This window comes from Pleurodeles waltl, chromosome 12, assembly GCF_031143425.1.
Source record: "Pleurodeles waltl isolate 20211129_DDA chromosome 12, aPleWal1.hap1.20221129, whole genome shotgun sequence".
In the NCBI taxonomy this organism is placed as follows: domain Eukaryota; kingdom Metazoa; phylum Chordata; class Amphibia; order Caudata; family Salamandridae; genus Pleurodeles; species Pleurodeles waltl.
Genome location: NC_090451.1, coordinates 380,899,674 through 380,971,762, shown reverse-complemented (window position 1 = coordinate 380,971,762; position 72,089 = coordinate 380,899,674).

The following is a 72,089-nucleotide window of genomic DNA, read 5'->3' as shown; positions in this document are numbered from 1 at the left end:
ATGGAAGCTCCCTGGTGGTGGCGGACACCTCTTCGCCCACCCCAACTACAGCTACAACCGCCACCCCCAGTGCCAGCACCACCCTCCCAGCAGCCCCTCAGCGTGTTTCCCATGCCTGCTCACCTAGGAGGGTGTGCATCTCCTTCGCCCCAGGCACCTCAGTCCCTGCCCCAGTTAGCCCTGCTGCCTTGAGTGAGGAGGCTATTGGCCTTCTTCGATCCATCTCTGTTGGGCAGTCAACCATGGTGAATGCCATCCAGGGGCTGGCAGCCCATTTGCAACAAACAAATGCATTCCTGGAGGGCATTCACTCGGGCATGGCGGCCCAACAGAGATCAATCCAGGTTCTGGCCTCCTCTCTGATGGCAGCCAATGCCCCTGTTTCCACCCTCCCACTCCAACTTCCTCTGCCCAGTCCCATTCCCCTCAACCCCAACCTATCCCAAGCACACAGGCATACTAGCAAGCACACAAGACAACACACAGGAGTGGCTCAGGCAAACATAGGCACCACACATCCCACAGGCACGCACACACACACACAGCTTTCTGGCCATATGGGGAGAAATGTGAATGACTCCCAGGCTCAGGAACAAAGACAGTACTACAGCAGCGAGGTTTCACCTCCTCTTCCAGAAGGCCTTTCGGGGGAGTTAGCCTATAGGTGAGCTTCAAGGAAGAAGCCACTTTTGGTGGGCTGCCTGGTCCAACACACTTGAGAAGGATGCCTTTTGTTCCTGTAGACAACATGGAGACAGGGCCAGAGAGAGGAAACTCACCCCTAAACCTGTGTTATCGTGGCCATGTAGCCCTCAGGTAGTCACACCTCTAGGGTGGGCTACCAAGCTCCTGATGACCAAAGAAGGGTTGTGCTATCTTGAAAGGGCAAAAATGTGGCACTCTGGGATAATCATATGCCACACATCACAAGACCTTCATCACTAGGTTGGAGGGGACCCAGTAGCCCCTTGGCTATTGAGTGCATGGTCCCCTCATGGCACTTTCCTTAAATAAACATGGCACCCCTGGTAGAATGACCCTGAGATCACATTGGAACAGGAGAGAGGACAGAAGGACTGTCCAGCTTCCCTTTTACCTGCACAAAGAGAGGCTGCATACTCAGAAGGACTGCACGTGCTGCACTTTGGGCTAGCAAGGATTGGACTGTGCCTACAGCTCCTGGCTTGGGGAAAAAGTTGATTCCCGACATTCAACAACAGCAGAGACTCCAAGGATCAGTCAGCTGTTCTCCTGGAACCAGCTCCAGGCCACAAGAGCTGAAATTTCCCAAGTTGAAATGTTGGTAACAAAAGACTCAAGGACACACACTGATGTCTACACACAAAGGCAAGTTGTGTATCAGATGTGGATTTACATATTCACATGAAGCAAAGAGTCCCACCATTTGTCAGATATGTAAAGGCTGTGGTAAAGAAAACATTTTGGGATGATGTTCAGAGCGAAGGAAAAAGTAAGTGCATCGCAGTGCAAAGACAAAATGGCTGCCAGAACGTTCCAGAAGCAACTTTCCACACTTGCCCACAAGGCCAAGCGTCAACATCATTTGAGACAAATAGATACCAAATAAAGTTGATCGTCATCTAAATCATCATCAAACAGTTCTTCAGCCTCAATAACAAGTGAAAGTGAAAAAAGTGATTGTGCCATGTCAATGCTTACCTCAGAAAACCGTGCACATGATGGACTGGTGGCTTGTGAGGAGAAAAGTCAGTCAAAGAACAGTCAACATGTCAAAGTAACAAATTCATACAAGCAGTGTCCCAAGATTACATTGAAAATAAATAAATTCCTTTCATTGTCGATAATGGTGCTTAGATAAACTTATTGCCTGAAGGAAAGAACAGCTTTCAAAGAACCAAGTATACACTTGTGCTTCATCAACGCCCATGAAGAGTAAAGGTTTATTTGTTGTGACAGTGAAACAGAAGAAAACCAAAGTACATGCACTGATTCATGTATTTTCAGGTAGCACGTCAAGTGCTTGCTTGCTCAGTTTCAACATGGCTGCTGATATGGGACTGATTTCGGAGAATTATAACATGAATGCTCATCACAAAATAGTAAGTCAGTTCCCTTCGTTGTTTCATGCTTTAGGAAAGTTAAAGACTATGAAAGTAAAACTTCATATTAATGAGGATGTCCGTCCTGGTGCTCAGAGACATAGAGACGCTGCTCCTCATTTACAAGAAGCTGTTGAAAAGGAACTTGAATCATTACTTAAGTCTGACATTATTGAATGTTCCACTGGTCCAACACCATTGGTTTCTCCCATAATACTAGTGCCTAAAAAGGGCCATGAAGGAGCTGTGCACTTATGCATTGATATACACCAAGTGAACAAGGCGACTGAACAAGAGTGACATCCAGGGCTGCACTGATCACGCAATTCAATGGTACCAAAATCTTTTTTGACTTGATTCGAATAAAGGTTATCATCAGTTAGAACTAGAAGAAAACCGCAGATGTATTACAACCTTTGCTGCACATGTTGCTTTGTTTAGATACAAGAGGCTTAGGGCCTCATCATAACATTGGCAGTAAATCCCGCCTACCACCAGGGCGATGACCTCCAAAAGACCTTCGCCATGGCTATCTACCATCCACCATAATATGACTGTAGCCGGAATTCCATCTACGGTCATGGCGGCGGACGGCGTTAAGGTGGCGCTGCTGCCAGCAGCAGGTCCACGCCAGTAGAATGCCGCCGACCGTGTCATGACACATGATATGGCCTGGCAGTGTTCCACTGGTGGACGCTGCTGCTGGCAGCAGCGCTGCATCCCGTCTCCTGCCAGAGGACCCCCTGCAAGCAGGTAAGTCAGGTTCTCCAACAGGAGAGGGAGGTGGGAGTGTTGTGTGTGGGGGTGTGTGTGATTGTTTTTGTATCCGTGCATGCGGGTGTGAGGCATGTGGAATGCATGTGTGCATGCAGTGGGTGTGAATGTACGTGTATGTTGTTGTGTGAATGCGTGGGTGCTTTTATGTATGTTAGGGTGTGTTGCTGTATGTGTGTATATGAATGTATGCATGTGTTGGTGGATGTGGGTATGCTTGTGTGTAAGTCTGCCCTTGTAGGTGTGTGTATGTCGGGGGTTCGGAAAGGAGAGGAGGAAGGCGGGGGAGGATTCTGGGGAGGGGCGCAGGGGAGACCCCTATCAGTGCCAGGGAAGTAATTCCCTGGCACTGATAGTGCCTGCCGCCATGGTTTTCGTGGGGTAAGATCGCCACAAAAACCATGGCGGTCGGAGGGGTCATAATCCTGAGTTTGGGATTGTGACGGCTGCCTAGCTGGAGACCGAAGTCTCCAGCCGAGCGGCTGTTACCGCCCTGGCGGACCGAGTGGTCCATTGTCAGTTTGGCTTGAGCCAAACCGCCAATGTCATATTTTGGGGAAAGGTACTGCCAGCCTGTTTGGCAGTACCTTTCTCCAAAATAATGCCGTCCACGAGGGTCGTAATGAGGGCCTTAGTTTTGGTGTGTCATTTGCTTCAGATCTTTTCCAAGACAGCATACGATGCATCATACAACCTGTTATGAATGCATTTACCTATAGCAATGACATTCTGGTTTGTGGAGCTACACAGAAGGAGAACAATAGAACCCTCACACAAGTATGTCAATGATTCCATGATGCAGGCTTGAGTTAAACGCAGGAGTTCAATAAGAAAAAATGCACATTTTTCAGCCATATCTTTTCTGATGGGGGCATCATAGCTGATCCTGCAAAAGTACAAGCTTTGACAAATGCTGAACCTCCACAAGATGCTTAAATTTTACTTTCTTTTCTTGGAATGAACAGCTACTATTTACAATACATAAGGGACTTTGCGACTGTTAATTTTCCACTATGAGAGTTAACAAAGAAAATAAATTATTTTAAATGGTCAAGGGAATGTGAAAAGAGTTTCAACAAAATCAAACATGCCATAGAAAATGCTATAGAAATGGTGTACTTCAGTCCCAAGCTCCATACCAAGATTGTAGTTGACGCTAGCCCCATTGGGTTAGGCGCTATACTGGCACAGCATAGTGGATACCCAAATGCAACACAACATATTGCGGTCTGTGCTTGTAGAAAGTTATCTCAAACAGAACGTTCTTACTCACAGCCTGAAAAGAAACATTTGGCTGAAGTATAGGCCTGTGAACATTTCCATGTATTACCGTACAGAAAGCTGTTTATGCTGGTGACTGATAATCAAACCTTACTGATCATCTTTGGCAATCCAAAAGCAAAGATACCTCCTTGAATTGAAGGATGAGAACTATGATTGCAAGAGTATGAATATACATTTGTGCATTGCCCAGGACAGAATCAAACTCCTGCTGACTACTTTTTCGAGAGTGCCCATTCAAGCCCATGGCATTCCATCTAAAACGGCTGAGGTCTACATCAATTTAATTGTCAAACACCCAAACTGCCGTATCTTTTGCCCATGATTGTCGCTGCTAACAGTCTTGATAGTGACCTGGTCAAGTTAAAAGACATAACCACACAATAGTGGTGGGAAAAACATGTTGGACCTCTCAGTAATGATGGTGAATATCAAAAGTACAAGAATGTCAAAGACAAATTATCTATTACTCAGGAAGGAGTTATATGGCGAGGATCGAGAATGCTGATTCCGAAGAGTCTATGACTTAAGTCAATAGAAGAGACCCATGAAGGACATCCTGGTATTGTTGCTGCAAAGAGAGCTCTCTGAGACCGAGTTTGGTTTCCATATCTGAATGAAAGGTTTAAGAAGGACCTCCAAACCTGACACTTATGCAATTGCCTGTGAACTGAAGTCACTCAACACACGCTGAACATGTCAGAACTCCCTAAACGTGCCTGGGTGAGAATCTTTGTTTTACTTGACAATGGACATCATTTAATGGTTATAATAGATGAATATTCACATTTTCTTTTGGTCGAAGATGATACATGAACGAGTAATTGAAAAGCTTGAAGGCATCTTTGCAAAATGGGTTTTGGCAGCCATTTTAAAGTCTGTTAATGGCCCACCCTTTAACAGCAAAGAATTTAAAGAATTTCTAGAGCATCTGACCATAAAGCTTCCACAGTCCAATGGAGTTCCTGATCGTTTTATGAGTACGCTAAAGAAAGCAGTGTAGCGTGCAACTCTTGAAAAACTCAGTTTAAAAACAGTACTGAACTCTACGAGCTTAACGTTCAACACACCACTCGACCACAGGTGAAAGTCCTGCGACTTTGATGTTCTGGACAGCAATGGTAAGTAAGATACCACAATGGACCACAGAAAGAGATAGTAATGAAAATCTGATTCATACAAGGGATTTCGTTCAAAAACTGAAAATAAAAGTGTATGTAGACAAGAGGCAACATGCGGAAAGGCCTTTCATTCAGAAAAGGGTAAAGGGTAAAGGTGATTGCTCGACAGATACTCTAAAGAAAATCTGATGCTCATGATTTTCTAAAAATTAGCAATTTTTCATTTAATAGAGGGGAAGATGTAGTGTCTTGCATGGTTAAGAATGGAATGTTTCTGGCTCCCTGAGCACTCTATATCAGTCTATGACATAATTGCTAGAATAGAATGTATGAAAGCTTGTTTTAGAATTTTGGAGTTCACAGGTACACACAGAGGAATAAAGACGTGCAATTAGGAGCTCTGTGTGTGGCTCAGTCATTCAGCAGTTACCATGCTGGGGACAATGCTACAAAAGGTACTCAGATATTTTGCAGCCTCCAACCAGTCTACAAGCTCATCAGCTCTTGGAATGGGGTAAGAATTAGTCTTAATGACTGCATTTGGTCCTTTATAGTCCACACAAAACCTTTGCTCAGGATTCCTTACTTTGGGATTGGCTTTGGATACCAGAACCATTGGAATGGCCTAAGGACTAACTGAGGGCTCAACCACCCCTAACTCTAGCATTTTAGCAACCTCTGATTTTTTGCTAGCCTTGACCTGGTCTGATGCTCCGTATATGACACTCTTGACAGATAAACTGTCACGTATGTTCACATTCTGGGTACACCACGTTGTCAATGTTGGAGTCAAGGAAAATAACCCAGAGAACTGTCTAAGCAACTTAAGACAGTTCTTCTGCTGCTGATCTGTCACAGTGGGAGAGAGTGATACTTCTTCCACTGAACCATCTTTGACATTAGTAGACATCAGGTCTGGAAGAAGTTCACTTTCTTTCTCTTCTCCACCATCTGTCACCATAAGCATTATATTGTCTGCTCTGTCATGATGTAACTTGAGCCTGTTCACATGCATCACCATATGAAGGTTCCTTGGGTTACCTAAATCCACCAAATATGTGATTGCCACCTTCCTTTCCAAGATAGGGGAAGGCCCAATCCATTTGTCTTGGAGTGCTCAGGGTATAACAGGCTCCAACACCCAAACCAATTGCCCAGGTTGGTACTCAACCTCCAAAGCCTTTTGGTCATACCAGTGCTTGACAAGCTTCTGGCTCTGGCTGGCCTCCAAGTTCTTGTTTGCCTTTTTCATGTACTTAGCCATTTTGGAGTGAAGGCCTACTAGGTGATCTAGGATGTCCTGTTTGGGTTCTTTAAGAGGTCTCTTCTAAACTTCTTTTACCAGACTTAAAGGACCCCTGACAGTGTGACCAAAGTGCAGTTCAAAAGGGCTAAAACCTACATACACCCTTCTGAAGAATCTTCCCTGTGGGCAAACAACACATAAGAGATAAGAACATCCCATCTTCTCCTGAGTTTCTCTGGTAAACCCATGATCATGCCTTTCATGGTCTTGTTAAACCATTCAACAAGGTAATTTCCTTGTGGAGGATAAGGTGTGGTGAACTTATAAGTCACCCCACACTTATCCCACATTACTTTCAGATGGGCAGACATAAGTAAGGCTCTAGCTACTTTATGGGCAGTAACTGTCCTAAGAGGTATGGCTTCTGAATATCTAGTGGCATGGTCCACTACCATCTGGAGAAAACTAAGCCCTGGGGTATTAGATGGGTCTGGGGTGGGCTAACAATGTCAGTCCTTATCCCTGTCTCCTCAAACAGAACCCCCACCACTGGAAGTGGTATCAGGGGAGTCTTTGGTTTGCTACCTACTTTGCGACTGGCTTGGCAGGTCACACAGGAGCGACAGAACCCCTTCACTTTTTCTGACATCTGGGGCCAATAGATGTCATGAGCTAGGTTAAGGAGGAAGACTCTGTACTGTTGGGGGCCACCACTCTCCTGGTTGCCAATGTTTTTGGGTCCATTGTGTCACTGTAGAGGATTCCTTCCTCCCACTATTCCATATGGGTTCTACTGACAGCACCTTCTTCTTGTCTGCCAGCTAACTTTCCGTGGCCCTCAAGAGTGGGACAAGTCTTCTGTCCCTGGCCTAAGTCCTCTCTGGGGGGACCACCTGCTCATTGAAGTTCTGCCAAGTAAGGCAGGTCTGTCAAGGCAGCATCCTCCTATTCAGAGACCAGGTCCTCACCCTGAGGTTTGGGCTCTTTTTGGTTCTGAGGACTTCTTGAAGAAGCTTTCCCAGGCTTCGTAGGCCTAGTTGAGACACAACCCCACTCACAGAGACCCAGCATTGCTGCATGAGTCCTTCTCTCCATGTCTGCCCAGGCAGAAGGTTCTAGGTCATTTCCTAATAGACACTCCATTCTGATGGCATTGGACACAGCTACATTATTAGGACCAGTAACCCTTCCCAACTCAGTCTACCATGGCCATGGGATGTGACTTTTTAACATTGCCAGAGATTACTATTTCATGCACCATATCTGGTAGGATCTGGCTTGGGAAAACAAGCTTGGCCAAAACCATAGTTATGGTTGCACCTGTATCCCTCAAGGCCTGAACTTCCACCCTTTTATTTTTGCTCAATGCATGTACTTTACCATACTGGCAGGACTGTGGGCCAAAGGTTCAATTTTGTCACTACCCAGGGAAACTATTGTGGCTTCAATGTACCCTTTGCAATCCCCAGGAACAACGCCCACCTCAATCCCTACAATGGCAAAACCCTTTGGAGTGTCACCAGTGAGTGACATGTTGGTGCGGCATCACCCCTCTTGTGCCCTGGTTGTCTACAGTCAAAGCACACCCCAGTCTTATAATGGTCAAAATTCTTTCCCTGATACCCCTCCCCTTAGTTTTGGTTGAGGCTCTGAGCACCTGCCCTTGGGCTTCTTTTGGAGATTCTATGGACTTCTCTGACTTTTTAAACACCCCCCACCTCCTCCCCTGAAGGAGGGCCTTTCCTCCCATTTTGTGTTCACCACTGGAGAAATTCTTGGATACCCTGGTGCATACCAACTCATCAGCTATCGTCCCCTGCTCTCTAGGGCTAGATAGAGTCTACCAGATGCTGATGTAGCTTCTCTGAGAAACAATTTGTCAGAATGTGTTCTTTAGCCACTAAATTGTACAAGTCCTCATAGGTATCAATCTTGTTATGCTTAATCCAACTATCCAGTAACCTCACAGGTTGATCTGCAAAATCAGCCCATGATTGTGTTTCTCCCTTTTGTGTGCTTCTAAACTTTTGTCTATTTACTGCAAGGGTTTGACCAAAGAGCTCAATTAATGCTTTTTATGGGAGTGTAAGATTCTGCCATCCCATCCTCTAGTGTTGGCAATCTATCTCTCCCCACAGTTGGAATGAGCTCTCTTCTCCTCATGAGAACCCTCTCATAGAACACCAGCCATTTGTGTATGTCACCCCCCTTAGTGTATTTAAGCACAATCACGTTGGGCAACCTGGGATCATGGGCACCCTCAGCAATTACCTCTGTCACTCTGTTGCTGCCACCAGTCCCCTGGAATCTCATCATCCAGCTTGACCCTTCTCTCCTCCAGGGCCAATCTCTTTTTTTTCTAGGACCAGATTCCTCTCCTGTAGCTCCAAGATGCTAAACTGGGCCTCTATGCCATTAGGCCCCATCAAAGATGTGAAGCTCTTTTCACTCCCAAACAGGGAGTCATGTCTTGAACAAATGGTAGAGATCACACTCTCCTGAACCCCTTCTGTGAATGGATCATTGTTATCATCCTCATCCTCACTCTCAGGAGTGATCTCATCCCCGAGTAGGGCCTGTGCTGTTCTTGCCTCTTTCCTGGCTTTGAGAGATTTTTCCAGGTCATCCTTTTTGGCTGAGATTCCTGGCAGGATTTTCCTTTCTTTACTCAAAGCCCTAGGCTCCTTGATTTTCAATGTAGGCAAGGTTAACAAGTTGATTTTTGTATCCTTCATCCTTGAAGCATCCTTTTTAGTAGCAAGAAAAATATTTTGCAACTGCTTTGACTTTTCTTTGTGGAAGCAGATACATTAGAATGTCAGAACTTAGCCAAACTTTTACTTCTTGACTTGACAAAAATGATTTTGGTCTGTTACTAACTTATGTGTTTTCTGTTACAGCTAAACCCAAGTTCTGGATCCCACTGCTAGGTATAAATGTGTGGATTTGTTGTACTATATGATATGGTTGGGAGATCGTATCATGCAGCACAGTCACAAATACCATCTTGGGTATAGTCAGGCATGTTTACACTCAACCATGGGTAGCTGTGGCTGTGAGCAGTAAGGCTTAGAAAAGGAAAAATGTTTGAAGCATTTAATAGCACAGAACAACAGAATAAGAAAGTCACCCAACGTAAAAAGAAACAAAACACCAATTTATAAAAATAGATTTCATTTTTAAATTTTTAGAGACCTTATGGACCAAAATCACTGGAAGAATCCGGAAATACATATTTTAGAAGTAATAAATAACTTTTATATCAACTGCAAAGAAGCATTACCCACAAAACATTTGGAAACTTTTGAAAAGTTTGTAAATGTTAGTTTGACAACCGGGTTCAGCAGGACATAGGTTTAGGGGACCAGAAAGGATACTTTGGACAGTTACCTGGCCATCACTGCGTTTTTAAGGCAAGATCCAAACTTTACAGGGTGACTACCATAGACATCAATGGATAGGTCCTGATGCTGAGGGATGCAGGCAAAAGGATGCTCTGGTTGTGGTGTAGTCGACAGGGTGCCGTTGTGGTGATTACTTGGTCCATGGGTGAAGTGAAAGCAAACTTGGCCAGCGAGGTCGGGGTACCTCGAAGTCCTCTACATTGTAGTAGCTCAGTACGTAACTGCTCTGGGTACTGCCTTTGTTCCTGACCCTGGGAGTCCTCCACACATCTCCCCAGCTGATCAGAAAGCGCTCTGTGTGTGTGTGTGTGTCTGTCTGTCTCTCTCTGACTTTATGAGGCTACTGGATGAGCATAGCACAAAGTTGCCTACTTTTAACAGTGACTTTAATTTTGACCTGACCATCAGGTCGCATTAAATGCCACAATTAATTTTAGACCTTACATGACCCACTTTGTTAGCCCCAGTCAATACTGGGTTAGCTCTGTTTTAGCCAATGGGTTTACCAACTTTACCCTCAGCAAAATGACAATTTGGAAGTGTTGCTGTTAAGACATATCAAAAAACATGTCTTACTTAGCAAAATACAGCTCCTTGCTATAGGACTCCATAGGCCTTGCTTAGGGGAAACATATATATAAAATTAAGGGATAGGAAGGCTTTGCCTTTGGTTTCAATGGCAAAGTCGAACTGGCAGTAAAATAGTGCCCTTCCAGTCTGCAGTGACAGGCTGGGAGACATTTTCTACATTGTCACACAAAGGGTGACACAAACAGTCTTGCAGGCCTGAGTGGACACTGTCTTACGTGCCTTGGGTACCATATACTAGGGTCTTACGAGTAAGTAAGATGTTATCACTTGGGTGTATCCAATTCAGCATGCAATTTGTTTAGGGTTAAAACACTGGCACTGAGGTCTGGTTAGCAAGCCTCAGTTCATTCTAAGAATAATAAAAAAAAAACAACAGCATCCAAGGGTGACAGAAACAGTCTTGCAGGCCTGAGTGGACACTGTCTTACGTGCCTTGGGTACCAAATACTAGGAACATACGAGTAAGTAACATGTTATCAATTGGGTGTATCCAATTCAGCATGCAATTTGGTTAGGGTTAAAACACTGGCACTGAGGTCTGGTTAGCAGGCCTCAGTTCATTCTAAGAATAAAAAAAAAAAGCAGCATCTGTCCAAAAATGTGCAGTTGAACATGCAAAAAGAGGCATTTCCCTACAGCAGACAGTCTATCAGAGGAATTAAACTAAGAAGAAAGGATAAATGTTGTATGGGTTCTGGAGCCAAGGACTGGAAGGGGCATAGGTGATTGCAATGTTGCTAACAAGTGCCTGCAGTAGAAAGTCCAATAGCTAACTACATAATCCGAAAATGAAGGACATGGAAGGGAGCCAGGAGAAGGCAGATGCTAAGACCAGAGGTAGAGTACTATGGAGACGGTCACAGGATTAGTGGTTCGGTGAGGATCTGAAAGAGTGACAAGCCAAGCAGAACAGGATTTCCCTTACTATGGTTAATTAGTTAAGACAAATCACAATTCTCAATGCCTACAGTGGGAAAAGGAATAACAGAGATGGGGCAGCATTTCGCCAAACTAGGTTAGCTTTTTAAAGGAATATCTAGACTTGTTGAGCTTTGAGGCAGTTTGATTCACCATGTTGAAAGGATGAAATGGTGAAAAATCAACCAATCTGGGAGAGGGAGTTGATAAAGATCTTTGGCAATGGAAGGAGGGATTGGGTCCTCAGAGTATGAAAATTATTTCAAATCAGAGGCAAATGAGAAAAGGACTTCTTCTGTGATGGAAGATAAACTGCAAAAGGAGATTGGCTTGGTATGAGAATGGGGTGAAGGAAGTAGCAATATCAGGGACTTTGGCCCTTATTGAGGAAATGTGGAGGAGTTAGAAGTATGGGATTACATAATATGACACAGTTTCTTTGCTCTCTTCTTAATGTAGTTTGTATGGATATTCAGACACATTTCCTTCACTGAGAGAATTAATTGGTGAGAGAATCCAGGAGTTGTAACAATTCCTTGCTAGTTTGAGTTGCTAAAGCAACAGAGTTGTTTTTGTGATTCTCCATGAACGTTCTGCTCTTTCAATAAACATTCTTTTGGTACCAGGACTAGGTGGAACTTAGAATCTTTGGTGTTGTTGAGAGTTCTCCTGAGAGAGAATTGAGATCATGAATGATGGCTTTGGTGAAAGCTTTGTAGTTTTTGAATGAAAAGATTTGTGTCATTCGAGGCAGGTGTTTGGACAAAAGACCAGAGCAGTCTAAAGTGATAGGGTCCTGAATTTGGACTCAGTTCTGTTTTTTCATGATAGATTAAAAAAATGCAACTGAAAATGGCAATTCTGCTGTGGGTAGGATTGAGGCAGAACTGAAGGAGGTCATTGGCTGACAGAAATGGTGCCAATTTAGATGAGATCATCTACAAATATTTATTTCACCTCACATTGACAGCTGAGATTCGTTAAGTATCTGACCTCATCTGCTATGTGTTTACAGCAACTTAAGCACTTTATCATGGATGCCAAATCCAATGACTATTTGTTGTCCTTTAGCCAGAGTTTGGGGGGCCCTTAAATGCAATATGAAACTTAGCAATTAATACTTAATCCTTCTGAGTAATGGTACTTGAGGATTCAAGAAGATATTTTTGGTGTATTATTTGTTGATGCTGAGAAGGAAGTTGTGGGAGGCAAAAAAGCTTGATGAGATTGTATGCTGGCTTCCCGTAGTAGGCATTATATCACTGGTAGCACTATGTTAATTCAGGGCCAGGATGTTAGTACACTACACTACTGCCAATGATTTAGAAAAAAGAATGTGGGTGATGTTGCTTCTGGTTGGCTGGGGGTGCTTCTGAAACAGCACAGGACAAGCAGAATATAATCCAGGAATGCACAGACCAGGTTGCCTGTGAATGAGTCCTGGTTGTTTTGGCGTGTTTGGCTGCCATTTCAGTCCATCACCCGGCCCCTCTTCAGTGAGTGTTTTGTGTTTTTCATCTCTACTAGTTGGTTCTTAAACATCACTTCTTGTAGCAGACCTCATTTCTTGTTCTTTTATAATGGAATGTTCTGATTATCTTGCTCTGCAGTCCTCTGCTCCTGTTGTGCTAGTCTTCCTGGTGGAAAGGCAGGTTTCTGGCGGTCTCTGTGGCTCTCTGTAGCCTCACCTATTCAAAGACTGGTAAGTTCAGGATTCACATTTATTTTATATGTTACTGCTATGTGGTGTATTAGTCTGTGTTTCATACCATTATTTTGTTGTGTAAACCACGTCAGAATTGGTTGCTAAAACCCCAGACTGACCTAAAGAAGATTACAAAGATTGCAAAGCCCTTGAGTTTCTCCTTACCCTTCTCTAATTTCTCCACACCTGTCTGCTGTGGCATGGCTCTGCAGATATATACAGTTGCATTCCATAGGGGTAAACAATTTAGGAGTATTTGTCTCCAAAACATCAGGGATATGTGGGAGGTTTCACTAGGCAGGGTTCTAGGGTATCCATTGTTTTCATCTATTGCGCAAAAGCAAGGCTTTTATCACTGTAATATGTCTGATACATTCTTTTTAGAAATCTTTCTAAATGGAGCCAATTGTTCCTGCCTTTAGAACAATATGTATCCCCCCTGATGCATAGTAAATGTTTCAGGTGCAGCCCATCATGAAATGTGCACAGGCTCCACCCCCTCCTTTTTTACAAAGTATGATGAGTGCCAGTCAGACTGAGCAAAGGGCAGCCTGGCAGACACTAATATTGTCAAGGTTAAGGTCAGGCAGTTTTAATGTCAAAATGCATAGGTCCTGGCAGTCTGAGGCAAACTTTGCAGTTCTGAAAATTCCACAGTCCTGAGGTCATATCCTCATCAACCCAGTAAAGTCTTGTGAAACCCTGCCCCTCATGATGAGGGGGAGCACCACTGATAGAATCAGACCTGGGAACTTTAGTTGTAAGCTCTGAAGAGCCCTTGGTTGACTGTCTATCAGTGATGCCTTATCACAGAGTGGGGTGGGGTCAGCAGCTCTCATCGATCCCATCCCACTTTTTGATGAGTTTGGGAAGGTCCCCTACACAAAGCCTCCAGCAGTTTCTGAAGCCTTTCTCCTCCCTACTCTCACTGCCAAGGCTAGGAAGTGTTTGTTCAATTTTGTGTGTGTGTGTGCATGCGTGTAAGTATGAAAGTATGTGTATTTCTGTGTTCACACTGAGAATGTGAGTGGGCGTGTGTATGCGCTTGTGAGTGGTGGGTGTATGTGGTCTACTTGTGAGTGGATGGGTGTGTTAGCGCGTCTGACCTTAATAAGTAAACTTACAAGGGGACGCGAATAGGTCGATTAACTTTTTGACTCGCAATTAAGATGATCCCACCATGATTCCAGTACATGCAGATAAATAATCAATAATCAACATGCAAATCAATGATCAACAATAATCAATAACATTAATAATCAATAGAGTCAGTAATTTTCACACACCATGACCTTTCAGTCATGAATAACCACACCTTTTAGGAAAAGTTAGAATATTTATATCCCTATATTAACAATGCTAAAGTCATGTAGATTAATCTCAGAATCAAATGAAACACATACAGGAATAATACTGGCTGTCCAAAGAGGCAGAAGAAATGTAATCTAATCAATTGAGGTTGGAGTACACAACTCAAGCCTGTGCCGGGTGGTTCACGGCAGGGCTCAGCGAGGACGTGAGGACACGGCGCGATGTGGCTAGCCCAAGACTTGAGCCTCGATAGCCTTGATAGCTGCAGTCCTCAATAGCGGCGACAGGACGACCGGTGCCACAACAGCAGCAGCGGCAGTAGCAGCAGGCAGGAAAGGAGCTGAGAAGCACCGGTAAGAGCCAGCAAGCGCCGGGTCAAGGCACAGGGAGAGGGAATGGGGCAAGGGGGAGCTGCCACTGCTCTTCCGGGTGTGATCGCCCCCACCTTCCATTGTGCCGTTGGCCCCAGCTGTGTCACCTGCAGTGCTAACCGCCCCTCCCTCCCGCTTTACTGCAATTTCACACAGGTGCTGGGATAAGGCGCCAGGGGCTGGAGAGCGATGGAGATGGCCCAGAGAGCCCAGATGTCGCAATAATAAGTGGGGCCCAGGCACTCAGAGGTGTGCAAGGTACTTCCAGGCTTCCAGGTTCCTTTAGATGGCACAGATCAGATCCCTGGGGTAAAGAACATAGAGCATAGAAACTCAGAGACTGTGTAGGAAACTGCGTAAAAAACTGGCGGTAATTTCTCAAAGCACTTGGCTGTAGGCTGCCCTCTCAGCACAGAAGCAGCCAGCAATAGTCCGACATATTGTGCATATTCAAGCAACTCTGACCTGAGAAAAGAATTGACTTAAAAATCCAGACGTAGTCTGTCAACCCAGGGGCAGCAGAAGGATAACACTAACATGTGGAAGGAAAAAAGCTGCAAAAAGGCAAGGCTCCCCAGGGGAGGGCTGGCACGTGCCAAAAAGTGAATCCACAGAAAGGAAAATACCCCCAAACCTGGCACAATCAAAGAAATCACCTTATAAATCTCCAAGCCAGGGCTAAAAGGCAGGATATAAAATCACAGATTTCTTGCTTACTAAGAAGGAGTTGAATTCCACCAACGCTTCCAAAGGTTTAGCTTTTGCCAACGATACTGAGATAATAGACACGGTTGATGTGAAGACTGCGCAGGACGTGGAAAGGTCTTGTGATGACCTCGGAACAACAAATACACCAAACCCTCAATGATCAATGCAGAAATTCACAGTTGCTCCAAAACGATACCCTTTCCACCTTAAATCTTAGTAACTGGAACAACTGGGCGGAGAGTTTGTGCTGCACCTCATATCCCAAACAACCCCCACAAGAAGAGAACAATACTAACTGCATTATAATAGAGGAACATCCGCTAATAGATATTTCAGATATTTGTTCAGACATACCACTAGGCAATCAGATCGTAAATAACAAAGCATAATTGAGTTCCATCTGCAGCACAAGCTCCACAAGGAAAGATTACTCACTTTGTAAAATAATAACCTCAACGACATCTGACATGCATGCAACTTCAGCTACCGCGGCAATGGAGCGACAACAGGAAACTGATGCCCCGTTGGACCACATAATGGGGGCCAAATCAAATATATAACGATCAACATTAGGAGATTCACGGAAGACTTTCCTATCAACAATTTATGCAACGTCGGCAGCTATTCAATTTCAAGCAGATAAACAAGACAGTCAAGTAGACTTACTTAATATCCTGCCCGTCTACATTGTGAACATTGACAACAAGCTTCAAACACTGAACAATCTGATTAAGAGGGCTCAAACCCACTCATAAACCCAGCAGGTGATATGTTTGTGTGCCACTATAGGTGACAACTCACAAAGAACCCTGGAAATCATAAACAACATCTTGAACAAGGTAAAAGTCCAGACCCTTAGAACTCAAGATCACTTTAGCAGTAACGGTAAGAAGGCCCTCAGAAACCCAGTGAATAAGGAAAGCACACAAAACGTGGAGGATCCCCCACATGAAAGCAATAATTTAATAGAAAATTGTTCTTCTGGACAGGAAAGGACTCAGAGCAACATAGAGAGAAGATCATGCCTCAACACACAAGAAATAGGCCTGACCACGGGGGATCGAAGGAATCAGCTGTTAACAATTCATTAGTGCAGGAAACCTCCCTTACGAAAAGGGAAAAGAAACCACAAAGGAAAGCACAGAAAGAATCTAAGGGGGTCCAGCAATGTAACATATGGAAATCATCTGCTAAATTTAATGGCTTGCAGAGTAAGGAATCAGGAAGAACAGACAATAGTAACAAGACAGCAAGCAGGGCAAAATCCAGACAGATGAGGAAAGAACAGCCGGCTAGCAAGGACAGCCCTACGTGTGAACCCAGTGCTCCTGGAAATCAGCGAACATCACAGTGATAGTCACCAAAAACCCCTTTTTCCAGTGGCGAGCGGAGAGGTAGCGCCTCGTATGGTGAGATGGCCTCAAGAGAACTACAGGGAAAAAGAACAATGATCTGTCAGTGCCCAGAACAGGGAATTCAGCGGGTTAATGGCAGGTTGGAAACTGTCAAATTCTGGGAATATAGCCCTCAATGTGCAAGCACCGAACACACCACGATCGACTAAACCAGTCTGCGGGAAACAACAAACAGAGTTCGGATCTAGTTCATTATCCTTGGTCAGATGATTGCACAAACAGCGCGACACAAAAAATGATTCCAGGACATCAGACATTGCATGGTAAAGTGGCTTAAGAGGACAATAAACTACTTCTAATCCCTTGTTTTGATTCGAAGGGGGCATTTGAAATCCTAAATGGAGGCATCACATTGAAGTAAATAAAAGCGATTCAGCCCCTGGCTCATATCTCAACAACAGAATTGATGACTGTTGAGCTTATGCCACATCCAAATAATAAAGACAAAGAGGCAACGCTGACATATTGGGCCCCGTCTGCCATTATTGACCACATTTTAACACATCAAGAAATGTTTAGTGCATGGGGCATTGTCCTGCAAAAAATAGAACCACTTCGATACCCCAATCTTCTCTTACCAGAACAAAAGAAGGGCGGCTCGATTTTAAAAGGGGCCATTGGAGTAGATACTTCCCCAAGCAGACAGGAACACTTAACAATAGTAAAGCATCAAAGCCTGCTTCATCAAGGCACGTACCAACAGGTTTTCACTGGTATGCCCTCGACAGTCAAACAGGTAGGAAGACAATACTTAAATGACAACAGTCGCAATTGGTCCTGATGAAAATCCAGAAAACATCCAAATATGTTCCTGGAATACTCATGGTCTAAAAAATCTGGTTACTGATGAGGCGGCTCTGAGTTTCCTACAGCAGTTTAAAATCAGCATGTTGCAGGAAACATGGTGTATGGAGCCGATACAAAGTTCTGTATATACTTGGACGGATGTCTCTGCAAAACAACCTCATAAACCTGGACACTCTAAGGGGGGCCTCACAACATACTGCTCTACGAAAATCAGCTGGGTGATTAAACAGATTGACTTAGAAATCGATTAGCTGCTACCAATAAAGTTGGAACATCGGGTTTCATTAGACAATAACAGAACTTTATTACTGATCAATGTATATATTCACCCAAATAAAACTCAAAACAGTGACAATATGGAAACATTGATCAGCATTTTAAAAATGCTGCAGAAGCAAAACAAGGACACAATCCTTATCGTGTTCGGCGATTTTAACCTAGATTTGTGAAAGGGCAGCACAAAACACTTCAAGGGAACACATGTGAATTCAAAGCTTGAAAACCTGGGTTTGCGCTGCCTGACGCCTCTCCCCAAGGATGCTTCATCTGTACAAGTAACCTTCTCAAGTGGTACCAAAAAATCTAACATCGACTTTACATTAATAAACAAAACCACACTGTCATTGATCTTAGCATAAAGGATCCAACAACGCACAGAGAGCGATCACTTCCCACAACTCATTAAGATCTGGAATGAATGGAATGGGCTCCCCTCCACAAATATCATAATTTCTGTTCCAGTGACTTATGATATAAAAAAATTGAAAGGGAAGAGGCCGGCCCTAGGCAAAGTAATGGAAGAAGTGCACCGCAGTGCAGGTACAACTGAAGAGCTCAAAGAAACACTAAGAATGCAGGAACAAAAAGATCATCCTCCAGGAGAACGGGTGACAGCTTGGAAGCACTTGTGTAATTCCCTTATGAATACATTTTCCATCAAAAAAAGGCTCCCAATTTCGGTCATAGAGGGAAACAACAAAGTTAAGAGTGGCAGAGCAGAAAAGCCATGGTATAACAAAACACTGAGTAATCAGGAAAATCAAGTCTCTATAGAATCAAAAAAAGTCCTAAAGGACATTTACCGGGGTAGGAAATCTGATAACACTAGGCTTTCTGAACTAAGAGCCAAATACAAGAAAAATTGCTGGATGGCAAAACACAGATATCATGAGGATTTGTGGTCCAAGCTTCTCATGTCCAACAAACAGAAAAATAACAAAAAAGTTCTGGGAACTGATAAACGGATTGAATCAGAGAAAAAATTGACATATGAACACAGGTATTGATGCAGCCACATGGGAAGCCCACATACTAACAATGTACTCACTCCCAGAGCACCACGTGAAGGATGAGGCCACTCAAGCAGCTAATGACTTAGGTAAGACAAACTTTGGCTTTAGAGTGACAACGCAAAAACTGACTTATCACTATCCAATAATGAACAAAAACATGCACTAATGAACATAGAGCTGACTAACCTTATTAAGAAACAAAAACTGGAAGGGGCAGCTGTCCAGAATGGAATTTCGAATGCCCTTTTTAGGGGGGACCTCTCATACTGGGCTCAATATCTGGCGGTGCTCCAGGGTACTACGGGGCTACCAGAAGCATGGAAAAGCAGTATCATTCATCCAATATACTAAACAGGAAATCCTGCAACTCCCTTGAATTACAGGCTAATAGCCTTGATAGACGTGGAAGCAAAACTCTATGCAGCCTGTCTACTGCAACAACTAGCGGAATGGATTTATGATAGCCATCTAATTCCACATTGCCAGACAGGCTTCAGAGCTGGTATGGGAGCCTCCACCAACCTGGCAGTCCTGGCCTTGTTGTGAAATAAAGTCAGGCTTAAGAACAAAAGGTTATTTGCATGTCTTATTGACCTGAAGGCAGCTTTATATTGTGTACCAAGAACCCGCCTATGGTAGAAACTGAAAGGCTGGGGCTTACCCTGCAGCCTTCTGAATGCAATGATGGACTTGTATATGGGTACTTGGGCGCAAGTAAAAATCGGAGAGGGGGGCCACCTCACCAACAGAATATAAACAGCAAAAGGATGAAAACAAGGGTGTGTATTAGCTACCACGCTGTTCAATTTATATCTTGCAGACCTAGCCAAGGCCCTCGCACCCGTAAATAGTCATCCACCAGTACTGGCCAGGAAAGGAACAGCATGGTTACAATATGCAGATAACATAGTTTTACTCAGCCAAACACCAGTCGGATTACAGCATGCATTGAGGCACTTTATACATACATAACAATGCAAGGTCTGGAATTGAACTTGAGTAAAACAAAGGATGTCCGCCTGGTTGATAAGAAGTTTAAATCTGTTTCATGGTTCTTAAATGGAACCCGGGTGGAGGTTGCCCCCATATAAAAATACTTGGGATTTACTATGGATCGCCTCCTGACTTTCAAACCACAGCTTGCTATCGCTCAAACTAAAGCCCATTCATTGACCTATGGCTTCAAAGTATTAAAACAAAAACTGAGCTGCCCGTCATACACTCACCTGCTTTCTGTCATGGCAGCATGGCTAAAGCCTACCGTCACCTATGGAGCTGAAATTATCCTGGGGAAGGAGGCAGTTTTTTACAATCAAGTCCAGGCAAAGGCCTATAAATTGGTTTTCCGGGTTCCCCGACCAGCATCTCTAGCCCAGGTCCGCTTAGAATTGGGTCTAAAAACTACGTATAACAGAGTAAATGCGCCTTCACCAAATTATGCTGGAGAATGCGTGCAGCAGAGATTGGTGCCATTAATAACCTATTTTGGATTGAAATCAAGGAGCAACAGCGTTACAGTGATGAAGGCACCTGGGGTCATCACTTAAACAACTGTATTAAAGTGCTAGTTTTGTGAGAAGCCTGTGAGCGGAACCTGGGCAAAGTGGAGTTTTATCGGAAGGCAAATGCTGTCACTAAGATGAAGTCTCTAATTTCTGACAAACAGAAACTGGCAAGAAGACAGCATGCATTGACTGTAATAACATCATATAAAACTTTATGGGCTCAGGAGTATCTAGCAGCATTCTTCAACCAGTCGTTGAAACATCGGTTCATGCTTTTTTGATTTGGGTTGACGGAAACGAAAGACATGGTCCCTTTATGGAGACAGCAAGTACCAACATATTTTGCCGACTACAGACAAGAGTCATTAGAACATGTACAGACAAGAGTCATTAGAACACATCTTTTGCGTGTGCCCGGCTTTGCTAGGCCTCAGGACATTTTATTTGAAAAACATCTTCAGGTCATTAAATATACAGTCACGTAGGCCGGCCGTTATCAGTTGGCTTAGTGGACTCTCAATCCAGTTTTCTTCTAGAGGGACCAAATTTATGGTACAGGCCCAAAAAGAATTAGAGAATAAAGTCTAGCAAGCCAAGAGTGCATGGTTTATCAATTTATGTTAGAAGAGTTCCCAAACGGTCAACTCCAGCCAGAAATTAGTCATAGGTATAACCTAGTGTTAATTATTTAAGGATATTCCATGAATTTTACTTTTAGCAACTAGCAACACAGCTCTAATACAGGAGTAAGAAAATCCTGAATTTAAGATCAAGAACAAGGTTGAAATTAGTGGAGTAGGTTTTAGTCACGCACTTAACACCATATGATTTAGTTTCAATTAAGCAAAATATGTTTTTAGGAGCTTCTATTTTATATAGTGAGTATGTTAAATATTTATATTGTATGTATGCTTGAATTGTGATGGTTTTAATTAACCTTGTCAATAAACTTGAACTTGAACTACAACACATTCTAAGGTTATGGTACAAATTAATAACAAGGTCAGTTGCGTCAATGTGATTATATATATTCAAGTTCAGCAAGGAAAAAGTCATCAAGCATTATTCCCCATTAGTACAATTTCTTTAGTGAGGATCCGTAACACAGTTCCGGGAGCATCGAGCTGGTATAGGTGGTTCCGCAAGACGTGGACACTTCAGAAACAGTATTGGACCACGCAAACTTGGTGCTTTACCGATTGGGGCTCATCCACTAATATGAGGAGGGTTCCTGCTTAATGTGATATTCCTGACTATGGGTTATGCATAATTTAAGGATTAGGTAGGTTTATTGGTCCTGAAGAATCACACCAGATCATATAGACTAACAAGCGAGAAACATGTTGACCATGATTTAAGAGTAGTACAGGGGACCCTGTGTCTACTTTCACTACACACCAAATTTAGAGATATAGTGACAATTACCAACACTTTTTGTTTATTTTTTGGGGAGTTTAGACCTTGTCTTATTCCCTCCCCATACTCTTGTTTTTAATCATCACAGAGGTCAGACATCTCAATAAATCACGTTTTACCTCTAGTCGTTTTTAACAGCATTTCCTTTGCATAACAATCCTACACTAGTACACACATTGACCGGCTATTTACCATCACCAAAAGATCTCCGGCAAAGAGCCCCTTTGTGGGGCACATCAGGCATTACAGTGCCGGCCTGGCGAGGAGCATAGCCCAATGATAAAGCATGTCACCAAGTGGTGAGTGAGGGCTCTTGCTCCAAAAGATTTGGACTTCCAGGAACCTGTGAACTAAAGGAACTCACTCTTTCAGAGGAACTGTGTATATTTTTTGATTTATAGATCCGTTACTAACACCAGATTAGCATCAGCATGTTGGGCTTTATGCAAAATAATTTAGTAAGACAAATTTGGAAAAACATCTAACTATGGCTCTATCAAAACAGTGCAGTTGGTACCTAGAAATAAAAAGCAAATATGCTTGATAATCAACATTCTAATTCATAATACCTATCCTCAATGTGGATCAGCAAGCTCAGTCAGTCTTTGTCCTCAGGACATCAGTGGATCAGCAAGGCATTAGAGTTCAGCATCAAAGTTCAGGAAACGCAAAGTCTTTAAGCAATAAAGTTAAGCATGTCTTTCATCAAGATGCATAAGAAAATAATGACCTTTCGGCAAGCAAGAAAATGGGCAATGAACCTATGGCAATTGCTTAATGCAAAAATGCAAAATGCAGAATGCTGGGTTCTTATCAGTGCAGTCTCGTTAAATTAAAATTACTAAAACAATTCCCTAAATCCCTATTGGTCCAGGGATCGCATGTTCACACTTTGTCCAATAAAACTAAAACTCCAAATCTATGAATTCTACTATTACTCCGCTCACAAGTCGCTGATTGGTTGTCCTGCAATGTCCTCATCATCCGGCTTATCAGGTAACAATATTGTTGCAGCTTCTACTCCAGTCAGTGTCTCCATTGTTCTCCTCCTGAGAAGGTCAGTCTCACACACATTACACACAAAATGTTATATTAGCAAGAACAGCATCTTCTAGCAGTCAGTTCTCATGAAAAAGATTTCAGTTATGAGCACATTTACACGATACAGTGGAAAATCACAGTTTAACTCTCTAGGAAAGCCATTTTATTAAACGTTAAGAAAAACAGCTTGACATGAGGCCTGGCAAGTAGGCCTAGACCTTTGCTAAGTTAGGCCTACAATTAATAGAACTAATACATAATGCATAACCCTCAATATGACATATTACTACGTTAGTCAAACATATATTCAACATTTCATAGTATTAGGATATTAATAATTACACTTCGTTAACATTGGCAGCCACTCATCGTAATCACGTTTTCAAATGTGTGTATTATTTTTCTACGTTATTTATTTTCTTACAAAAATCAATTATTCAGAGTACATGAAAACCCATTAATAATTCTTAATAAAAAACCTGTGCTAGCAATCCCTCTTCTGATGACTAAATGTGTCATCACACTAACTTTCACCCACAAATCTTTGCATCAGCTAAAATTCTGTCAATTCAATCACATCCCTTCATACCTTTGTTCCCTTTTTGAATTTTCCCTGTACAATATTTCCCTTTTCTTTTCTTCCCTCCTCTGATTATTCTTCAACCTTTTCAATTTAATGGTTTTGCATAATTTACACAATCCCCATATCCCAATTAGGCAAACCACAATAATTAATATCCCTAGCAAGATTTTCAATAAAATCACATTCCAAATCTGCTTATCCAATTTCCCACTGAAGCAAAACCTTTGCCAACCTTTTCCAAAACACCTGGTTCTTTCAATTCTTTCAAATTAGCACTTTCATTAGTCAGATTCATAATTAAGCCTCTCATTTCTTTACTATTATCCGGAATATACGGACAACAATGCCTGGAATTAATCATTCTACAGACTCCGCCATCCTTTGCTAAGAGAATGTCTAAAGCAAGATGATTCCGAAGAGTTATAGCTCTATCAGCAGCTAATTCAGTATCTATCAGGAGTATGGCTCCTGAAAAATGTCTCAGCATGTTATCCACAATAGTAGACAACTTTCAAATCCTTATCGAATTCAGAATAACTCCTACTGAAAGAATCATTACTCCAAATATATCTCCTGCTGTACCAGAAGGAGAATCCCTCCTCTGTCTCATATGACGTAATTCAGTCACTTTCGGAAACTTCTTTAAATAATCCATTTGATAAATCTTTGGGAAAACTATCCCCAAATAACATGTCTCATACCATCCTCTTGGAAGATGGTAATAAGCATTAACACCACAGATATAATATATCCCAGGAAATGCCAGGTCCTGTCCATTCAACATAAACATCCATTTACTCTGAAACAAAAACACATGTCTGCATTCACTCGTTCCCACAAACAAGGTGTCAGAGCGTGATTTAGGCCTATATATACAAAGTTTCCCTATATGTTGCCATCTAAAGCTAATTTCCCTTGTGTTCTGATTGCACTACAAGCATAATCATTCTTGTAAGTCCTTTTCTCTAAGCCTTTTTCTAACTTCTCCTTCAATGTCTTTCTCCTGTCATCTGTGTGATCTAAGAAGCTTTTCTCTTACGGTGTAAGCAAGCATGTCAGATTATTCCTGTGTGCATAAGCTGTGCCAAATGTAAATGTAGGTTCAAAGAAACCTCTTTTTCTTACTATGTCATTATCCCTAGCTACTCTACTCCAATTCCTAATTATAGGGGCAAACTATAACACCATATCATAATTCAAATAAAAGTACTGGATGTACTCCTGGTTATAAAATCTTGTTAGTAGCAGACTACAACTTTTTTCATATGTTAGAGGCGAACTATGGTACGTAACTCCTTCCTCAACTGATGAAGGAATCTGCGTACACACATAACAATTCCTTGCATCCATCATCTCAACATACTCATTCAACAAGCGATAGAAGACATTAGAAGAAAGTTTTCCTTGCGCATTAGTACCCGCATGCCAATATTTCTCATCTAACCTGAACCTCTCTATTGCCGTTAGTGCAGTAGTTGTCTCAAAAGCAGAAGTATGGTTGGCTTCACTCTTATCAAGAACAGACATACCCACAATCAACACCACAAACAATATCCCACACATAATCGCTAAACCAATACTCATATATTTACAGCGCCTAGTATTTCTACCCTGCTGGCTAATGTTACTCATGATCTATAAAGAATCAGAAAGCAGAAGAAATTTTTAAAAACAAACAACTCTACTTTCAGCAGTTATTTATAGCTTTCAGTCTTACTGCCAGGATCCCTTGTCAAAAATCGGTACGCAGCTTGTCAAAATCAGGTTTCAAAAGTCAAATCAGGTTATCAATGTCTCTTCCAGTTACTTTCAAAAGTCTATTTCTCAAAATGTTCTCTAGGATTGTTTCAACAGTTCAGCTCATCAGCTTCCTTCAAGTGCCAAAATACTGACCTGGAATGTCTCTGTCAAAACAAAAAGACAAAACTTCTCTCTGCCAGTCACTTGTAGTTGCATTCAGGACCTGCGTATCTTTGACTTGCTATTCTCTTTCTTTTCAACTTTTGATCACCATTCAATTCTCCTTCACGTAGATCTTCTCTCCTTGTTGTATCTAGCTCTTCCTCTATTGTTGTCTCAACAACCACTTCTTTTCTTCTTTCTTGTGACTCCGGCCACTTATCTCCTTTCAGTGGACCTTTTGTCAGTGTTCTCTTCAGAGTCAAACTTGAAATTTCCCCTTGTTCTGCAGTGTTTTCTGTTGACGGACCTGCAACAAGTTCAGGAGGAGTCAGGTCACAGTGGCTTTTATCCACCTCAACTCCTTTCCCCTCTGGGTCTGGCAATTGCTCTGTTTCTCTCTCAAGATTGTCTGCTTCTGGGAAAGCCCTCCTTCAATTAGACTTTCCTGCTGCCTCAATTGAGATAGGCTCCCGTCACCCTCTTGGAGGTCTTCTCCTTATTCTCTCAGAGGAGTGACTGAACCGTCCTCAATGGGCTCAGATCCGGTCTCAGTTCCCCTTTGTTTTCTGTCCAGCCCTGAGACTTGTTTCACTGTTGTTGGTACTCTCAACAACTCTTCTTCCTCATGATCCAGTGGACATGCCACTTTCTTTGTGTGACTGGCATAGATCCAATTCGGAATTCCAGCGCACTTCACAGCTGTCGTAGTTGTCAGAACTACCTAAATGGTCCCTTCCAACGAGGCTCCAAACTCGTTTTCCTCACATGTTTCCGGACCACAACCCAGTCTCTGGCTCTCAGGTTGTGTCATAGGTCATGGATCAGGGGCAGTGTGGTAGCCTCCACCTGCTGAGAGAAAGAGCGAACCACATCAGCCAGACCTTTGCAGTAGTCCAACACCATATCATCTGTAAGGTTGTACAAGTGCATTTGCAGGCACCGCTGGCAACCTCATGGCTCGGCCCATAAGGGTATCATGTGGCGACAATCCTGTCTTCCTGTTGGGTGTGTTTCTCATTGACATCAAAACTAAAGGCAATGCGTCAAGCCATTTCAAATTTGTGGACGCACACATCTTTGCAACTCTTGACTTGGAGGTACCATTCATCTGCTCCACCAGTCCCAATGCTTTGAGGCGGTAACTACAATTCAACTTCTGTTCAATGTTTAATGCTGCACACAGTAATTTAATTACTTCAATGATGAAGTGAATTCTCCCATCTGATTCTAAAGAGATCGGAAACCTGAAATGCGGTGTCAGTTCCCTAAGCAATAGTTTCGCTACTGTGAGGCTGTCATTTCTAGTTGTGGGTACACTTCAATCCAATGACTAAAAATTTACACAATCACCAACACATATCTTAAACCTCCACACACAGACATTTCAATAAAATCCATCTGCATTCAGCTGAATGGACCTCCTTCTGTTCCAATGTGGCTCAAATTAACCACTGTCTCTTTCCCCGCGTTCAATTGGTGGCAAATGACACAACAATGGCAAACTGCTTCAGCAACCTGTCTAAACCTTGGGTTGAACCAATCATGTTTGAACAACCGAATCATGGCATCCCTCCCAATATGTGACTGACGATGAAAGTACCTAGCCATTTGAGACAACAGACTATTTGACAAAACCAATTGACCCTTTTCTGAAACCCACAATTCATCTTGTCTTTGTACACATTTAATTTAGCTCCATGAACGTTTTTCTTCCCTGTCAGCATTAATATGCAACATTTTCAATCCCTCCAAGGTATCAATTACTTTTAATGCAAAACTTGGACATGTTTCATCTTCTTCAGCTAACAGCTCCCACTTGTCTTTGAACGATATATAGTTCAATGCACAAAACCTTGCAACTTGAGCCGCATATCCATTTCTCAATGGTACAAAGTCCTGCGACTTCAGATGAGCACTGCATTTTACCACGGCGATCTTTTCAGGCTTTTGAATAGCATGTAACAGTTCTTTAATCCTTTCACCATTTCTCACTGGTGAACCAGAAGAGGTCATGCAACCTCTCTGTGACCACCGTTGGCCAAAATCATGAACTATTCCACATCCATACTGGCTATCCGTATAGATTGTAACTTTCAGCTGAGCAGAAACATGGCGTGCTCTAGTAAGGGCTACCAGTTCCGCTACTTGGGCAGAATACACTCCTCGAAGCCAAGAAGCTTCCAAAATACCAGTAATTGTGCACACAGCATATCCTGCTCTCAGTGTCCCTGCATTGTCTCTTAGACAAGAACCATCAACAAAGATAATTTGGTCATTCTCTTCCAATCGGGTATCTCTAATGTCAGGTCTCGGTTTTGTGCACAAGTCAGTTACTTCATGACAATCAGGGAATGTCCCATCACAATGCCCTCACACTGTAAGGCTTTGCCCAACTGCTGCAACTGCGCACAAACAACCTGGTAAGGCTGCTGCAACTGCGTCCAAAGTAGCTGAAAAATATGCCAATTCGAACTTTGCCACAGGGCTTTTGCAAACCTATTACCGGTCAATTACATGGACTGCTCAATACTTCTTTCAAAACCCCTTGCTTTACAAAGTCTGCAATTATCTGGGCGACCTTCATAAGAACATCTTGCAGAATGTGGTACTGGGGAAGTTGAGGAAAAACTGCATTCGGCTTTACGGTAACTTTAACTGGCTCAACTCCATTTATCAGACCTAATTCTTTTCCTGTCAAATCCCACAATTTCTCCTTAACCATTCCCTGCAAATCAGGATAAAGCTCCTTCAATGTGAACATCGGGAAAAATTCAGTCAGGGGGTACTCCTCATTTGTAGTCTCACCTTCTAACTCGGGGGCTTGGTCATCTTCATCATTACTATTCATCTGAATGTCAATTCCATCATTTGAACAAGTAATTGAACATTTCGTCTTACAAAACAAGTCTCCTCCCAGTAGTGATACCAGACTTGAATTGCAGACTACAAATTTGTGCAATCCTTGAAAGTTGCCAATTTTAACCTGAACTGGCTCTGTAATCCGGTTGGTCAAATACTGATTCGCCACTCCTACAATCTGAACTGTTCTCCCTGAAAGAGGCAAGTTTGGAACCTCTGCAATTCTCACTGCAGAGCGTGTAGCTCCTGTGTCAACCAGGAACAAAACTCTGTGACCCATAACCTTTCCTTTCACATAGGGACCTCTCTGATCTACCTCCAAGGAGGTTTCAAGCACACACGGCCCCTCATCTGAACTGTCGCTCATCCAATCATCATTTATCCCATTCTCATTGTGTAACGGGAATTGATGTACTGTCCCACTACTTAAGCTTCTGACCTGTGACGTGTTGAGAAAACATCATCTGTTGCTGTTCCATTGGGGCTTGAGGTATTTGAATTTGCTGTCTAGGTACCATGGGCATCTGCTGCTGCAATGGCTGCAACTGTGTCATCTGTATACATGGCATTTGCACCTGCTGCATGGGCTGAAAATTCTGCTTTTGATTCACATTATTTTGGAAATTTTGATTGGGACCTGTTAGAAATGGGGTATTTGGTTGGCAGTCAGGTTACCCCCTGTCCAAGCAAGGACCCTCACTCTAGTCAGCATCACCATCAGCGAACCCCCGCTCACCCCCTTGGTAGCCTGGTACGAGCAGGCAGGCTTATCTTCAGTGTGCTAGGTGTAAAGTATTTGTACCAACACACACAGGGGGTCATTCCGACCCCGACGGGCGCCGCCTGCCGGGCGGAAACCGCCCAAACACCGCCCCGCGGTCAGATGACCGCGGGGGGCATTCCGACTTTCCCGCTGGGCTGGCGGGCGATCTGCAAAAGATCGCCCGCCGGCCCAGCGGGAAAGCCCCAGCAAAGATGAAGCCGGCTCCGAATGGAGCCGGCGGATTTGCTGAGGTGCGACGGGTGCAGTGGCACCCGTCACGATTTTCAGTGTCTGCCAAGCAGACACTGAAAATCTTGCTGGGGCCCTGTTAGGGGGCCCCTGCACTGCCCATGCCAGTGGCATGGGCAGTGCAGGGGCCCCCAGGGGCCCCACGACACCCGTTCCCGCCAGCCTCTTCCTGGCAGTGTAAACCGCCAGGAACAGGCTTGCGGGAAGGGGGTCGAAATCCCCATGGCGGCGCTGCTTGCAGCGCCGCCATGGAGGATTCCTTTGGCCAGGGGAAAACCGGCTTTACCGCTGCGGTCAGAATTGGCCGGGAAGCACCGCCAGCCTGTTGGTGGTGCTTCCGTGGTCCCTGGCCCTGGCGGTCAATGACCGCCAGGGTCAGAATGACCCCCACAGTAACTTCATGAAAACAATACAAAATGACACAACACAGGTTTAGAACAATAGAAAATATTTATGTAAACAAAACAAGACCAAACCAACAAACATCCAACATACACAAGTCAAGTTATTAATTTTAAAAACAAAAGAATCTTAAATCCTTGAGAAAACAGGTAAAACACTGTTAGCTTTGAAAAGTACCTGGGTAGCATAAAAATAACATGCACTGTGCCTCAGTTTCTTACGTGCAAGCGCAACCGTGCGTCGTTTCTCCTTCTCCAGTCGGGTCAGCGTGCATCATTTTTCCTCCCCACAGGGGAGCGATGCGTCGATCGGGACAGCACTCAGGTCTGGGCAGGCGTTGCATCGTTTTCCCAATCCTGTTGCACGGCATCAGCAAAACCACCCAATGTTGGTTGCGATGTTATCAGCCTCCGTCAGCAGGTGTTGCGCATCGTTCTTCCAGCTACGTGCGTCAATTTTCCAACCGCGATGCTGGTGGAGCGTCGATTTCTGCTGCAAGCTGGCTGCACGTCGTTTTTCAGCCGTGTCTCAGAAAGTACGTCAATATTTTCCCCACACGGTGGTCTGTGCGTGGAATTTCAGGCTTGGTCTGCCAGCTTCACCTTCCAAGCCCCAGGAACTAAATAGGGCACCACTTGGCAGGTCAGGAGCCTGAGCAGAGAGCCCAGGTGCTGGCAGGAGAAATCGTTGATGGCTCTGAGTTTTCAACAACAGGAAGCAAGCTCAGGGCAAGCCCTTGGAAATTTCTTCACATGCAGGAAGGCACACAAAGTCCATTCTTTGTCCTATTGCACAGGCAGAAGCAGCAACTACAGGATAGCTCCACAAAGCACAGACTCAGGCAGGGCAGCACTACACAGTCTGAACCAATATCCGTCTCGGGTAAACCTGTTCCGTAGCCACCATTAAGTTTGAAGTTGCTTCCATAATGGGCGCATCAGGGTAAATTCTCTGATCCTGTGACGGTTGCACCTGATTTATTACTACAGGAGTAGTAGGCACATTAAGACCACTCTGCATCGCATTCTGTGTCAGGCTAGCATTAACCTGCATGGGACTCATTGTCCCATTAACCAGTGTTGAAGCTGTCGGATCAGCACTGGTACTCAGACCACTTTCATGTGCTGTATATGCTGGTGGACGATTTCTCAATAACTGTTAGTAAATTCATCATCATCCTATTCTTCCTCCACTGTCGAAGACTTTCTAGCCTTCCTACTTTCGGACGGACTTCTATTAGTCTTTCTAGTAGCTTTCCTTCCTTCCTTCTCACTGTCCTGCGTAATTGCAGGAAACAACTTATTTCCGTGCAAAGTCTCCAACCTCCAGACTCTCTGATCGCTGTCCCATCTAGCCTCTGTTAAAGACTTTTCTGCCTTTCTCATCCTCCTCTTGAATTTCTGTTGCTGTTGCTACCTGGCTACTAGCTCCCAGATTGCTAATGCCTCAAACTGTGCTGGTCTCGGAAGGGGCTTCGATTCATATAGCACCATCCTTAAATGCTCTAGAACCCTCAAATTAAATGTCCCATTTTTAGGGAATGCTAAGTTCCCATCCTTTTCTGTCACTTTGCACCATTGATTTAGCAGAAGACATGGAGCAACAGCCTTCTCTTCCATTACAATGTAAGCTGGTGTATTTTCCGGCGATATAGCCTTGCCTATACTCAATATAGTATACATATCGCCCCTTAAAGCACTCTTTAAAGCTTTGAAAAATGTCATCTTTTCAACCTTTTTGGTATTCAAAATCAAATCAGGAAGTGACTTTTAATCCCAGAATTCCCTTCACCTTCTTGCTCAACCAATTGCCTCTCATGGATGGCTGCCAATCCATGCGCGACCCTTCTCACTAACTGACTTATCCCAGCGCGGCTCCAGTGACGGCACACTCATACGTACTGCGGCAGACAAAGTCTTGCGGCTTGTCCTCACAAACTTCGATTTACACAAAACTAATGAAAAATTGTGAGCACTAATCAAAAACCAAAAAACCAAATCTGCTGGTTTACTACAGGAAAGGTAACACAATCGCTTCAGAAACTTTATGGATTTTTCACTGACAGCTCTTTCTGCACTTACAGTTACTACTTCTTTCTCAGTCTCCCAGATTCGCAAGCAAAATTAGACCCGCAAATTTTACTCTCAACTGATCAGTGGGTCTGTCCTGGTGCACAGAGGACTCGCCAGATCTCAGTCAAAATTTTCTTTCACTCACTTTGACTTACTCTCTGACTTGTCGACCACGCCTGATTGACCTACTAAACCAGACAGATTAGAACATGAATCCAAGTGTCTCATATACTTTTCAATATACTCCAGAGTCTTAGACCACACAGGGTTCGTACATCAACAACCACGTGAACAATTTTTGAGCACAAAGTGCCACACACATGTGAAGTTCGACGACTTCCCTACTCTCACACTGCGGAGTACGCACACTCCTTCTACAACTTCATTTGGAGTACGCAAACTCCCTAAACCCTCACAAACCTCACAATTCACCTGTGAATCACATAAGCTGTGCAAGCACAACCTACTTCATTCATACTGTCACTAGAATGCCGATAACATTCTCAAACCATCATTAGTAGGATCCAAGATTCTGGAAAAGTCATTTCTGGGCCTAAGGGAACATTTTCTCTCCAATTTGCATCATTGAAAAATAAAATCCAAATCTCAATAATAATGAACTCTCAAAGGATCAAATCATCAAGCTACTACTATCTCTGAGAACACCTTTACCTGGCTCTTAGGGAGACAAACCATCAGTCTCTGCTATCTTCTCTGTACCGGACGTCTATGGTGAGCTCTTGAGGAGACAAACCATCAGTCTGCTACCATCTCTGTTAGCGCGTCTGACCTTAATAAGTAAACTTACAATGGGACGTGAATAGGTCGATGAACCTTTTGACTCACAATTAAGATGATCCTACTGTGATTCCAGTACATGCAGATCGATAATCACTAAGCAAATCAATGATCAACAATAATCAATTACATTAATAATCAATAGAGTCAGTAATTGTCACGCACTATGATCTTTCAGTCATGAATAACCACACCTTTTAGTAAAAGTTAGAATATTTATTTCCCTATAATAACAATACTAAACTCATGTAGATTAATCTCCAAATCAAATGAAACACATACAGGAATAATGCTGACTGTCCAAAGTGGCGGAAGAAACGTAATCTAATCAAAGCTTTCAAAACTCTGACCTGAGAAAAGAATTGACTTAAATATCCAGACGTAGTCTGTCAACCCAGGGGCAGCAGCAGGATGACACTAACAAGTGGAAGGAAAAAAACTGCTAAAAGGCAAAGACAAGGCTCCCCAGAGGAGGGCTGGCATTTGTCAAAAAGTGAATCCACAGAAAGGAAAATACCCCAAACCTGGCACAATCAAAGAAATAACCTTATAAATCTCCAAGCCAGGGCAAAAAGGCAGGATATAAAATCACGGATTTCTTACTTACTAAGAGGGAGTTGAATTCCACCAACTCTTCCAAAGGTTTAGCTTTTGCTAACGATACTGAGATAATAGAAACGGTTGATGTGAACACTGCACAGGACGTGAAAGGTCTTGTGCTGACCTGGGAACAACAAATACACCAAACCCTCAGCCTAATAAAACTGGCTCAACGATCAGCGCAGAAATTCACAGATGCTACCAAAACGATACCTTTTCGACCTTAAATCTTAGTAACTGGAACAACTAGGCGGAGAGTTTGTGCTGCACCTCATATCCCAAACAACCCCCACAAGAAGAGAACGATACTAACTACATTATAATAGAGGAACATCCGGTAGTAGATCTTTCAGATATTTGTTCAGACATACCACTAGGCAATCAGATTGTAAATGACAAAGCAAAATTGAGTTCCATCTGCAGCACAAGCACACCAAGGAAAGATTACTTACTTTGTAAAATAATAACCTCAATGACATCTGACACACATGCAACTTCAGCAGCCGCGGCAATGGAGAGACAACAGGAAACTGATGCCCCGTTGGACCACATAATGGGGGCCAAATCAAATATAGAACCATCAACATTAGGAGATTCACGGAAGACTTTCCTATCAACAATGAACGCGACGTCTGCAGCTATTCAATTTCAAGCAGATAAACAAGACAGTCAGGTAGACTTACTTAATATCCTGGCCGTCTACATCGTGAGCATTGACAACAAGCTTCAAACACTGAACAATCTGATCAAGAGGGCTCAAACCCACTCATAAACCCAGCAGGTGATATGTCAGTGTGCCACTATAGGTGACAACTCACGAAAAACCCTGGAAATCATAAACAGCATCTTGAATGATGTAAAAGTCCAGACCCTTAGAACTCAAGATCACTTTAGCAGTAACGGTTAGAAGGCCCTCAGAAACCCAGTGAATAAGGAAAGCACACAAAACGTGGAGGATCCCCCACATGAAAGCAATAATTTCATGGAAAATTGTTCTTCTGGACAGGAAAGGACTCAGAGCAACATAGAGAGAAGATCATGCCTCAGCACACAAGAAATAGGCCTGACCACGGGCGGATCGAAGGAATCAGCTGTTAACAATTCAATAGTGGTGGAAACCTTCCTTACGAAAAGGGAAAAGAAACCACAAAGGAAAGCATGGAAAAAATCTAAAGGGGTCCAGCAACGTAATATATAGAAATCATCTGCTAAATTTAATGGCTTGCAGAGTAAGGAATCAGGAAGAACAGACAATAGTAACAAGACAGCAAGCAGGGCAAAATCCAGACAGATGAGGAAAGAACAGCCGGCTAGCAAGGACAACCCTACGTGTGAACCCAGTGCTCCTGGAAATCAGAAGACATCACAGCAACAGTCACCAAAAACCCCTTTTTCCAGTGGCGAGCGGGCGGTAGCCCCACATATGGTGAGATGGCCTCAAGAGAACCACAGGGAAAAAGAACAATGATCTGTCAGTGCCCAGAACAGAGAATTTAGCAGGTTAATGGCAGGTTGGAAACTGTCAAATTCTGGGAATATAGCCCTCAATGTGCAAGCACCGACCACACCACGATCGACTAAACTAGTCTGCGGGAAACAACAAAAAGAGTTCGGATCTAGTTCATTATCCTTGGTCAGATGATTGCACAAACAGCGCAGCACAAAAAAGAATTTCAGGACATCAGACATTGTATGATAAGGTGGCTTAAGAGGACAATAAACTACTTCTAATCCCTTGTTATTTGAAATCCTAAACAGAGGCATCATATTGAAGTTAATAAAAGCGATTCAGCCCCTATCTCATATCTCAACAACAGAATTGATGACTGTTGAGTTTATGCCACATCCAAATAATAAAGACAAAGAGGCAACACTGACATCTTGGGCCCCGTCTGCCATTATTGACCAAATTTTAACACATCAAGAAATGTGTAGTGCACATGTGTAGTGCATGGGGCATCGTCCTGCAAAAAATAGAACCGCTTCGATACCCCAATCTTCTGATACCAGAACAAAAGAAGGGCGGCTCGATTTTAAAAGGGGCCATCGGAGTGGAAACTTCCCCAAGCAGACAGGAACACTTAACAATAGTAAAGCACCAAAGCCTGCATCATCAAGGCACGTACCAACAGGTTTTCATTGGTATGCCCTCGACAGTCAAAAAGGTAGGAAGGCAATACTTAAATGACAACAGTCACAATTGGTCCTGATGAAAATCCAGAAAACATCCATATATGCTCCTGGAATACTTATGGTCTAAAAAATCTGGTTACTGATGAGGCGGCTCTGAGTTTCCTACAGCAGTTTGAAATCATCATGTTGCAGGAAACATGGTGTATGGAGCCGATACAAAGTTCTGGATATACTGGGACGGATGTCTCTGCAAAACAACCTCATAAACCTGGACACTCTAAGGGGGGCCTTGCAACATACTGCTCTACGAAAATCAACTGGGTGAATAAACAGATTGACTTAGGAATCGATTAGCTGCTACCAATTAAGTTGGAACATTGGGTTTCATCAGACAACAACAGAACTTTATTACTGATCAATGTATATATTCACCCAAATAAAACTAAAAACTGTGAAAATATGGAAACATTGATCAGCATTTTAAAAATGCTGCAGAAGCACAACAAGGACACAATCCTCATCGTGTTCGGCGATTTTAACCTAGATTTGTGAAAGGACAGCACAAAACACTTCAACGGAACACATGTGAATTCAAAGCTTAAAAACCTGGGTTTGCGCTGCCTGACGCCTCTTCCCAAGGATGCTTCATCTGTACAATTAACCTTCTCAAGTGGTACCAAAAAATCTAATATCGACTTTACATTAATAAATGAAACCGCACTGTCATTGATATTAGCATTCAGGATCCAACAACGCACAGAGAGGGATCACTTCCCAAAACTCATTAAGATCTGGAATGAATGGAATGGGCTCCCCTCCACAAATATCATAATTTCTGCCCCAGTGACTTATGATATCAAACAAAATGGAAATGGAAGGGGCCAGCCTTAGGCAAAGTAATGGAAGAAGTGCACTGCAGTGCAGTTACAACTGAAGAGCTCAAAGAAACACTAAGAATACAGGAACAAAAAGATAATCCTCCAGGAGAAAGGGTGACTGTTTGGAAGCACTTGTGTGATTCCCTTATGAATAAATTTTCCATCAAAAAACGTCTCCCAATTTCGGTCAAAGAGGCAAACAACAAAGTTAAGAGTGGCAGAGCAGAAAAACCATGGTATAACAAAACACTGCGTAATCAGAAAAATCAAGTCTCTAGAGAATCAAAAAAAGTCCTAGAGGACATTTACCGGGGTAGGAAATCTGATAAAACTAGGCTTTCTGAACTAAGAGCCAAATACAAGAAAAATTGCTGTACGGCAAAACAGAGCTATCTTGAGGATTTGTGGTCCAAGCTTCTCATGTCCAACAAACAGAAAAATAACAAAAAAGTTCTGGGAACTTATAAACAGATTGAATCAGGGAAAAAATTGACATATGAATGCAGGTATTGATGCAGCCACATGGGAAGCCCACGTACTAACAATGTACTCACTCCCAGAGCACCACGTGAAGGATGAGGCCACTCAGGCAGCTAATAACTTAGGTAAGACAAACTTTGGCTTTAGAGTGACAACGCAAACTGACTTATCTCTATCCAATAATGAACAAAAACATGCACTAATGAACATAGAGCTGACCAGCCTTATTAAGAAACTAAAACTGGAAGGGGCAGCTGGCCAGAATGGAATTTCGAATGCCCTTTTTAGAGGGGACCTCTCATAGTGGGCTCAATATCTGGCAGTGCTCCAGGGTACTACGGGGCTACCAGAAGCATGGAAAAGCAGGATCATTCATCCAATATAAAAAACAGGAAATCCTGCAACTCCCTTGAATTGCAGGCTAATAGCCTTGATAGACGTAGAAGCAAAACTCTATGCAGCCTGTCTACTGCAACAACTAGCGGAATTGAGATATCAGAGACATCTAATTCCACATTGCCAGACAGGCTTCAGAGCTGGTATGGGAGCCTCCACCAACCTGGCAGTCTTGGCCTTGCTGGGAAATAAAGTCAGGCTTAAGAACAAAAGGTTATTTGCATGTTTTATTGACCTGAAGGCAGCTTTTTATTGTGTACCAAGAACCCACCTATGGGAGAAACTGAAAGGCTGGGGCTTAACTTGCAGCCTTCAGGATGCAATGATGGACTTGAATATATGGGTACTTGGGCGCAAGTAAAAATCGGAGAGGGTGGCTACCTCACCAACAGAATATAAACAGCAAAAGGATTAAAACAAGGGTGTGTATTAGCTACCACGCTGTTCAATTTATATCTTGCAGACCTAGCCGAGGCCCTCGCACCCGTAAATAGTCATCCACCAGTACTGGGCAAGAAAGGAATAGCATGGTTACAATATGCAGATAACATAGTTTTACTCAACCAAACACCAGTCGGATTACAGCATAGCATTGATGCACTTTATACATACATAACAATGCAAGGTCTGGAATTGAACTTGAGTAAAACAAAGGTTGTCCGCCTGGTTGATAAGAAGTTTAAATCTGTTTCATGGTTCTTAAATGGAACCCGGGTGGAGGTTGCCCCATATAAAAATACTTGGGATTTACTATGGATCGCCTCCTTACTTTAAAACCACAGCTTGCTGTCACTTAAACTAAAGCCCATTCATTGACCTATGGCTTCAAAGTATTAAAACAAAAGCTGAACTGCCCGTCATACACTCACTTGCTTTCTGTCATGGCAGCATGGCTAAAGCCTACTGTCACCTATGGAGCTAAAATTATCCTGGGGAAGGAGGCAGTTTTTTACAATCAAGTCCAGGCGAAGGCCTATAAATTGTTTTTTTGGATTCCACGACCAGCATCTCCAGGCCAGGACCGCTTAGAATTGGGTCTAAAAAACTACGAATATCAGAGTAAATGCACCTTCACCAAATTATGCTGGAGAATGCGTGCAGCAGAGATTGGTGCCATTAATAACCTATGTTAGATTGAAATCAAGGAGCAACAGCGTTACAATGATAAAGGCACCTGGGGTCATCACTTAAACAACTGTATTAAAGTGCTAGGTTTGCGAGAAGCCTGTGAGAGGAACCTGGGCAAAGAGGAGTTTTATCGGAAGGCAAATGCTGTCACTAAGATGAAGTCTCTAATTTCTGACAAACAAAAACTGGCAAGAAGACAGCATGCATGGACTGTAATAAGATCATATAAAACTTTATGGGCTCGGGAGTATCTAGCAGCATCCTTCAACCAGTCTTTGAAACATAGTTTCATGCTTTTTCAATTTGGGTTGACGGAAACGAAAGACATGGTCCGTTTATGGAGACAGCAAGTACCGACATATTTTTGCCGACTACAGACAAGAGTCATTAGAGCACGTACAGGCACGAGTCATTAGAACACATCTTTTGCGTGTGCCCGGCTTTGCTAGGCCTCAGGACATTTTATTTGAAAAACATCTTCAGGTCATTAAATATACAGTCATGTAGGCCGGCCGTTATCAGTTGGATTAGTGGACTCTCAATCCAGTTTTCTTCTCGAGGGACCAAATTTATGGTACAGGCCCAAAAAGAATTAGAAAATAAAGTCTAGCAAGCCGAGATGGTTTATCAATTTATGTTAGAAGAGTTCCCAAATGATCAACTCCAGCCAGAAATTAGTCATAGGTGATAACGCGTCCCACTTTGATAATTTAACTTATTCAGGGACTTGTTTTAGGCCAATGAACCTTTTGACCCTGATTGGAGACTCCTCAGGACGAGAATTCTATTGTGCATCTCAATTAATAGATCAATACCTTCATCAATTATTCACAATAACTAATCGATCAAACTATTCAATAACATTTAATAGGAATCAAACACACCATGACCTTTCAGCCATGAATAACCACACAATCTAGTAAGAGTTAGAATATTTATTCCCTATTAGTTACAATCTAATAGCATATTTATTAGTCTCAATATCAATAAGCACATCAAAACCACTACAATATGACAACTCGAGTAAAATTTTATCAAAGCATTTGTAGTTGCATTCAGGACCTGTGTATCTTTGACTTGCTATTCTCTTTCTTTTAAACTTTCGATCACCATTCAGTTCTCCTTCACTTAGATCTTCTCTCCTTGTTGTATCTAGCTCTTCCTCTATTGTTGTCTCAACAACCACTTCTTTTCTTCTTTCTTGTGACTCCGGCCACTTATCACCTTTCAGTGGACCTTTTGTCAGTGTTCTCTTCAGAGTCGAACTTGAAATTTCCCCTTGTTCTGCAGTGTTTTCTGTTGACGGACCTGCAACAAGTTCAGGAGGAGTCAGATCACAGTGACTTTTATCCACCTCAACTCCTTTCCCCTCTGGGTCTGGCAATTGCTCTGTTTCTCTCTCAAGATTGTCTGCTTCTGGCAAAGCCCTCCTTTGATTAGGCTTTCCTGCTGCCTCAATTAAGATAGGCTCCACATCACCCTCTTGGAGGTCTTCTACTTATTCTCTCACAGGAGTGACTGAACCGTCCTCAACAGGCTCAGATCCGGTCTCAGTTCCCCTTTGTTTTCTGTCTAGCCCTGAGACTTGTTTCACTGTTGTTGGTACTCTCAACAACTCTTCTTCCTCATGATCCAGTGGACATGCCACTTTCTTTGTGTGACTGGCATAGATCCAATTCGGAATTCCAGCGCACTTCACAGCTGTGGTAGTTGTCAGAACTACCTAAATGGTCCCTTCCTACGAGGCTCCGAACTCTTTTTCCTCACATGTTTCCGGACCACAACCCAGTCTCCGGCTCTCAGGTTGTGTCCTATGTCATGGAACAGGGGCAGTGTGGTAGCCTCCACCTGCTGAGAGAAAGAGTGAACCAAATCAGCCAGACCTTTGCAGTAGTCCAACACCATATCATCTGTAAGGTTGTCAAAAGTGCATTTGCAGGCACCGCTGGCAACCTCATGGCTCGGCCCATAAGGGTATCATGCGGTGACAATCCTGTCTTCCTGTCGGGTGTGTTTCTCATTGACATCAAAACTAAAGGCAATACGTCAAGCCATTTCAAATTCGTGGATTCACACATCTTTGCAATTCTTGACTTGGAGGTACCATTCATCTGCTCCACCAGTCCTGATGTTTCGAGGCAGTAATTACAATTCAACTTCTGTTCAATGTTTAATGCTGCACACAGTAATTTAATTACTTCAATGTTGAACTGACTTCCCCTATCTGATTCTGAAGAGATCGGGAAACCTGAAATGCGGTATCGGTTCCCTAAGCAATAGTTTCGCTACTGTGAGGCTGTTATTTCTACGTGTGGGTACACTTCAATCCAATGACTAAAAATATACACAATCACCAACACATATCTTTAACCTCCACACACAGGCATTTCAATAAAATCCATCTGCATTCAGCTGAATGGACCTCCTGCTGTTCCAATGTGACTCAAATTCACCACTGTCCCTTTACCCGCGTTAAATTGGTGGCAAATGACACAACAATGGCAAACTGCTTCAGCAATCTGTCTAAACCTTGGGTTGAACCAATCATGTTTGAACAACCGAATCATGGCATCCCTCCCAATATGTGACTGACCATGATAGCACCTAGCTATTTGAGACAACAGACTATTTGGCAAAACCAATTGACCCTCTTCTGGAACTCACAATTCATCTTGGCTTTTCTCCATGAACATTTTTCTTCCCTGTCAGCATTATTATGCAACATTTTCAATCCCTCCAAGGTTTCAATTACTTTTAATGCAAAACTTGGACATGTTTCATCTTCTTGAGCTAACAGCTCCCACTTGTCTTTGAACGATATATAGTTCAATGCGCAAAACCTTGCAACTTGATCCATATATCCATTCCCAATGGTACAAAGTCCTGCGACTTCAGATGTGCACTGCATTTTACCACCGCAATATTTTCAGGCTTTTGAATAGCATGTAACAGTTCTGTAAACCTTTCAATGGTGAACCAGAAGAGGTCATGCAACCTCTCTGTGACCACAGTTGGCCAAAATCATGAACTATTCCACATCCATACTGGCTATCCGTATGGATTGTAACTTTCAGCTGAGCAGAAACAAGGAGTGCTCTAGTAAGGGCTACCAGTTCTGCTACTTGGGCAGAATACACTCCTCAAAGCCAAGAAGCTTCCAAAATACCAGTAATTGTGCACACAGCATATCCTGCTCTCAGTGTCCCTGCATTGTCTCTTAGACAAGAATCATCAACAAAGATAATTTGGTAATTCTCTTCCAATCGGGTATCTCTAATGTCAGGTCTCGGTTTTGTGCACAAGTCAGTTACTTCATGACAATCAGGGAATGTCCCATCACAATGCCCTCACAATGTAAGGCTTTGCCGAACCGCTGCAACTGCGCACAAACAACCTGGTAAGGCTGCTGCAACTGCATCCAAAGTAGCTGAAAAATATGCCAATTCGAACTTTCCCATAGGGCTTTTGCAAACCCATTACCGGTCAATTACATGGACTGCTCAATACTTCTTTCAAAAGCCCTTGCTTTACAAAGTATGCAATTATCTGGGCGACCATCATAAGAACATCTTGCCGAATGTGGTACTGGGGAAGTTGAGAAAAAACTGCATTCGGCTTTACGGTAACTTTAACTGACTCAACTCCATTTATCAGACCTAATTCTTTTCCTGTCAAATCCCACACTTTCCCCTTAACCATTCCCTGCAAATCAGGATGAAGCTCCTTCAATGTGAACATCGGGAAGAATTCAGTCAGGGGGTACTCCTCATTTGTAATCTCATCTTCTAACTTGGGGGCTTGGTCATCTTCATCATTACTATTTATCTGAATGTCAATTCCATCATTTGAACAAGTAATTGAACATTTTGTCTTACACAGCAAATCTCCTCCCAGTAGGGATACCGGACTTGAATCGCAGACTACAAATTTGTACAATCATTGAAAGTTGCCAATTTTAACCTGAACTGGCTCTGTAATACGGTTGGTCAAATACTGATTCACCACTCCTACAATATGAACTGTTCTCCCTGAAAGAGGCACGTTTGGAACCTCTGCACTTCTCACTGTAGAGCATGTAGCTCCTGTGTCAACCAGGAATGAAACTCTGTGACCCATAACCTTTCCTTTCACATAGGGACCTCTCTGATCTACCTCCAAGGAGGTTTCAAGCACACATGGCTCCTCATCTGAACTGTCGCTCTTCCAATCATCATTTATCCCATTCTTATTGTGTACCGGGAATTGGTGTACTGTGCCACTACTTTGTTTAAGCCTCTGACCTATTGAGAAAGCATAATCTGTTGCTGTTCCATTGGGGCTTGAGGTATTTGAATTTTCTGTCTAGGTACCATGGGAATCTGCTGCTGCATTGGCTGCAACTGTGTCATCTGTATACGTGGCATTTGCACCTGCTGCATGGGCTGAAAATTCTGCTTTTGATTCACATTATTTTGGAAATTTTGATTGGGACCTGTTAGAAATGGGGTCTTTGGTTGGCAGTCAGGTTACCCCCTGTCCAAGCAAGGACCCTCACTCTAGTCAGCATCACCCTCAGCTAACCCCCGCTCACCCCCTTGGTAGCCTGGCACGAGCATGCAGGCTTAACTTCAGAGTGCTAGGTGTAAAGTATTTGTACCAACACACACAGTAACTTCATAAAAACACTACAAAATGACACAGCACAGGTTTAGAACAATAGAAAATATTTATGTAAACAAAACAAGACCAAAACAACAAATATCCAGCATACACAAATCAAGTTATTAATTTTAAAAGCAAAAGAGACTTAAATCCTTGAGAAAACAGGTAAAACACTGTTAGCAGTGAAAAGTACCTGGGTAGCATCAAAATAATATGCACGGGCGAGTGTGCGTTGAAAAAGGCAAGGGGTGCCTCAGTTTCTTACGTGCAAGTGCAACCGCGCGTCGTTTCTCCTTCTCCAGTCGGGTCAGCGTGCATACATTTTCCGTCCTGCAGTGGAGCGATGCATCGATCGGGACAGCACTCAGGTCTGGGCAGGCGTTGTGTCGTTTTTCCACACCCAGCAAGGTTTGCGTCAAAAATCCTGCGCACGGCATCAGGAAAACCGCGCAATGTGGGTTGCAATGTTATCAGCCTCCGTCAGCAGGTGTTGCGCATCGTTCTTCCAGCTACGTGCATTAATTTTCCAACCACAATGCCGGTGGAGCGTCGATTTCTGCCGCAAGCTGGTGGCATGTCGTTTTTCAGCCGCGTCTCAGAAAGTGCGTCAATATTTTCCCCACACGGTGGTCTGTGCGGGGATTTTCAGGCTTGGTCTGCCAGCTTCACCTTCCGAGCCCCAGGAACTAAATAGGGCACCACTTGGCAGGTCAGGAGTCTCCGCAGAGAGTCCAGGTGCTGGCAGGAGAAATCTTTGATGGTCCTGAGTCTTCAACAACAGGAAGCAAGTTCAGGACAAGCCCTTGGAGATTTCGTCACATGCAGGAAGGCACACAAAGTCCAGTCTTTGTCCTCTTGCACAGGCAGAAGCAGCAACTACAGGATAGCTCCACAAAGCACAGACTGAACCAATATTGGTCTCAAGTAAACCTGTTCCGTAGCCACCAAGTCACCATTAAGTTTGAAGTTGTTTCCATAATGGGCACATCAGGGTAAATTCTCTGAACCTGTGACGGTTGCAACTGATTTATTACTACAGGAGTAGTAGGCACATTAAGACCACTCTCCTTCTACAACTTAATTTGAAGTACGCAAACTCCCTAAACCCTCACAAACCTCACAATTCACCCGTGATTCACATAAGCTGTGCAAGCACAACCTACTTCATTCATACTGTCACTAGAATGCCGATAACTTCCTCAAATCATCATTAGTAGGATCCGAGACTCTGGGAAAGTCATTTCTGGGCCTAAGGGAACATTTTCTCTCCAATTTGCATCATTGAAAAATAAAATCGAAATCTCAATAATAATGAACTCTCAAAGGACCAAATCATCAACCTACTACTATCTCTGAGAACACCTTTACCTGGCTCCTAGGGAGACTAACCATCAGTCTCTGCTATTTTCTCTGTTAGCTCGTCTGACCTTAATAAGTAAACTTACAAGGGGACGCAAATAGGTCGATTAACTTTTTGACTCACAATTAAGATGATCCCACCGTGATTCCAGTACATGCAGATCGATAATCAATAATCAACAAGCAAATCAATGATCAACAATAATCAATTACATTAATAATCAATAGAGTCAGTAATTGTCACGCACTATGATCTTTCAGTCATGAATAACCACACCTTTTAGTAAAAGTTAGAATATTTATTTCCCTATAATAACAATGCTAAAGTCATGTAGATTAATCTCAAAATCAAATGAAACACATACAGCAATAATACTGACTGTCCAAAGTGGCGGAAGAAACGTAATTTAATCAAAGCTTGAACTACGACACATTCTACGGTTATGGTACAAATTAATAACAAGGTCAGCTGCGTCAATGTGATTATATACATTTGAGTTCAGCAAAGAAAAAGTCATCAAGCATTATTCCCTATTAGCAGAATTTCATTAGTGAGGATCCTTAACTAACACCAGATTAGCATCAGCATGTTGGGCTTAATGCAAAACAATTTAATAACACGAATTTGGAAAAACATCTAACTATGGCTCTATCAAAACAGTGCGGTTGGTAACTACAAATAAAAAGCAAATATGCATGATAATGCACTGACTTAGTTATTGCATTGCTCTGCCTCCCCTGGCTCCACTGTCTAAGTAGAGCCCTTTCCCTGGCTCCTCTGAACTCCTGACCTCTGTCAGGAGTTCAAGGCCCTCCTCCACCTGCAGGCTTCTGCCTGCGCCTCATCCCTGGTGTCTAGTGGGAGCGCTCTGCTTTCCTACTAGGCTACCTTCTGCCTCTCTCCTCCTTTTGCTTTGCTTTGCCTTGCTCTCTGCTCCACTACTGTCCATTAGTGCTCCTTTTCCTTGTTTCTTTCTCACTCTGCTCTCTCTCTCTCACTTTCACTCTCCCCCTCTCTCACTCCCTCGCCCCTGCTACCCCCACGACCCGCCTCCTTTTTCGGCTCCACCCCTTTTTGGCTCTGTCCCCTTTTTCGTGCCGTTTTTCATCCCCCCTCCCTCCTCCCAGCTGTCCTCTTCCCCCCCACCTCCCTATTTAATGGCGGCCGTGCCACTGGCGCGCTGAAGGCATGCCAAAGGCAAGCCCGTCTGTGCCGGTTCGCCCCGTGACGGTGCCCAGTGCCAGAACCCCTGGCTCCCGTTCCACCCACTGCCGCCACGCATGTCTTCACTACGACGCCTCCACCCTCCGTGCCCTCAACACCGGCCGCTCTCTCGCCTGCCTTCAAGCCTCCCCGCAGACCACCCGTGGACCCTTCTCCTGCCAGAACTGCACCCTCCCCAGCCTCCACGCCAACGACACACCCACCAAGGCAGGACACAACCATCTCAGATGTATCCTCCTCAACACCTGCTCCGTCCACAAGCACGCAGTAGAACTATGGAATCTATGCGACTCAGCCTCCCCAGACGTCGCCTTCCTGACCGAGACCTGGATGAACCCCTCCTCAGCGCCTGACATCGCCATAGCCATCCTGGACGGCTACAAGATCACCTGCAGGGACCGCTCCAACAAACCAGGAGGAGGCATCACCATCATCCACAAGAACACCCTCAGGATCATGACCAACACTGAAGACACCCTCAGCACCGCTGAACTCCTGCACTTCCAAATCCACACTGACCCAAACACCACCCTTCGAGGGACCCTCGTCTACAGGTCCCCCCGGCCCATGACAGCAGTTCAGCGACTCCATTACCGACATCATCTGCACGCACGCTCTTGCATCCACTGACTACATACTCCTCAGAGACTTAAACTTCCACCTTGAGAACACCAACGACAACACCACCACCACCCTGCTGGACAACCTCTCCAACCTCGGCCTCAAACAGCTCATCACAACACCAACCCACTCCGCAGGACACAAACTGTACCCTTTTTTCCCCGCCAGCAATCATGTCTCTTTCAGCCACACCACCGAACTCCACTGGACAGACCACCGCTGCATCCACTTCTCCTTCAAGAAACCCACAACACACCACCACCCACAACGGATCCCCCACCGCAGTTGGAACAAGGTCACAGAAGACCAACTTATTGCGACCCTTTCCCAGAACCCACCCTTGGACACCACAACACTGATGCAGCTGCCCGCAACTCCAGGCAATAGGTCAATACCTGTGCTAATACTTTCGCCCAAATCAAGAATCCCTCTAATAGATGCACCAACTTCTGGTTTACCGCCGACCTCCACGAATCTAAGCAAAGATGCCCAAGACTCGAAAGAAAGTGGCGCCAAGATCAGACTCTGGACAACCACACAGCCTTCAAAAACTCCATCCGCAGACACCACCAACTCATCTGAGCTGCCAAAAGAACCGCCCTCAGAGACCGAATCCACAACGCACACAGCCACAAGGAGCTCTTCAACGTCGTGAAGGAACTCTCCAACCCCAGCTCCAACATCAATGACATCCCACCATCCCAAGACCTCTGCGACTCCCTAGCCTTCTTCTTCAACCGCAAGATTGTAGTCATCTACGACAGCTTCAGCACCCAGAACCCCCCGACACCCACCAACACCACAGATTCCCCTCCGACCAACCTCTTGCTCTTCTGGACCCACGTCAACGACACCATTGAAATCATGAACACCATCCACTGCGGCTCTCCATCTGACCCCTGCCCTCAGCACATCCTCAACAAAGCAAGCTCTGTCATTGCACCCCCAACTACTGAAGATCATCAACAGCTCCTTCGAGCCCACCACCTTCTTGGAGAGCTGTTAACACGCCGAGATCAACACCCTCCTGAAAAAACCCAAGGCGGATCCAAAGGACCTCAAGAACTTCCAGCCTATCTCCCTGCTCCCCTTCCTGGCAAAAGTAATTGAGATGGCCGTCAACAGACAACTAACCCGCTTCCTAGAGGAGAACCTCACCCTGGACCCTTCCCAATACGGATTCTGCAGCAACCACAGCACCAAAACCACCCTCGTCGCCGCCACCATCGACATCAGAACCATACTGGACAGCGGCAAAACCGCGGCCCTCATCCTCCTGGACCTCTTGGCCGCGTTCAACACCATCTGCCACCACACCCTACGCTCACGCCTCAGCAATGCTGGAATCCGCGACAGAGCCCTGGACTGGGTCACCTCCTTTCTCACCGGGAGAGCCCAGAGAGTCCGCCTCCCCCCAACCAGATCGTAGGCCACCAAAATCATCTGCGGCATACCCCAGGGTTTGTCCCGCAGCCCGACCCACTTCAACATCTACATGGCCCCGCTCGCTAACATCGCCCGATCCCACAACCTCAACATCATCTCACACGCCGAGAATACCCAGCTGATCCCATCCCTCACCAAGGACTCCGCCAAGACCTACCTCCTCGAAGGAATGAAGGCTATCGCCGATTGGATGAAGAGCAGCTGCCTCAAACTCAATTCCGTCAAGACGGAAGTCCTTATCTTTGGCTCCACCCCCTCCGCATGATATGACTCCTGGTGGCCTGCCACTCTCGGAACCGGTTGTATGTCGGAACCACGGGTGCCTAAACCAACCGTGGCTCAACAACGAGGTTGGAACAACAACCTCGTTCTAAACACTAATGCCTTTACCACGAATGCGTTTACAACGATTTTACCGTTGTAAGTGCATTCCTGGTAAAGGCATAACCAATCAGCATGCACGACCCAGCATGCTTCCACCCCAGCCCCCCACTCCAACCCTTAAACCTAAACCCTGACCTCCCCTCCCCCCTAAACCCTAGCCCCCACCCCAAAAACTAAAAATATTCCAAGTCCCCACCCCACCCCTAAAACCTAAACCCTGCCCCCCTAAACCCTAATCACCCAAGCCCCCCCAAAACAGCCCCAGTCCCAGCCCAACTTAGCTCTTTCTTCACGGCGTCCACTCCAACTTCCTTCTGTACCTCAACCACGCATGTACATTGTTCAGACAGTTAAGGTAAGTTAAGGTGGTTAAGGTACCAAAACCAGGGAATCGTGGAAAACGAAAGCGTTGTTTCATTTTTGTTTTTCACAACCTCGTGGTTCCGGACTTGTTCTTCCAGGTGTTTCCCCTCGGAACCGCTCTGACTCCCACCGACCACGCACACAACCTTGGATTCATCTTGGACCCCTCACTATCGATAACCCATCAAGTCAACGCCATCTCCTCCTGCTTCAACACCCTCCGCATGCTCTGAAAGATCTACAAATGGATACCCACCGAAACCAGATTACACACAAAATGTTCCATTATCAAGAACAGAATCTTCTAGCAGTCGGTTCTCATGAGAAAGATTTCAGTTATGAGCACATTTGCAGGATACAATGGAAAATCACAGTTTAACTCTCTAGGAAATGTTTTTAAACTAAGAAATACAGCTTGACATGAGGCCTAGCAAGTAGGCCAAAACCTTTGCTAAGTTAGGCCTACAATTTAATAAAACTAATACATAATGTGCAACCCTAAATATGACATATTACTATGTTAGTCAAACATATATTCAGCATTTCATAGTATTAGAATATTAATAAGTACACTTCGTTAACACTGGCGGCCACTAATCGTAATCACATTTTAAAATGCGTGCATTATTTTTCTATGTTATTATATTTTCTTACACAAATCCATTATTCAGAATATATGAAACTCATTAATAATCCTTATTAAAACACCTGCGCTAGCAGGTGTGAGTGTGCATGTGGAGCGGTGGGTGTATGCGAGTATGTGTGCGCACTTATAAGTGGATGGGTGAGTGTGCACCAGCAGCACTGCTCATTCGCATTACAGACCGCCACTGAAAAGTTGCACGCATTGAAAAAATGTTTACGGCGAGTACAAAGCATAAGATGTTAAAATAGTCAAAAAATTGCAAGATGAATCATACGCTTTTATTAGGGTTATTGTATCTGCGTACACACTACGTTCTATATAGTGTGGTGGGCTCCGTGTTATCAAGCCATATTCACTTGTACGTTTGATAAAGTGTCTGCTGAACGATAACTTGAATGCAATTTATTTTGCATGGCTTTGCATATTAAATCAGAGCTTTAAATAACTCATCAAAGAGCAGGTTATAATTCATTTTTAGAATTCATTAAAGCAAAGTTAAACTCAGCTATTGACTTGCTTCGGAATACAGCAAAGGTAGATCTGAAATTGACTTGTTAGGTTTCAATGTGAATTACTTGTCATTATATTTTTCCATTCTGCATTTCCTGTTGCAGAAGCAATGTGTGAAAGAAAGGAGGGTTTTTGTAGTCTGTTTTCATTTAACTTAATTCAATTTAATTTCAACACTATAGCTAAATAAACCTCGCTCCACTGCTTTGAAAAACTGTTAGCAGCTTTTCCCTTGCTTTTACATTTTTATTTCAGTAAAAATGACAAAAAATGAATCTTTGACCATTTGTAGCGCATTCAGAATTATTTTTGCATTTTTTAAAACATTTAGGCCCATATTTATACGCAGTTTAGCGTCAAAAAATTTAGCGCCGTCTAACGCCATTCCGAAGCGCCATGCGGGCGCCGTATTTATGGAATGGCGTTAGCCGGCGCAAGCAGACCGGCGCTGCCTGGTGTGCGTGGAAAAAAACCACGTAGACCAGGCAGCGCCGGCGTAGGGGGAAAATGGCGCTAGGGCGTCTTAAAATGGCGCAAGTCGGGTTGACGCTAAAAAATCGTCTTAACCCGATTTGCGCCATTTTTTCGACGCCCAGACGCCATTTAAATGACTCCTGTCTTAGTAAAGACAGGAGTCATGCCCCCTTGCCCAATGGCCATGCCCAGGGGACTTATGTCCCCTGGGCATGGTCATTGGGCATAGTGGCATGTAGAGGGGCACAAATAAGGCCCCCCTATGCCACCCAAAAAAAATTGAAAAATATAAAAAATTATACTTACGTGAACTTACCTGAATGTCCCTGGGGTGGGTCCCTCCATCCTTGGGTGTCCTCCTGGGGTGGGCAGGGGTGGCAGGGGGGGTCCCTGGGGGCAGGGGAGGGCATCTGTGGGCTCATTTTGAGCCCACAGGCCCCTTAACGCCTACCCTGACCCAGGCGTTAAAAAGTGGCGCAAATGCGGGGTTTTTTGACCCGCCACCTCCCGGGCGTGATTTTTGCCCGGGAGTATAAATACGACGCATTTGCGTCGCCGTCATTTTTTTAGACGGGAACGCCTTCCTTGCATCTCATTAACGCAAGGAAGGCGTTCACGCTAAAAAATGACGCTCTTTGCCCATACTTTGGCGCTAGACGCGTCTAACGCCAAAGTATAAATATGGCGTTAGTTTTGCGCCGAATTTGCGTCGAAAAAAACGATGCAAATTCGGCGCAAACGGAGTATAAATACGGGCCTTAAGCTCTCCTGAGCTATCTGTCTTTATATTTGAAAAATACCCCCAAAGTCTTCATCTAGGATGTTTAGTTTCTACAATAACATATGAAGTATGTCTAAAATGCAGGGATCGAATTATGCCTCATTTACAGCCTGTATGGCAATTATTAAACCAAGTACATGCGTTAATTGAAGGTGTTGAATGTTGAGAGGCGAACGGCAGAATAATGGATGATATCCTCTCTAAAACGTTATCTTCTGCAATGCTTAGATGGTGATTACTGAATCTTCAATCTCAATTGCAGCAGACCGTGCCAATGATTTTGATTTATTTTATACTGTTTTTCAAAAGGTAACTATATTTTGAAAAAAACGTCTAACCTGGTTTTTATGTATATTCCATGTGGAACTTCTTGTGAATTTCTGTATATAAATTAGATATAATTATGTATGTGTTGGCTAAGATATATATTTTGTGGTAGGATCTTTATTTATATTTGTATATTTTTATTTTTAAAGAGCAACAGCCGCCCAAGTGCATTTTAAGGCTACAAAATAAACCAAATTCACAGAACGGATCACAGAACAAACCACAAAGACCTTGCTTTCCTGATGTTATCTGAATGCGGTGGACCACCAGGAGACCTGCGCCCGTCTCTGAAAAGAAGGAACTATATCGGTTACAGTGCCTGAGAACTAACCAGGAAGACACAAAGTAAGGAAGCAGTAAACCACACACTTATTTACTTCTATGAGTCATACTACCACAGCCTCTGTCCTCATTAACATTGACACCTTTTGCCACAGAGGAGTAATACAACCACACATTCTCCCAATCAATCCTACAGGTTCCCCAGTAATCACACAGAACAAATCATTTTCACAATAGAAGATTCACATGCAAGCAGAATGGATATGCATGCTCATCACAACATAAGTGCTTGAATGCACAAGATGATTGAAATCCAAGCACAGTCATCATAAGTAAAATAGGGTCTTATCTAGGATCTGATGGATTGGTGCTCCATCACAAATGTGCCGAATATCTTCTTTGTATTATTACTAGTACCATAGGTAATAATGCACTAGTCCACTCAACTCTAAATAAGGCCCTTAGTCACTTGATTAAACATACATTAAGGCTAATATGAAAAGGGTATTTATATTGATGTGTGAAACAATACTGAATTTCAGGGACTGAAAGATAAAGTATATCTAGAGATCTACATTGCAGTGAAAGAAAGAGACAGGGCAGAAAGGGGGCAAAGGGCCAGGAGCCCTCAGCTGTTAGTAGCCAAAAGTGTCAGATTTATCAGCTCACATTAATCAACGTATGGCTGATTGTAACTGTTGGTCATAACTTATGCAACTTTTCCACTTCAAATATCTTTCTTTGGAAGAGAATAGAGGTGCACTCTTTTTTTTGTTTTTCTCTGCCATATGTCTTATTGTTCAGCAATGGACATCCTGACTGGCATAGGAAACATACAGGACACCCCATCTATGAGCAATTGGTCAAGCTACAGCTCATGTGTGCACCTCTGGCTAGGTGTCATGTCATGATTCCACAAAAAGGGGGAATATACGCATTTTCAACATAGCCACTCTGTTTATAGGATTCCTCAGTGACTTTATAAATGAGTGCATGAACAGCACACCAAATAGATTCGAAAAAAAGATTGGAAACCACCCCTCAGGTCACCATTCTGCAATGTTTAGTTATGCAAGGTGACAAAATCCCAAAAGAAAATACCAGTTTCACACCTTGTGGTGTCAGGCAGCTGGATTTGACATCCCTATTGTGTGTTCCACAAGTTACAATGAGGGATAATATGCAAGACCAGTTCAAGTGCACAGTGATAATGCATTCTAAACGGCAAAACCCAGAATTAGGACATGTTTCTTTGTGCAGGTTCCACCTGGTAAAATCTAGAGGAATATGTGTAGGGGAAATATTGCAGGATGTAACAAAATGAACACTACTCGAAATCTAAAACAGGCACAAAAAAATGTGTGTCTGATTTCAGATCTCCGTACACCTTAGTGTGTCTAAGTTGCGTGATCTGCAGCTTAAAGTTATTACATAGGCAAGTAGTGCAATGTATGTTGTATTACTTCCTTGAAAAATGGACCATGGTCCCTTTCCACAGCCACAGAACAGGATCAAGATACAGCTCTCAATATCTCCTAGTCCAGGTGGCACAGCCTACAGGCTGCCAGAGGACAAAATGGTCCTGCAGCAGTGCAGAGAAGCTCAGAACCGCAGTACTATACTTCTCAGATGGATGTGGCATGCCTAGCCAACTGCTATTGTGTCTGTAAAACCTATGCTTCTCTCATTTATCCAGGGCTCATTACTGCTTGAGACCCTTGATATTCATTACAAACTGAGGTCATTAATGCTCATTACTGCCTGGTGCGATCCATTTTTATATCTGCGTGGGGTCATTGATGTTCATTGCTTCATGGGGGTCATTCATGTTCATTACTCCTGGGGACATTGATGCCCATTGATGCTTATTATAGCCTTGGCAGTTGATCATCATTACTACCTATGTTTACTGATGTTCAATTGTGCCTGGGACAACTGATGGTCTCACTGCCTGGTGCAATAGATGATCATTAAAGTTTGGGGGTAATTTATGTTTGGTACTGCCAGGAACACTGCCATCTATTTAAGCTCATTACAGTGTAAGTGATGATCATTACTCTCTATGATCATTGATACTCATTAATGCCTGGGGGCACAGATGTTCATTACTGCTTTTGGTCAGTGCTGCCTGTGGTCATTGATGTTCTTAACTGTCTCTAACCATTCATGTTCTTTGCCAGCTTGGGCAGCTGTTGTTCATTACTGCCTTGGCCCAATGAGGATCATGAGTGGTTGTGGCTACTGATATTCATTGCCTACTGTGGTCATTGGTTCTCTTTGTGCTCAATAGCGTATGGAGCATTGGAGTCTCCATTCATGCTGGGGGAAAACAGACATGTGGTGGGTGGATTGTGTGAATTAATCTCTTATGCATCCCAGTCCATTGTTTTTTGTCTTCTGTGCCACTGCAGTCAGGACCCAGTCATATGTAAATCAACCTCGGCCCTGCTCAGATAAGAAAAGTCTATCATGAACTGCCAGGTCAAGATCCCTCTAAACAGAAGAAGAAGAAACCATGGACTTATTTTCGTCTAGTCAGGCTTTGTCAATTAGGTGTATCTTAAGTCATGACACACAGTGAGCATCGGGGGCATGTTTGGCCATACTTGTCACACTGAGGATATCACATTGAGGAAAAAATGATGAACTGAGATACAGGCCTGAGTAGTTTGACAGTGACTGAGCTTAATTCAAGCATTCCACCTATCACGTTTTTGTTTTTTATCCGTTCAGCTTCAGATCGGCCATAAGTGCAAAAACATACATATGAAAACATTTTCACCTATTTCTCCTTTTCCTACTCAATTTCACTATTTTTTTTTTATTTCAGTGACTAGTTGACATAAATGACCCCCTTCTGATTTCAGTAATGTATAACTGTACTGGTTTTCCCTTGGTTTCACACTTCTTCCCCACACTATTTGCAAGTAGATTCAAACTGCAAAAATTTGAAATATTGATCAACACTTTGAAAATTGCAAAAGCTGTAATGACAAAATTATTTTTCCACTCTATTTCTGAAAGCTGGGAAGAGGTCGTTTTGCCAAGAAATGCAGAGTAGGTGTCTTTCTGTTACTAGTATGACAAGTGCCTACAATTATTTAAGCAAAATGTATCAGCCTTGAAGCTTGTTGATCATCTCTCCTCCCTTGGTTTTGCTCTTGTTACTTTATTTTATTCAATCTGGTGTGTGGAACTTACAACAAAGAAAAGTCTGTAGAATACAGTCTTAGTGAGGTGATGCATTTTTATAATACTGATTAAGATAACTAAATGACATCAAGACCTAATTGCAATTAGTCAGAGAACATACAACTTTGAAGCATCGTACACGTTTTAAAAGTACAATAAATGTATCAACATAATAATACATTTAAAATGATTCCGTCCCTACAGTATGTCTATGCTATTGCAGTGAAGGTAACTGAATGGTGTGGATTATGAACGCAATAGTCTTTCAATCGATGACAGTCAGAGAAGTATCTTAATTACATGTCCATTTTAGCAGAGGGACACATAAACATCAAATGTTTGTACATCAGTGAGAAAGATAGAGCAAAATAACCAGCCTATTATTTTGAAGCAGTCATAGGTAAAGCAATTTTGTGTTTGAAGTTTATTTTCAAGGACCCTTCATCAGGATAGAAGATCTAAAAGTGCATGTGTTGTAGCCATATCATTGGATTATTTTTAAACATATCCAACATAATTGGAGCTTGATAAGAACTCAATATTATGGCCACCACCGATACAACATTATTTATAAAAGTAGATGCAAATTTAATGAACAATCAACATCACAACAATGGACCGCTGCCGTACACCAGGTTTAGAAGTCACCTGTGGTTGTTCCATGCAGAAGAATAAATCCTCTTTACCACTACATTTGCCCATTGTGGAACCACGAACTGGGGCAAACAGTTCCACAAGAAACACCCTGAATGCCTACTGGCATGGAGATGGTGTATATTTCACATGTTCCTATTAGAGATTTATACATGTGATGTTTAGGGTCCGAGGCCATCATACGCTATCCGATCATTGAATGGGAATACAGTCACTGATGGCACCCTGGTAGTGGGCCTCCTGGCCGAATCCAAAGTATGTCAACTGCTGCAAACTTGCACACCCTGGCTATGTGAATGGGATCTGCTTGAGGTTATTGTTAAGTTTGTGACACCTACTAGTGCAGGTGTCTTTAATAAAGTTTATTAACGAGTGTTTATGTATTTTGAATAATGAGTTTATGTAGAAAATGAAATAACATAGAAAAATATATCATGCATTTGAAAATGTGACCTCAAAGAATGGCCACCAATGTTCAAGAAATGTACAAATTAATGAATAATACATATGAAATGTTGAAAAGGTGTTAGACTAATGCAGTAATATGTCATGTTAAGGGTTATGAAGTATGCTTTAGCTTTATTAATTGTAGGCCTTAACTTAGCGAGTGTCGTGGCCTATTTTGCTAGGCCTCATGCAGAAGCTATATTTCTTAGCAGCTAATAAAAATGCTGATTGAGTGAACTAAACTGTGAAATGTCCATTGTATTGTTAAAAGTGCTTAACAGAGGCTTTTTGTGAGAACCGACTGCTAGGAGATGATGTTTCTGCTAATGTAACATTTTATTTGTAATGTGTGTGGGAGTAACTTTCCCAGGACAAGAACAATGAAGATACTGACTTGAGTGAATGTTGCAACAATATTGTTACCTGACAAGCCGGAGGATGAGAACATCGTAAAGTGGACCAATCAACTGTATGTGAATGGTGAAATATTAGAATTCACAGATTTGATATAGAAATATTATTGGACAAAGTATGAACATCCGATTAACTAACCAAGAGGGAATTAGGGGATATTTCCAGTGACTTTGATATAACAACGCTACAGAGGAAAGAGACTTCAGACTTGAGAGGAGAAGAAGACATTTAAGGAGAGGGAGAGATTTTACAGATTTAAAGAGAGAGATATACATTCCGACATTGGGCTCATATCTGACTGAGAGCCTGATGCCCTGCTGATCGACTGATTCTGCCTTGCTGACCCATACCAAGGATAGGTATACAATTATAAAGTGTGACTGTTATGCATATTTTGCTTTTTCTTGCTAGGTACCAACTGCGCTGGTTTGATAGAACCTTAATTAGATGTTTTTCCAAATTTGTGCTACTAAATTGTTTTGCATGAAGCCCAACATGCTGATGCTAATTTGATGTTAGTTGAGGATTCTGACTGATGACGGAAAGGACAGATGTTTGATGGATTTCTCTGCTTAACTGCATGTATATCATTTCATTAACCCAACTGACTCTGCTATTGATTTGCACTGTAACTCTAGAATGTGTTGTGGTTCAAGCTTTGATTAGATTAAGTTTCTTCTGCCGCTTTGGACAACCAGTGCTGTTTTTGTATGTGTTTCATTTGATTTTGAGAATAATCTACATGACCTTAGTATTGTTAATATAGGGAAATAAACTTACTAAACTTTTACTAAAGGTGTGGTTATTCAGGACTGAAAGGTCATGGTGCGTGACATTTACTGACTCCATTGATTATTGATTTTATTGATTACAAATGATTATTGATTACTGTGTATTGATTTTGGATAATGTACTGGAGCTATGGTAAGAACCTCTTAATTGTGAGTCAAAAGGTTCATCAACAAATGTGCGTCCCCTTGTAAGTATACTTATTAAGGTGTGACACACTAACACATCTTCTGTTCTGTTGCAAGTAATATAATCTTGATAAATCCTACAAACACATTTAAGATATTTTAGCGTCCACTAACTATAATAACTGATTTCTTCCTGGTTCAGCAACCACAAGGTTTAGATTATATGGTCTTGCATGTCAAATGTTTAGGAGGTGCCGCAAGGATGTATGCAGCCTTGAATGTCTCACAGTCTTCTGAAGGTACTTTCTTAACACTCAGGTAACATCATGTAAACCCATCTCACTATCATTGCCTGCTGCACTATAACTCCTACACTGTACAATGAAGAGTTACACAGAAGATCATGCTAATTCTTAACTGATTAGGGGCCTCATCATGATCCTGTTCTCAATGCTGTGCAGACACACTAGAGTTCTGTGAGCTTCTTTTTCAATCTTCAAAAAATCTCTAAGTTGGTGCATTGGCTGCAGGCAGCAAAGCTCAGAAACACATGGCAATAATTGCACATTCATGCTTCTGAGTTCTGCTGTCAGCAGTGCATGCACTAATTCAGAGGTTTTTCTATTTAATGTGTACGCTGTAGGCAGAAAAAAGAAATGCCAGAGAGCGCTTCTGCTTCAGTGCAGCACAAAGAATACGATCATGACACACCCTTTGGTGCAGAGCGCTCCCATACGCCTGAGTTGGCTCATTGTGCCAATCTGCAACGCTATGAAATCTTTCATCTCTGCATTGCGAAAAATCACTACCATTAAACCTTTTCCTTGTGAAGTCTTCCTAAATTGCTGTATTCACAGACAGGTTACACCCAAACAATGCTTTAATGTATATCTGAACAAGCCTACTTCCCTCGCTCAGAGAAACATTGCTGGTTACCTTGCCAAAGCCAGGTAAGAACATCATACACTGTGAATTGTGCAGACCATTGTCCTTAATACTGACGTTATAATAGTAGCTAAGGATCGGGCTAAAAGGCCGATCCTCCTTTTCCCAAATATGGTCTTATCCAACCAGGTGGGATTTATTTCAGGTTGATTGACAGCCCACAACTTAAGCATCCTTTTTGCCCTAATACACCAATTGAACCCTGATGCGTAGGCAGTTGTGGTCTTCCTCGATGCTTAAAACAACAAACACAACTGCATCATCTCCACCATTTTTTTAACTTGAGAATGGGCTCTTCACAAATAATATGATCTAATCAAAAGCATACAGTAATATATAGTGAATGGAGCCGAACACGGAATAAAACATAATAAAGAATACCTTATACAAATCAAAAACATATATTTATATTTATTGATATAAACCTACATAAATATTTGAATGTCTTAGTTTTATGTATAAATTTGATCAAATAAATCATAGATTGTACTGATAGAAAATTCGGTAGTAGACATTTTGATGAACTGGATCTCTCATACTTTCGGATAACCATACACAGTACATACATACCAACAATCATCTGAGAATATTAAAATGCAAAAATTGCAATGTATTCCTAGATTGCACAAGGAGTCTAACTCCCTTGAGTGGGGATTCCTTTTTACAGTCCTCACTTGGATGGATGTCCCAAAGTCTTTTTTGACATGGATCTGGTTGTTGTAACTAAACCAAACACAAGGATCCAATTGAGTGGACTCCTCTCTGAACCATTTGGCATAGAAAGGGGTATTCACCTGGGATGCTCAATATCATCCCTGCTCAATGCTCTTGCCTAAGTGCCTTTGGGCTGTGCTCTTAGACATCAGCATCCTAACAGTATTTTGCAATTTAGAACCCGTAACTTGATCATTCTTTTTTGTAACTGATGACATCACCCTCTATTTAAAACATCCTGACAGTAACCTCAGCCAGTGATACATTAATTTACCATCTTTAAATCACTAGTGGGGATCTCCCTAAAATAGAAAAAGTGTACCATATTCTCCTTCACTCTGGGCAACACGCATGTGAGACTGAGTTTCCTCTACTGAAGACTTCCCTTAAGTACCTTGGAATATGAGTTAGTAATGATAAAGCAAATAATACAGCAGAAAATTATAGGGTGATGATGTCTCACCATTGAGAAGAAATTAAAAGATGGATTTCCCTAACAATATCTTTGATGAGTAGGATTGCATTTATGAAGATGGTTATCCTGCCTAAATGATTATATTTAATTTATAATATACCCATCCCCCTAAACGAGCAATTCTTAAAAGATTTATGCTGACACTTGGCCACTTTGGCAGCAGCTGCTGGACATGCTAGGATAAAGTGGGAGAGTTTGACACTCCCGTATGAACAGGGAGGGTTGGCAGCCCCAGACTTTGAATCATGGTACCACGGTACACAAGCCAGTACACTTACCAATAGGTCCATTCCACACAACACATGGCCCACTTAGCCATTTGTAGAGCTATTGCACACCCTACGCCTCTAGCCGCTTCACTGATTTTAGATCTGAGATAAACTTAGTAACCTGCACACAAGCAGCATAGGAGGAACTCAGGAAACAATTGGCAAGCACTCTATTGGATACCCATCAGCAGGAGTTGGATCACCAGCCTCTCTATCAGCTGACCACTGAATGTTCAGCCCTATCCAGAAGTGACACCTGGGGGGCACCTACAATCAGCAATCAGAGATTTGTTTCAAAATGGCAAGTGTCTAGACTATTCTTCCCCATGCACTGATTTCATGCACCTAGCGTGGGAATTCCCAAAGATTGCAGAATACTGGGGAAATGTATTTGAGCAGCTATCCAGAGTGACTGGCACAGATGTTTCCACCTCCCTGGTGTTTTAGAATTATTGGGGTGCACTATTCAGAGCCCTCCGCATCAGACAAATTACTTCTATAGCCCTGCTATTTGTCAAAAGAGAGGTAAAGTGTGTATGTGAAGAAATAAAGCCCTATCGACCTGATATAATATAGTGAACAACTAGAAACCTACTTCTCAACATTGTCTCCCATTAGAATGCTGAAGGACATATGGCTCCCATTCCAGGTTTATTTGGCAGGGTGGGCCTTCCTCAATAGGCAGACATGGTTCTAGTTGTCTGTCTGTCGCAAACAGGGACTCAGAGAAATTTCAAGAAAAAGATACTGGAATGGGGGCAGGGTAAAACTACGTGTTCGCTTCCCCTTAGGAGTGCCATATTCCTATCTTATGCTGAATCTCATCTTGTATGCTGTGTCTGTTATTGGCAGACCTGACTGTTATGCACACAGCTTTACCCTCCTGATGCTCTGCACAATGTATTTGTTTGCATTTCAATGATGTATGATTCTAAGGTCTGCAGCACTGGATGTCACGAAACTGTAATGATACCAGTGACTATTTTGGACTCGCAGCCAGGCAACTGATTGTATGGGATATTATGGTTTAAACACAAAATAACAATAATAATAATAAAAAAGTGTACCTGAACATGCTGCCTAGTTCAGTATTCATGTGTGAATTTGTAGGATTTCCATTGCCAAGTGTGGCATTGATGAATGTCACACTACCTTGTTTCTCTTGTTCCTTCTCCTGTTGCATTGTGGAACGCTGGTGGGTTTTCAGGACGACCATTGGAGGAACAGAGAAACAGGTTTACTGGAAGAAAGGCTGCTCATTACTGTACTCAGGTTGGTGTCTTAACAAACTAAGGTGAAAGCCTTATCGCTTTCATGTGTTATCTTTACATTTGGTGATGACACGTTACCCCAACCTACACCACTGCCGTCGTTCTCTGCATCTACAGTTAGAGAACGAAATGAGGCAGCAGGACTTACCAGCATCTTTACTTCTGCTGTGTGAGTACAAGCATGTCTAATGCACACAGATACAGGCTCATGACGCTCTTCTCATGCATGTATCCTAAACGTGTGCAATTGATGCAGGAGGGCATGTCTGCCATTGTGGTTTGGGCTCACCCTTACACATCATTACATAGCATTAACAGCCAAATTTGTGTAGTTGTGGAAATGCAGACACAGTGATCTGCACACCTTTAGGAATTCTAATTATCAAGCAACCTATTTACTGAGTGGATCCAATGTTATTTTCTCACATTAGACTTTTAAAAAGGGTGGAGTGTCATAAATGTTAAGTCAAAAACGCCATTGTCTTCCAAAGATTCAAATGCTTTTCTTCCAACTGAAGCACAACATAAGGGCCAACATCTCTGGTACATCCAGCAAGCACCTTCAACTGTCAATGCCAGTCATCAACATTCTACAGCTCACTCTATAACATATTTAACATCCTGCATTTGATTAATCATTAAACCAACACATCCTTCCCCTTTACTAAATTTGACAAATAAACAATTGTGAACCAATCAACAGAACACCATTTTAAAATAGGTATATTCCTTCCTGTTAAATAATGAAAATATTCTTACAATTATACATAAATAAGTTAACACCAGTAAACAGTTAATTTTTTTAAACTTGTTCTTTAAAACATATCACTTATGCCACATTGCCCCATAGATATGTAGGAAGTGTTAAAACCTTTACACTATGTCAGCTAGTCTTGTAAGTATGTAGAATGCTTACTTTCCCTACTATACTTACTGGTAGACAACATTTCTGGCCATGTTTCCTGCTCATTAGAAATAAGACACATCACTTGACACTTTTTCTTGAGTACCACTTTGTGTACTTTCATCAAACATCTCTCCACTTACCTCAGATTCATTTATTACTCACAAGTCTTCTCTAGTCATAACTAGCTGAGAACTTAACCAATTGGACCTCTTCTTATACATGTCATTAACCAAATTTTCTTCCAGACTTGTGCACTTCACAAATCGACTCATATGACATCCACGCCCATCACAAATTTTGCTGAGTTATTAAAAACTTGCTGAACTGCTAAGGGATCTGAACATTTTCTTTCTCCCCTTCCTGACTTTAAATGGTAACTTTACATGAACCACATTCCCCTTCTCAAGTGTATATGCTTTTGCTCCACTTCATCTGGAGACCACTGACCTAACCTAGAGTTCAGTAACCATCCTTGATTATCCTTGGTAAAAGGTAGTCTTCCTCTCATTATAGTAAATGGACTATCTGCGGTAGTTACTGTAGGTGTGTTACAGTAAATCCACACCATCGTCTTAGAACACAACTTCCAATCAAGATTCCTTTGTTTAGCTAACGGTATGGCATTCTTAATTACCTGATTACATTTCTCTACTTGTTAATTTCCACTAGGATGGTAAACTGCAGTCACTTTATGTTCAGTTCCATTATCTTCAAAACATTGTTTCTACTTCCTCACTTTCTAACTGTGCATCATTATTCTCAATTATTCTTTTAGGGAGACCTTCCCTTTGAAATATCTCAACCATAAACAAAATTACATTGTCAGTATTAGCGCTACTCACAAACTTTATCTCCGGCCATTTAGAGAAATAGTCTATTGCTACTAGCACATACCAATTTTCCATTTCTTCACTAATGAGTCTCAAAATTTCATTCCTAGTCTACCACACCATTTATGGACATGGAACTGTAGAAAGTGGAGGTTTCATTAATGTCTCGGATTTATCTACATTCATACAAAGGCTGCACATTCTGATAACACTTTCCACCTCTACATCCTGGCCTGGCCACCAATACATTTCTTTAATTCTTCCTTTGTTTTTAACTATACCCACGTGTCCATCATGGGATAGATTAATTATCCTTCCTCTCAGACAAATGGGTGGAATAATTCTTTCTCCTCTCAACACATTGGGGGTTATTCTAACTTTGGAGGAGGTGTTAATCCGTCCCAAAAGTGACGGAAAAGTGACGGATTTACCACCAGCCGTATTACGAGTCCATTATATCCTGTGGAACTCGTAATACGGCTGGTGGTATATCCGTCACTTTACCGTCACTTTTGGGACGGATTAACACTCCTCCAAAGTTAGAATAACCCCCATTATCTTATACAATAGATAGTTCATAATGTACTTCCCAGAATTTCTTCATCTAAGTTTTATTTTCAGGCCATCCCTCTACAATGAAATTGCTTATTTCATTTAAGTCATTCTCTTGTACATTTGCATCATTCATTCTTTAACTTTTATGGCTACATTTCTAATTCCTGTATTAGACCAAGCCACACTGAAATCTTCCCATATACCAGGATCCTTATGTAGGAGGCTGGCCTGGCTTATAGTGGATACCTTGTGGTACTTACGCCTTGTGCCAGGTCCAGTTATCCCTTACTAGTAGAATAGAGGTGTTTCTAGCAGCTTAGGCTATTAGAGGTAGCTATAGCTGAGCAGGTTAGGCTGAACTAGGAGACATGCAAAGCTCCTACTATACCACTCATATCATATAGCACTATATCACAAGAAAACACAATACTCAGAGTTACTAAAAATAAAGGTACTTTATTTTATTGACAATATGCCAAAAGTATCTCAGAGGATACCCTCACTTAGGAGGTAAGTAATATACACAAAGTATATGTACACAAACCAAAATCAGGTAAGTAACAGTAAGAAAAGTAGTGCAAACAATGTAGAATCACAATAGGATGCAATAGGTAGAAATAGGCCTAGGGGCAACACAAACCATATACTCCAAAAGTGGAATGCGAATCATGAATGGACCCCAGGCCTATGGTAGGTTGTAGAGGGTCGCTGGGACTGTGAGAAAACAGTAAGGGTGTCCAAAATACCCCACCCCAAGACCCTGAAAAGTAGGAGTAAAGTTACCCTACTACCCCAGAAAGACAGTATAGTTGAGATAGGGGATTCTGCAAGAGCCACAACTGCTACCAAAGCACTGAAGATGGATTCCTGGACCTGAGGACCTGTAAAGGAAGGGGACCAAGTCCAAGAGTCACGCAAGTGTCCAGGGGGGGCAGGAGCCCACTAAACCCGGATGAAGGTGCAAAAGGGCTGCCTCCAGGTGGAAGAAGCCAAAGATTCTGCAACAACGGAAGGTGCCAGGAACTTCTCCTTTGGTCAGAAGATGTCCCACAGCGTGCTGGAGGATGCAGGAGTGGTTCCATGCAGAAATACTGCAAACAAGCCTTGCTAGCTGCAAGAGTCGCAGTTGGGGATTTTGGGTGCTGCTGGGGCCCAGGGAGGACCAGGATGTCGGCCCTTGGAGACGCAGACAGAGGGTCGCTCAGCAACTCAGAGAGCCCCCACAGAAGCCAGCAGCAACTGCAGAAGTACCGGAACAGGCACTTAGAAGAACTGAGGACAGCGGTCGACTCAGAGTCACAAAGGAGGGTCCCACAACGTCGTAGTCCAACTCAGTGAGTTGGGCAATGCAGGACGGAGTGCTGGGGGCCCAGGCTAGGCTGTGCACAAAAGAATCCTTGGAAAAGTGCACAGAAGCCGGAGCAGCTGCTGCAGATCACACAGTACACAGAATTACTGTCTGGCATGAGGAGGCAAGGAATTACCTCCACCAAATTTGGACAGAAGGGCCACTGGACAGTGGGAGATACTTGGACCCAGCTCCTGTGTTCCAGGGACCACACTCGTCAGGATGAGAGGGGACCCAGAGGACCGGTGATGCAGAAGTTTGGTGCCTGTGTTGGCAGGGGTAAGATTCTGTCAACCCACGGGAGATTTCTTCTTGGCTTCCAGTGCAGGGTGAAGGCAGACAGCCCTCAGAGCATGCACCACCAGGAAACAGTTGAGAAAGCCGGCAGGATGAGGCGCTACAATGTTGCTGGTAGTCATCTTGCTACTTTGTTGCGGTTGTGCAGGAGTCTTGGAGCAGTCAGCAGTCGATCCTTGGCAGAAGTCGAATCACATTGAGAAAGGCAGTGTTTGCTGAAACACGTCTGTGGGCGAAATTAAATGGATCTAACTTACCCGTGAGTGCTCCCAAACTTTGTTGGTCTTTATTATCGTGATTTCACCATCACGCATGGGCAGCACCCGTTCGTCAGAGTTCAGTATTTTTTTGGGTGGCTTGTTGGTATTGATATTAATTAAAATGCTGGAACCACTGCTTGCTGTGGAAATATGATGCCCGTTTGACACAAGGTCAAGACATTACAAAATGAGGAGTTTCCAATACTTACTCGGGGCTTCACAGACATGATGTTGACAAATTGGTAGTTGCAGCAGAAGAGGGAAGTGATATTTATTGAAAATTCTGAATGAAAATCATTCAGCTGGATAGAAGACTATACATGGTGATTGTGCCTCATATGTAAAGCAAGTATTTTGAGAAGTTAAAATCTTGCGGCTCTGAATGAAACGATTAATGTTGCAATAATGTAGGCACTTTGCATCCAAGTCCGTTTTCTGTGACTATGATGCTTTTTGTTGGAAAATGGGTTATTGATAAGGGCAGGTAAGTACCTACACTTAGCAATAGGCCACTAACCTCCACTTAGGTCCAGTTAGGTCTCAGTAAATTAAACCTAGCTCAACCCTTGGTAGCTTGGCAACGAACGACAAGGCTTAACTTAGGAGACAAAGCGTAAAGCATTCAAATATCACAAAACAGTAATTAAATAAAAAACAGGAAACAGGTTAAAAATCCAAAATCAATTTATAAACATAGATTATATTTTTATCTTTAAAATGACACCAAAATGAATAAAATCGGATAAGGGGAACCAGAGATATGAATTTTTAAAGAATTATTGTTTTGTAGCGCCTAGAAACAAAAAGTGCCAATCTTGTCATCTGGTTGTACCTCGACCGGGGCAAAGTCAAAGTTTAAGGCCGACCGCGATGGAGCCCTACTCGGCTACAGCCCGCTGGAGGCCTCGGTCAAAAGTTTACCTTCACACTAAGTCGTTTTTCTGAAGACTTTCTTCAGCGGGACGAACCTGCAAGTCCAATCCGACCTCCTGGAACTCTTCTCCGGATACGCGTCGCGGGACCCCTCGGTGGAGATTTTTACCTTCGGACTTAGTCGTTTTTTCGAGGTGAAAATCCTTTGACCGGGGTAAACCTGGATCTTGATCCGACGTCCTTGGAGCCCTCCTCGGATACGCTGGCTAGGAGGTCCCAGTCAACTTTCTACGTTCGGACTTAGGGCCAGATGTAGCAAAGGGTTTTACCCATTCTATGTCTATGGGAAAATGTGTTCGTACATATGGCCCTTAGTCTCTTTTTTGGAGATTTTCTTCACTGGGAGGAACCTGCAAATCAGGATGGGTCGCGGTTGAGGCAAGCCAGCTAGAGTTGCCGCGGCGGTTCGGTCCCTCTATGGAGCTTTTTTTCAAAAGTTCTCCAAACTTCTGTATCTTCTCCCAGATGTTCCTTTAAGGTTTTATTTGGGGTCCACAGCTTACCCCAAGGTTCCAGAAGCTATGAGATGATCCTTGGGGGGTATGGACTACAACTCCCAGAATGCACCTGGTGCAAACTCCTTTTTGGCCACTGGACAGTGGTCAGCTGGTTGGTTTCTTCAGGAGTTGGTGCAGGGGACTCTGGTTAGCAATATTTCACCTGTAGCAAACAGGGAGTCCCTCCTTGAACCAGTTGAAGCCAGTCAAAGTCCTTCTTGTGGTGAAGCCCAAGTGTGCAGCTAGTGCAGTCCTTCAGAGTGCAGGGTCCAGGTGCAGGCCAGGGGTCCAGCAGGGCAGTCCTTGTTCTCCTTTGGTTCTTCCCTGTTGGAATCTGATGGGGATCTGAGGTGTGGGTACAGGTCTGCCAGTTGTATCCTTGCTCCTGGGTGAAAAACAGGGGGGTCCTGGTTCTCCAATCAGGTGCAGGGTCCTTCCCCCTGTGATGACCACTTCCTGGGAAGTGTGGCAAAAATCAATCCCAGGAGGCAACATTCCTCAAAAATCCATCATGGCTGAAAGTGATTTTTGGAGGTTACATCTGGCTGAGCCCACCCACTGGTCTGGCTAAAAATCCTAAACACACCCCTCTCCTGCCCTCTCCCAATCTAATCAAGGGGGCACCTAGTTGTCTGGGGCTGCAGGATGTCAGGGTGTTGGTGGGTTGCTCCAAATGTCCTTCTCTGCCTTTGAAGACCAGTTTGGCAGCCCTCCCCCTTCCTGCCTCACCATCTGCTGAGGGGAGACCTCCTCCCACAGGCACATCTCTTTGTGTGAAGCCAAGCAACTTCACACCTCATCCATGCAGCCTGGCCAGGCTGCCAGAGGCTGGCCAATCAGAGCACAGCAGCAAAAACACTGCAGGGCTGAAGTTGGCAACTTTTCAGGTACCTGAACAAGTTATATTAAATCCCACAACTGGAAGTTGTGGGATTTATTATTACAATTAATTTGATACCAAACTCTTTGTATCTGGCACTTAAGGGGACTTTTAAAATAAAGTCTCCCCTTTCTAGCCTATGAAGGCCATTCACTACAATGAGGGAAAAACAAATGTGGCTGTTTTTATCTCACCAGAGCTTATAAAACTATTTTTATAAGGTCCCTGCTTATAGTTACATGGCACCCAGCCCAAGGAGCACATAGGGCACACCTTAGGGGTGACTTATATGTAAAAATAAGGTAGTTTAAGACTTTGGAACTTCTTTTAATTCCAAAGTCGAATTTGAATATAACTTTAATTTAAAAGCAGCCAGCAAGGCAGGCCTGCCTCTAAAATGACACTGGGTACCTATGGGTGCACCACATATGCTGGGGTCCCTAAACAATATACTATGGACTTATAGGTAGGTTGACTTAGCCAATTATAATTAGCCTAATTTGCATACTGATTTTACACAGAGCACAGGCCCTGGGACTGGTTAGCAATACCTAGGGCACCATCAGAGTCAGGAAAACACCAGCCAAAAGTGGAAATGGGGGCAAAATGTTAGGGGGCCTCTGCAATCAACCCTGTTTTCTCACGCTTTTCAAATAAAAAGCAGTGAAGTGTAAGATCGAGTGTTCGCCAATCACATTGAGGAAGGCATTGTTTGCTGAAACGCGTCTGTGGGCAAAATTTAATGGATCTAACCTACCCGTGAGTGCTACCAAACTTTGTTGGTATATTATTATCGTGATTCCACCATCACGCATGGGCAGCACCCGTTTGTCAGAGTTCAGAATTTTTTGGGGTGGTTTTGTTGGTATTGATATTAAGTAAAATGCTGGAACCACTGCTTGCTGCGGAAAGATGATGCTTGTTTGACACAAGGTCAAGACATTACAAAATGAGGAGTTTCCGGTACTTACTCAGGGCTTCACAGACATGATGTTGATAAATTGGCAGTTGCAGCAGAACGAAGGAAGTGATATTATTGACAATTCTGAATGAAAAGCATTCCGCTGTAAAGAATATTATACATGTTGATTGTGCTGCATATGTAAAGGCAGTATTTTGAGAAGTTAAAATGTTAAAATCTTGGGACTCCAAATGAAACTATTAATGTTGCAATAATGTAGGCACTTTGAATCCAAGTTTGTTTTCTGTGTCTATGATGCTTTTCAAATAAAAAGAAGTGAAGTGTAAGATTGAGTGTTCGCCAATCATATTGAGGAAGGCAGTGTTTGCTGAAACGCGTCTGTGGGCGAAATTAAATGGATCTAACTTACCCGTGAGTGCTCCCAAACTTTGTTGGTATATAGATATATATATATATACCTTTTCTCCATAACTCTCCACATTTTTCTAAAAAGTGCCTAATTTCTTTCTATACATTCTAAAAACAGGAAATTATGGCACTGTAACGCAGTGTTTATCCAGGATACCTCGAGTCTGATGAAGTTGTTAACTGACAGTACAAGGATGATGACACTCTGTATGAACTGTTCTTAAGAATATTTTGAAAGCCTTGAGAAAGTCCTATGTACAACTACCACTAGGGGGCAAAAAACGTGTTGGCATTTGCTTCTTTTGCGCTTGTTCATCTTCCTTGAATCTCACATGAATCCTAATTTTTCTTAAATTCAAAATAAACTCCCACTGGATGTTAGAATAGATTAGATGTATTATTCCAGACTTGAACTGTGAAATGCAAGTAATGATTAACCATCTTTTATATGCGCTTACCTACATTTTGATTTCACTTCATATATTGAGGTCATCCTCAAAAAGGGGTCCAAACCTCATTGGTAACCCATATTGTTTATATTAGGGCATTAAGTAAGAGAGTGCTGGGCCCTTTTATGGACTTTACATACCTCAACAAAAGAGCAGCTCCTTTTGAGTGTGTTCACTTTGCTCTTGAAAGGCTGATTCCCATTGAAGCTCGCCTTTGAGGCTGACATCCTGCATCTGCGTATGGCCAACGGTAAACTTGGTCAACAAAGTGGCAACTTTCTAAAAGTTTCATTTACTTAAAAGTTACATTAAATTTAAGTTGAGTTTCAAGTCAGGTTTAATGCGATGATTAATTAGATACCTTAACGTAACAACTTTAGCTGTCCCATTCAGAAGTTAGCATAGCTGATTGGTCAGATTGTAACTCTGTATTCACCAATGGGGCTACTAGCCTTCTCCACAATTAAAATTACAATTTGGGGTTTTCACGGTTAGGACATAAAAATACATGTCTTGCTTTTTAATATAAAGGACCCTTCCTTAGAACGCGATAGTCCTGAAGTAGGGGTGACATATGTATGGTAAAAAGGTAGGTTTGATGCTTTGCCATTAGTTTCAAAGGCAGAATCGAATTAGTAGTTTAAAATTGCTCAGCCAGTCTGTAGTGGCAGGCTGGGAGACATGTTTTCACATTGTCACATTCAGTGTAGCACAATTCATGCTGTAGTTCTTGTGGAACACTTTGACTTACAAGTCTTAGGTACCTCTGTTACCATGTATTAGGGCCTTAAATGTAGGTAAAGGTATGCCAATTGACTATAGTAAATCTAACATTACACCAAACATTACATTACGTCAAAGCACTGACACCGAGGTGGGTCTGTGCACTGTCAAAAAACCAGCAGTATCAGTTCAAAACTTTGGGGGCAATCATGCAAAAAGAGACATCTCCTTACACTTAACATACAGTGTGGACTGGCTGAGCAGCATCAATGATCAACCTGAGAACCTTCAAGGTTTAGGTTTACCCCTTTAAATCATATCAGCTTGCTGGATCTTGAGAGATCAGAGGTCATCTTAGGCATGGCTGGCCTATTTAAATCATGTTCAGTCTATCATCTGGTGGATGCCATCCACCAGATGCTAAACTGATCCCACTCTTGCTCCAGATCTTGTGCTTCTATTCTGGGCCTCATATTACCTTCTGGACACCATTACGTTTGCAGAAAACGTCTTTCAGATACAGCACATGCACAGACCTGGTGAGTCTCAGTGAAGTCTACATCAACCCTTGCACCTCAATGGATCTTTGCACTTTGAGTACTGTTGCTTCTTGTATTTGTCTTCTACTTGGTCTGGATAGACATTACTAGAGTAATGAATAGCCTTCTTTGTGATCTTTGTAAAATCAATAACTAATCGCTAAAACGCTTTTGAGTTGTTGTAATACTATATATAAAACATTGCTCAGAAGTGCCTCACTAAAATTGCTTTATTGAATTTAGCACTGATGACAAGAACTAATTCTGCTTCACATTTGCTGATGCGTGGTTATGTATATTAGAGGGATGCAGAGTTAGGGACAGCATAACGAGCAAGGTGTTTTTACTAACCTACCTTCCTTAGTTTGTAGAACAATGTTTAAGGGAGTATGTTTACTGATTTCTATGCCTGCTGTAGGAACCTGAAGTATCATTTGAGGACAGTGAAAGCCCAGCTCAAACAATAACCACATTCCTTGTAAGAGAAAACTATCACAGTCAGGAAATAAACTTGTGATTAACCCTCTGGGAGCTTGGCACAAAGTAGTCAGGCTTAATTTAGAGTCAACCTGTAAAGTATTTATGCAGCACTCAAACAGCAATAAAGTAAAAACACACCACAAGGAAAATCCCAAACCAATTTATGAAAAATTGAAAATGTTTTAATAAATAAAGTAACACCAAAACAAAAAAAAACAAAAAAGTAGAACCAGAGATGTGATTTTTTAAAAGTTTGAATTAACAATAGCATTGAAAAAGAACAAAGCACCAACTTATCTGGTCATGCTAGACTGGGTCAAATTAAAAAGTTAAGTTTGACCGTAATGGTGTGTGGGTCATATACAGGAACTAAGTTTATCCCAGTGGAAAGTTTACTTTCTGATGCAAACATTTTTCTGAAGAAGTGGTTGTCAATGAGTCGTCAGTGGGGCAAGTTGGATACTAAGCAGGGCTCGATGACTGGAAGTTGCTGAAGAGCAGGGTCCTGGTACTGTTGTTGACGACTGCGGGAAAGCACTGAACAGGCAGAGTCCAAAGTCTGTGTAGAGAAAGGCATCAACATTGACAGGTTGTAGCTTGATGCTTGGACAAAACTTACTTTTGGACTTAGAAAATGTTCTGGAAGTCAGTTATCCTCCAGTGGGGCAACCTGGCAAGTTGAATCTGACCAGCAATTTGACGTCAACAGCTTTGGCTCATCAGTGGTTCCAGTCTGTCATCAGTTCTTTGGAGGAAAAGATGGCAAAAAGTTTTCAATTCCCAGATTTCAGCAATTTGGTCAGAAAGAGTACACCCTAACACCAGTCCAGGGCCCAGGTCCTGAGGAGCAAAAAGAAAGGGTGTTAAGACTCACTCCAACAGAGGCCAGCAGCAGGGCCCAGAACAGGTCGAGTGCAATTGGTTAGCTGGGCAGTTGCAGGAAAAGAGGCCTCAGGAAGCTTGTTGTGTCCATGCAGCTCAAACAGGAAATCAGCCAGCTGACCCTTGGAGCCACTTCAGGGGTCCAATGTTCAAGGCATATAGGTCCCCTCTTCTGTCAGGTGCTTCATACAGCAGAGCAGTTCTTCTTCTGATTCTTCACAGGTCCAGGAGTGCTCTGAGTGTGGTATCAGGAGCTGCTGTATTTATACCGGCTGTCGGTGGGAGAAACTCCGGGCAGTCTATAACCAATGGGGTGAAAGTTCCTAAGTGTGATCCTGTCCACTTTTTTAGCACTCACTGTGTGTTATGCTAGAAGGTATCCGAGTGCCCCTCTTTCCCTAAAACCAATAATTCACAATCCTTCTTCCTCTGGTCAGAACCCCATGCTCACCCAATGGTATGGCTGTGAAAATCGACAAACCCTTCCTTATGATCACTTAAAACCAGTTCTGGGTCAGCTGCCTCCTCCCACTGGGCTTAAAGCCAAGCTGACTAGGTAGATAAAGAGAATCAGGCCTAGGTGTGTGCTACC